Source organism: Sebastes umbrosus, chromosome 23 (genome assembly GCF_015220745.1).
Source record: "Sebastes umbrosus isolate fSebUmb1 chromosome 23, fSebUmb1.pri, whole genome shotgun sequence".
NCBI classification, from domain to species: domain Eukaryota; kingdom Metazoa; phylum Chordata; class Actinopteri; order Perciformes; family Sebastidae; genus Sebastes; species Sebastes umbrosus.
In genome coordinates, this window is record NC_051291.1 from 5,212,529 (window position 1) to 5,284,617 (window position 72,089).

Sequence of the window (72,089 nt, forward strand, 5' to 3'; positions counted from 1 at the left end):
GACGAGGTGCTTTTCACAGGTCAGTGCTATGACATCTGGAGTGTTGTCAGTCCAGTGGAGAAAACTTGATTTCCCCATTCCAGTTAGCAATTTATAGTATTTGTAATAGAAACGGCACATCACTCCAACACAACCCTAACTCTTATTTATTGCCTTCATTTATGCATTGAAATAACGGAGCACTTTCTCCAGACAGTCTCTCCTGGAAGCAACCTCGTCTCCGACAAAATTACAAACCCTGCTTGCTTTCTCACTTCAACTCACCAATCATTGCAGGAAGTGGTTGTTAATGTTGGATTGTCGGTTTCAGAAAGTTGCCGAAATTGGTCGGATGTAGCCTCCCCAGTTCCGACGTTGGAAAGGTGTTGGAGAAGGTGGTTTCCGAAGCTATTTAACCATCCAACAAGCACTTCTGAGGGAGTATAGAGTGCTCCAGGGGTGACGTATTTTTGTCGGCCAACCAGGAAGTTAGCATCGCCCTACCTCGACAAAAAGCCGATGTGATTTTTTCCATTGGGTTTTGGATTATTGCAGAAAATATACTCTGTGGCAAACACACGTTTATGATTTTTACATTTTGTTCAGCCAAATAATCTCCACAAATGAACAACACTTTAATGATTTTTGTAATTTAGTAGCAGCGTACTGTGGTAGTACTGGTAGTACTGGTTGTAGCCCCAGTAGGTGTAATAATAGCAGTTTATTGAACTCTTTATTTTATATAATAAATCTGAAAATTCTCCTGAAATCTGCAAAAAAATTAATAGACAAATACAGTGCGACACCACAGAGGCGTTTAATCTCCTCTGTGCCCAATATAAATGTAGTAATTTCCTGACTATCCATAATTCAAATGCTGGAGGAGTGTAATGGATGTGTGGGTTGAAATAGGAACATTAATATGAACACATCCAAGACGATGGGACCATTTAGAAAATTGTTTAATTAACCTGATTTTATTAATGTTGGCCTCTTAACTGTGCGGCCCATCCACCATGTTCTGAGATCCAAGGATATGTAACGCGAAAAGACATAATGTGATCTTTCAAAAATACTGGTGACCCTGGAGACATAAGAAAAGGTTACTTATAACTAAAACCTTCAATCATGCAGCACATCCTGCAAAAATGATCTTGTCAAATATTCTTACAACTTGCATCAAAAATTAATGCCATTTGATGGCGACTTCCTCTGTTTTACAGCACATTACAGCGTAAGGAAGTGTAGACATTTGGAGCATGTGCAACCCCAGTGGGATTATAGTGCCGGTAGCACAATGTTGCATTTATGGATACTGTTTGTCAGCATTTGTTTCATTTTTCATAACAAAGAAAAATCATTGGGAGTGAAGTATTGACTCTATAAAAAATGCAACGGATAAATAATTGAAAGCAGCAGGTGAAATGTATGGCATGCTTACAGTTTCTTATAGATGTCATGCTCTGCAGAGCTTGTACCACATATTTTACAGAGGTAAAAAAAGGGATAACGCAGACAGAAATCCCATTACCTGCAGGATGGAAACGCAATATATCCAGCGCACCTCTCGTGAGTTCTGTAATAATTGTAAAAAGCTTCTGCTTGACAGTGTACTGGCTGCATCAATAAGGTGGGGAGAAATGTTTCAGGATTACAGTGGGAGAGTTTATTACATCCTGCAGCAGGGTTTTGTCATGCATTCGAGATGGACTTTCTTATGCAGCCCGATCGCACAGCAGTTCGTGAAATAGTCTCAAAATGGAATGTATTGATTTGTGTACATAGACAGAAATTTTTTTTTTTGTGATGGTCAAAATCAATTCGTATTTAACCGGGAACCGGGAAGTATAAAGAGAGTCAAACACAGCGTAGGGGAGGAGGTCGGGTTGATGGACCACAAGTCAGAGTTGATTTATTTGTCACATAACTTCCGCATAACTTAACTCAAACCACAATCTTTTCCTAAACCTAACTCAGTAGTTTTGTTGCCTAAACCTAACTAAGCATTTTTTTGCCAAGTAACTTCCGCACTTAAGTTACACCACTTCCGGTGTTATTTCAACTCAAACCGCGACCTTTTCCTAAACCTGACTAAGTAGTTTTGTTGCCTAAACCTAACCAAGTCGATATTTTCCTAAACCTGACTAAGTAGTTTTGTTGCCTAAACCTAACCAAGTCTATCTTTTCCTAAACCTAACTAAGTAGTTTTGTTGCCTAAACCTAACTAAGTCGATCTTTTCCCAAACCTAATTAAGTTTTGTTGCCTAAGCCTAACTAAGTAGTTTTTGTCAAGTAACTTCCGCATTTAAGTTACGTCACTTCCGGTGTTATTCCTACTTAAACCACGATCTTTTCCTAACTAACTAGGTAGTTTTGTTGCCAAGTCGATCTATCCTAAACTTGAGTAGTTTTATTTTGAAAAGACTGGAGTGGAAATTGACATAGCTGGAGATTCGTAGGAAAACGCACTAAAAATAAGTCGTGCAGAGCGTCACGAGAAAAAAAAAGGTAAATTTGTGTCTATGTTCACAAATCAAATAATAATAAATATTAAATTGCGTGACTATTTCACAAACTGCTGTATCAAGACAGTTTTTTAGGTGAATACTGTATATGCAATCAACAAAGTTGAATTTAAGGAGTACAAAGGTCATAATTAAAAGCGCTTGAACACCATTTTTGCAAGCTTAGACTGATGAAATGCTTGAGACCAGAACAGTAAGAACTCAGGAGAGAGAATGGGAGTTTCATCAACTAATATGCTTTAGTTTAAGGGGCATATCAGTGAGAGTGGAGGAGGCAGACAGAGGAGGGAGTGTGATTCAGCGCTGAGAGAGAGTGATGTGAGCTATTTGGTGAAGGGATGAGTGCTCAGCCCACAATGAGATAGTGAGGAATGTTAATGTTATGACTGTAGATTAGCGCCAGACTAACTTGATGTTGTAGATATGTAGGATGATCTTTACAAAGCCGCAAAATAAAGGAGTTGGGACTGGGTGGTATTGATTGTGAGCTCATATCGCACCTCATTAAAATGTGCAATTTGTGGAGCCGTGTGCTGCAGGCAGCGTTGGAGAATTGACTTGGAGTCACAGGATGCACAGCACATTACCTGTGAAATTGCCAGTGAAATCTCTCTGACTTGAAGGAGCAAACATCCGTGCAGCTTAAGTGGGCAGAAAGCAGCACCAGCACCTGCCACGTTTGGAAGACTCAATGCCAAAAATGACGCCATTTAAAATTGGCTTTTTCCACCGAAAAAGGACGGTGAATCAATTTTTTTTTAAGCTGACGTCTCATTGTTGATTTGAAGATCTCACGTGGCTCTTAAGCTCGGTAAAATGAGCTGTGTGTTTCCCAATAATCAAGGTAATTTGAAAAGCAGGGATATTTCCTCTGAGGGGAAAAAAGAGAAGGTCATGTACCGGGGCTAATGACTGCCATGAATAAAGCGAGATAATTTGCAATCAAACGCTAATGATGGCAGCACAATGAAGGGTAGAGGAACTCAGGAGAATTTTTTGGCACTGGAAGCTTTGCAAGTCATTTAGCCTTATTTCACCACAGGCTTCCTGGTTATAACCATAGCAGTTACCTCCCTTCCACCCATACTTTACTTATAGTCTAAGGTATACAGTAAGATATAGATTTCTTGGCAATGTTTGTCAAGTACCAAGCAGAGACGTCAAAAGTGTCTGGTTGTTAGGGATTTAAACAGTAAAAGGAAAATGCTTAATGCGTATTTGTACGACCGACCCGTGGCTGATCCACTTTGTTATAATCCAAAGCTGTTGCTTCTTGAAATCAAGTGTGGCTTTTTCATGACTGTTACTTAACCTTTTGATGCAGCTTTCATTTCCATTGAAACCGAGCAGACGCTAGATAGCGTGTTGTCCTTGAGAACTGAATACACTGAATAAAAAGTATTCATATTCTTTGTCATAAAGCTCTTGTGGCGGCCCACGCGTCTGGCTTCCTCTGCTGTTTTGTTGTTATCTTCTTGCAGGAGGCTGAGTGGATCATCAGAGCAACTGGTTGCACCTGAGGTGGGAGGTGGCCTAAGGTACAAAAGGGCTGCTGGCCCATAGTTATGAGAAGACCGGTTCTTTTAATGCCGGCTGCACAAAAATCAAGCCAATTTTGGGCCTGATTCCCCCCTTCCGACAATCGTCAGCAAAGCACCGATTTTTTGATGGTTCCAAAGATGTCGTTATGTGTGAGGTCTCTCATCTTTTCAACATCTGTTAAGATTTGATAAATCTTTTAGTGTGGGCCAGCCTTAAGTAACCCTGTTTGTGATGTTCACCCGCCACTAGCGAACCGACTCACTAACGTTCAACAACTTGTTCTTCAGCTCATACACGAAGCAGAGAGGAAATGGCTCGCCTTCGGCTGCATTCATTCAAAATCTAGCAACACTGTACCTTGCACGGAGGCGTTCGGAGTTAGTTGTGTGTTTATTTGTGTTAACTGCTGTGAAAACATCAGAAAATAATTTCTCTGATTCGCTGCTTTGTTCTCACTAACGCCGCTCCCTCTCTTCATTCACTCTATAGCTCGCTCGATCATTCATATTATACCTTTAAAGGTTAACACAAAACAAACAATGGAGTGGGTAGATCAGTAATGAAAGCAGTGCACGGACGTGTCATGTGTGCAAAATCAATGATGCAGGGTGAATGCCAGCTGTAGGAAGGGAGAGACAGAGTGAGCACAGGGCCCAGCTTATAGCCTGGAAGGCCCAGGTGTACTACATCAAGCTGACAACCCTCCTACGGCCGCCAGGTGACCGCTGAGCCTGGCCAGACAGAGTTTGGCAGAACATGTTAGAATTGTTAGCAGGGGTGTTTGTAAAAAATATGAATTCATTGGAGGATGAAAAGGCAATTTTTCAGCTTATTGTTGTCGGCTTTTCTGGACCGCAGCTTCATTGTTTTGTTTCTGTCTCACTAGTCTCATTAGCGGGTTCAGGCTGGTGTTTTCAGTGAAATAGCTCTGATGAACCCACTGACACTACCTGCCAAACAGCAGACAGACACAGCAACTAGCTGGTGAAAAGGGCCAGTGTGTAGCATTACAGGGGATCTATTGGCAGAGATGGAATATAATCTTTAATGATAACAATGTTCTCATTAGTTTATAATCACCTGAAATTAAGAATTGTTGTGTTTTCGTTAGCTTAGAATGAGCCCTTCATGTCCTGCCGTCTGAATTCCATTGCTCCTAAAGTTGTTTTATTACAACCCGTTCTCAACAACAACAACTCCCAACCCGTCAAATACCACCGTTTGGTAAGTGCCTCTCAGCATTGGAAACCAACGCACGGAGGCACCCTTTAGCGACAGTTTGTGACTAACCGGGCTTTCAGCTAACTCCAATGTAAGCAGCATATTATTCGACAGTCAGACCAAGTGACGTAGTATTAATAGCACAAGAGTCCGTTCAGGGCGCGCGGTAGGGGCGGTGAATGGGTCAAACAAACACAACTCTTTCAACCCGGTGACCGCTGTTTGTGTCCCGTGTGAAACTAAAGGTAACGTTGACTTATTTTGTTACATCAGGTTTTGCACTCGGTGGCCCAAATTACCGCAGTCTTGGAAAGGGAGGAGTGAGTGGAGGGGTACTCAGTTGGTTGCAATTTGCAACCACACCACTAGATGCCGCCAAATCAGATATACTGTCCCTTTAAGAGAGAGATATTTCTCTCAGGAGTGGGTGGAGACCAAAACAGAGCTATAAGGAGAGTGAATATTGGACTCATGTTCAAGAATGCATTGAATGCGGTTATATAAATGTATGCCAATAGCCAGGTAATCACACCCATCCTCCTTCAGGGTTGTTGATTTTAGAACCTACAATAAAGCCCAGTGCATGCTGGTAAATGTAGGCACTGTGGCACAGAGTTAATGAACAGCAGGAGACCGTTTACTGAGTCAATTTTACTACTTTTAGTAAACCATATACTGTAGACAAGCATTTATCTTCTATCTGACCATTATTGTTTTATAAACATAGTTATTTGATTCAGTCTTTTATGCTACAGTAGGTGCTCGCTGCTGTGAACACTGCACTTATTCTTATGTATGTAAGAAAGCCGTATTGGCCTTCAGCAGACAATTACAGCTACTCTAAGACGGTAAACCCCCTCTTCCTTCACTGTGATGAGACAATAGGAGACGTGAAGCCTTAATACTGAAGGGACAAATGGATGAAATGCGGCGGCCGCAGATAACGGCAGCTGATGCTGACCCAGATTCCATGGGAAAGAAGGTGAAAGGGGCGTCTTATCTCCAAAGTAATTTCCTCCGTCTCGGAGGCAGGCGGTGACAGCTTTGGCCTTAAAATTGCCTGATCAAATATTTCAGCGCGGATGTTGGGTCACTAGTCTGGGCAGGATGTAAGCTGCTCCCCATATCTTCAACATGTTATTGAGCCTTATTATCTGTCTGCTGTTGCACACTGGGAATGTGTGTGTCTGGATTACCAAAATGGTGACCACCAAAATGACCTCACAAGGGTAGAGTACATGAGATGTACTTAGTTTGAAGGACTTTATCATTGTTTCTGTATGAAGAGAGCACTTTAATTAAGTATACGGAGTAATACGGATTAAGATAAAGGACATTTTAAGGTTAGGATCATGATCCAAGGTTAACATAAAGATTAAATTCTTGTGGTTATAATTGATATCTTTATATTAATGCTATAATGGATCACATGACAAGGGGTTGCTCGCAGTGAACCTACAGAGAATTATCACTCGACTGGACTTCCGCTCAGCTTTACAGTATTTTAGCTTTTTTTTCTTTTTTTGGGGGGTTTTACAAGTTTACTGTTTTGGTTTAGTCTCATTGCTCTAATACAGTAGCCGGCAGCTGTTTTAAGCGAAAAAGCATCCAAACCAACCACAACCTGCATACATACTAATCCAGCCCGGTCGCATGAAAAGGCGCGTGAATGACACGATAATGCGCAAGGCAAAGGCAAATGCGTGCAATGAGAACGGCGTTCTTGCGTTTGACGTGTCATTTGTACGCCATGTAGTCTGTAATGAAGAAAAAGTTGTCCATGTGGGAGTATTACATTGTCTTGGAGAAAGATCCGCTACAAGAACGTTAATGTTCAATGAAAAAATTAAGCAGTAAAACAATGACTTACAAGATTTATTAAAAACAATCACTGTGGTCTGAATGCGAATGAACCTCGGGTGAGCAGATTGCAGCAGCATGTTGGGGTCGCTGCATCATAGTCTCCGCTGTGGGTCCATCCAGCCGCACAGCTGAGGCAGCGAGCAATGAAATACATTTTCAAACAGCTTACCTATTTTTTTATATAATTAAAAAGATGTCTTTGTTTTCTGGCACTAAAGGGAAATAAAAAACAGCAAAAAGAAAATAAACAAAAACATCAGTATTGGTATCGGCCCAGAGTTTTGCATCAGTGCATCCTTACCTGTCTTTCATTCATTGGTTCAGTGGTGGTGATGACAAATGACTCAAAAGTCAAAACTCACATCAACAGGTAGTCCTGTGACTTCAGCTCTCTGTTTCTCAAAGTAGCGTAGGAGTCAATATATACTGATTTTAAAAATGAATGCAGATTTCTTTTCAACTTTAAAGTTTAAGTTAATAGTCACTGCAAGTGTAGTAATCAGTCTGTGTGTGTATAAACAGTATAGTGATCCTGTGTGTGTGTGTGAAAGAATAACAATGAAAGAGCCTGAAAGAAAAAAGAGAGGGAAATGGAAAGACACTGAGAGAGAAAGAGAAACAGAGGGGGAAGAGGAAAAAGAGAGAAAGAGAGATGGACTTGTCAGCTGCGTCGCCCCGGCAACCGCAGCCAGGAAACAGCAGGAGTGTTTATTTTCATGTTTTTTCTTTGTTTTCCTGGCATGTGGCGGCGATGATCCAGGATGTGACATCGGGGCCTTGCTCTCTCTAATGTCTGCGAGTGCAAACAATCTGCCAGGCAGCTTACAAGCAGCGCTCGTTATCTCAAATTTGGAGCCAGGCAGCTGGAGCCGTGATATTTAAAGGAGGCAGGCTTCTGGCACGCGGGTGATTCATCTGCAAGGCGTGTAGGTTACGAAGGGGAAGAAAACACGTGCCGGTCACCATAGCTTTCTGTCTGTTCTGTTTAAGCCTCTGATGGACGCAAATGTTCCACAGAGGGATTTGTGACAGAACCGGTATCTGAACACAGAAATATCTGAGCAATGAGAGAGAGGGAATTACAGCATGTGTGTGTTGATTTAAAGCTCAACTGGACCACCACGGGAGGCTCATGATTTACAATTTTAATATAACATAACTCTTAACAAAACAAAGTTGAATGCATCACATGAGATGAGACAGAAAGACAAATATTTAACCATGAATAATTGCATGATTATCCATAGTTAATCAGGATTAATTGCAAATAAATGGCACATTTTTTTATCTAAAATATACTTTAAAGGAAGATTTGTCAAGTATTTTATTCAAATATGCTGCTTTATACAAATGTATGTATATATTTATTATTGGGAATCAATTAGCAACACAAAACAATGACACATACTGTCCAGAAACCCTCATAGGTACTGCATTTAGCATAAAAATATGCTCAAATCATAACATGGCAAACTGCAGCCCAACAGGCAACAACAGCTGTCAGTGTGTCAGTGTGCTGACTTGACTATGACTTGCCCCAAACTGCATGTGATTATCATAAAGTGGGCATGTCTGTAAAGGGGAGACTCGTGGGTACCCATAGAACACATTATAAAAAATCTCAAGTTGCGTTAATGTGTTAGAAATTAGTGCTGATAAAAAAAATTTGCGTTAACACGTTATTATCACATTATTATCACGTTAACATTGACAGTCCTACTCTTTACAAAACAAAGTTGATTGCATCACATGAGATGAGACAGAAATAAAATGACTAAAACATTCAATAAAATGAAATATGCAAAACAATATACAATGGAAAAAAATTAAAGTGCAAACTAAGATTCAATTAGATTTTAAAGCACGACATTTACACAAAGGTATATGGCTGCCTTTCCTCCTTTCCTTTTTTACAAGTCCAGCAACTGCCTAAAGAAAGTAAAATACAATAAAAGAGATTCCAGTAGCAGCACAACGCTGATTAAGCCGGTCACTCAGAGCCTGGGGATGTGCCACACTGATGGACGAATTAAATTAAGTTTGCTCCAAAAAGTTCGGTAGTCTGTGGCAGAGTAATATCCACTAAGTCCAAAATTAAATGTTTGTGTGTGAAGGTTGGTTTGTGGGATGAGACGTTGGTGGAATTGAGAGGACAGCAGGTCAAGACGGCACAGATTGGTTTTTTTATTTGGCCGTTGCGCAGAGTAATAACTCCTGCCGTTCCAAATCAAAGAGATGCCTGTGCTAAAGGGTTTTTTATTGAACAGCTGCTTCTTTAAATTGATCAGGTATCCCCAGTTAGAATCTCTGGGGCCTGAAAAGTGAAGCCAATGCTGAAGTGCCTTGAACTTGCATTCTTTCTACTAGCCAGCAGGGGGCGACTCCTCTGGTTGCAAAAAGAAGTCTGATTATATAGAAGTCTATGAGAAAATGAGCCTACTTCTCACTTGATTTATTACCTCAGTAAACATTGTAAACATGAGTTTATGGTCTCAATCGCTAGTTTAAAGTCTTCTTCAATACAGCATGATGTTCATTTAGTAAATTATGGTCCTATTTAGAGTCAGATAGATCATAAAGCAGGGGATGCTTTAGGGGCGGGGCTACCTTGTGATTGACAGGTCACTACCACAGCGTTGTCCGGTCTGGGAGTTGTTTCACAACAGTCTTTTTTCAGTTCATGAAAGTTAATTCTAACCTTTTTGGTCGCCTGAAAATATCTTATGCAGCATTCGGTTGTACTTAGCTCCACCCTCTCGTGCCACTTCTGGTTCTAAAAAAACAATATGGCAACGGCCGAAATGGTGAACTCAAGGCTTCAAAACGACAGTGCACAAATGGGTGACGTCACGGTGACTGCGTCCACTTCTTATATACAGTCTATGGAGAGACTATGTAGCTTAGGGATAATTCTATATGGATTCGTCACTATGAGCAACACCTAGCCCATTACACATTGATTCATTGTTAATACAAAAGTATTGATCAGTGCAGCTTTAATTACGGCAATATGGCAGCTAGATAAAGAGGCCGAAATGGCAACACAAGGTACCTAAAAATTAATTTGAGTACCCAGAAATCCTGTCAAGTTCTGTCATAGAAATGAGAAAAGCATTTCTGATTCTTACATAGAGCCCCTTTAAAATGCTTTTAGGATATTGTTTTTGGATACCGACATGCATCTGATCCCTTTTCTATACAGCAGTAAGGTGAGAGGTCTGTCCATTCAACATTTAAAAGACACCATCAGTTTCCAGCGGTGGCAAAGTCAGTCCACATTTCCCCTCTTTTCTTTTTACACTACACACTCGTCCTTCTACCACACCTCAGCTCGCCTCCATCGAGCTGCCAAAATGCGGGATATGAGGAAATGTCAGATGTTATCCCCTGACGGCCTTACGTAACTCCTGAGCGTGTGTCAGGGATAATCCTCTTAGGGAGGAACCCTTAATAGGAAACAAAACAGTGTTTGCCTCCTCTGTCCCCTGCTTTTAATAATCAAAATGGAGTTTGCGTGAAGGCCGCTGCACCAGAGTAATCCATGCAGGAGGACAAGCCCCCTGCTCTCTCTAATCTATGATTATTTGTATGTTCAAAAAATGAGCAGATAGCGATAGATGTTGTGTAAACAGATGTGTTTGGGTATTAAAATGCATCTGCGGGGATGTCCCAACACAAGCCAGTGGCATTTTTTTGTCGCACAAAATGTAAAGAGGTGAAGCAAATCCACTCGTACAGACTGGTGTTTAAAAGCATCATTGATTTTCCTGCTTACCAGTGGAGAACTCATGAAATTACACGGTTGGGAAGGCAGTGGTGTGCTTCATCGTAAATCACGGAGTGATAAGGATGATTGTAAAAAAGTACTTATCTGCACTGAGGGGGAAAACAAACTGGTCGGCCTTGAGGCCAGCTGCTCAAATCTTAGTTTATATTCAGACAAAGAGGTGGTGAAGTTGAAGGATAGTCGACACATTTCCAACTGAATTCCCTCAAAAAATTTAGTTGTATTTCTCTTTCTCTATGTACAACTTGGAAAAAGTAGTGCTGTTATTATTATATTATTATTATGAGAAATATGACAATAAATCAATGTGAAAGTGTGCTGCTGCTGCTGAAGTGCAACCAAGCACTCTGCCCCCCTCTGGTGGTGTGAAAGAGAATCACCGGTTTGGCTCATCAACCCAAATCTTTTATCCAGAGGCAGTAGTATAATAAATAAATAAATACATAAATAAATAAATAAATAAATAAAATCGTATGTTACTAAAGTCCTCATTATTTATTTTGTGAATTTGGGGATTTTTTTTTTTTTTTAGAAACAAGGAATAGTTCATACTCAATAATTGTAAACCTCCATTTATAAGCTGACTAGTTTTATGTCAACAAAAGATAAAACAAATAAAAGCTTATGCATTTTCTCCCGAGATTTTTTTTTTATCTAACAAAGTAGAGGAGGCTTTGAATCAGCATGGACTTTTTGTTGGGGAAGAAAATTTACACAATAATATGAAAAATCTCAGTATGTTAAAAATCCTGGCTACGGTCCTGCTTTTACCTGGATATAATTAAAAAGAAATCTGCCATATGTCAGTGCAAAATGCCTTTACTCTCAGGGGTAAAAAAAAAAAAAAAGAGAAAAGATATTGGTTTGAAACTATCATGATGTGGAAAACACATGAGGAATATTTAAGGTGTTGTTTATTTTACTTATTTTATTTGCTCGTTTATTTTTTCATGGAAGAATACAATAAAAATATATTAAATAAGATATAATAAAATAAAATAAAATATATGAAAAATAAAAAAAACATAAGTCTAAAACAAATCTTGATGTTTGTTTTTTCATTACGTATATTGGAGTGGTCCTCACTGGATTTTATATTATTAATGTCATGTTTTGTCACTGTGCAACATGGTCGACTGTAAAATCGTCATAGTTTTATTGGTAACACGCTGGTATTTTATACTTCTATAATTTCCCAAAAGAATTGCTCGTAATTTTCAAGAAGTTTCCTGGAAAGGACTATTTAATCTGGTACTAATTGTAGGGAAAATACAAATATTCTAAAAGTAAAGTAAATATTTATTATCTATTTATTCTTGGTAACCGTATTCGCCATATTTGTTGAGTTGTATGCTTGCTGGTGGACATATCTTATTTTTTTACTACCAAATTGTATACTTTTTTTCAAGGCTTTGAAACTAAAAACCTGTAAAATAAAGCCTTACCATTTAATTTAGCTAGATTTTTCTTTATTTTGACTTTGTTGGTTTTTTTTTTTTTCTTTTTTGACAAAATGTCCAGACTAGGGAGGTTGAAATTGTTGTCAAGGTTCCTACGTACCAACTCCACTTGACTCCATAAACTTGTTGACAACGCTGAAAAAAAACACACAGTCAAGTCAAATTTCTTTACAATAAATAATGTTTATTACTGCAGTTATGAATCTTAATTCAAATGTAAAGCATTTCCCATTTAAGCCGACACTGCCACAGCTTTTTATAGAATAGATCTCTAAGTAACTTTTTATTGATGGGATTGCTGTGCAAGCAATCCCATCTCTGTTCATCTCAGTCTCTCTTTATTGGTGGGATCGCTGGGCAACAGCTGCAATCTCATCTATCTTCATCTCAGTTTCCCTTTATAATCCTTATTCTTCTTCAACGCTGTTTAACTTCATTCAAAATTCAAAATATTCCGTTCTTTTATTTCATCTTTCATACTTTACGAAATATTCAATGTTTTTCTTGCTAATTAGGCTTCTTTCCTGACTTCTGTGAAGGCTCCTTGGGGGATTCTTAACTGACGAGTCATGGACCTTTGAACAATTCTTACAGATATATGATATATATTGTATGATATATGTTTAGTACCAACTGCTTTAACTTTTTGTGTTTCTCCAGGGGGCTCTGAAGTATGCAGGATTTTCTAAATAAAAGTCCCCAGACGGAAACAAGAGCTTACCGGTGATGGCACTCAAGTAGGCTGATAGATTTTCAAAATAAAAGCCCCAAAAGGTGACAAAGGCTCACAGCTTCCTGGCTTTCTGAGCACTCAAGACATTCAAAATAAAACTAAGGGAGTTGAATGACACCTCAACTCCTCCATACACATAATTTCAACACCTTTCACTTATCACACTATATTTTGCTCTTTTCTATTATTCCAACTCTTCATACTCCTTCATACAAAGTTAAGTCAGCAATTAGCCCCCCAGCCATTTATCAAGCGATGCTGGTCAGCTCCTGGTTATACATGAAGCAAATGCATTCCAGCTTCCAGCTTTTCAAGCAATGCACTTTCTTCCATCTGTCCAATTTTCAGCTGCCAGCAATCCCACCACAATTTTTCTTCATAAATTGCATTAGTTTTTATTGCACTACACTATAGCAGAGCAGATGGCCTGACATTCATTTAAATATCTGTATTTACAATAAAGCAGTATGAGATCTCCTCAGACGAGGAGAAATGTAAACAGGGTTTGTCATTCAGTAAGCTCGGTAAAGTTATTTCTCTCGTCTAAATCGAGAATTTTTTTTTGTAAAAGTTTAGTTCTCGCTCGAAATCTACATTCAGGATCTGAAGACATACGCTGTTGGGAGTCCAAAGTGGTAGAAACTATCTGGAGAAAACAAAAAAAAGGTAGCAAAACCCCACTGCCAAATGTTCAAGAGGACACATCCTGTTATGAATGCAGACACATTGGGCCCCGTGGTCACACTGTGGGCCGGCTGGATGCAGTTCATCAACTGTCCACTAGGAGGAGGTGCTGGTCTGACATGGCAGGAGGAAGGCATGAGGGTCCAGTATCATGCAGGAAACCCAGTCTCCTCTCCTTCCTCCACTGTGCAATGAAAACCAGCTGATAACCTGGAAATAAGAGAAAGTACATGACAAACATAGAGCGTTATACTTAAATGTTTGAATTTCTTTTTTTACACAGTAAAAGTTTTATGATGCAGCAACTCTGAGAGGCACAATGTTTGTCACATAGTACAGAGTAAAACCAAACACAAGTCATGAACAGGACTGATTAATCTCTTTTACAAACTGTTTCTGAATCTGCGTCTGTACCAGTTGGTGCATTCAGGGCCATTCCTTGTGATGGGCCCTTTCTTTCTTCTTCTTCTCGTTTTTCTCCTTCTGCAGTCTGTCCAGCTCGGCCTCGTACATCATCTCCTGGATCAGGTATTTCTCTCTGCGCATTCTGTCCCGCAGGTCCTTGGGGAGGTCGGGGATCAGGTACGCGATCAGGGTCTTGATGGCAAAGACCATATGCTGCAAAAAGACAGAGTATGTTATCGCAAACACCAGAGCCATATCTCCACGATAAAAACAACCCAAATACTAAAGAGATAAGGTGGAAAAAACTGATTAATTTAATAACTCACTAGCTGAGTTTCCATTCAATTGTCAAGCAAACTTTAAGTTTTGAAATGTTGCAAAAAAGAAATGTGAATTAGGTGCTTTTCAATCGACTGGCCTGGAAGAAGAAGTACCTTTGATTTTATAAAGTTGATATGGCCAATGTGGTGGCAAACAGTAGCTAATTTACAGGGGAAATATCTGCAGTGTGGTGATTTTCTGTGGGTTTGTCACTACAAGCAGCACCTTTAACATCCCACATGGTCATTTAAACCATTGTTCATATGCAAATATCATTTAGTGCAGTTTTAATTGTTTTTAAAAGTGGCTTTTTGAAATGTAAATGTGAATTAGTTACTATGTGACTATGTGAGCCAAGTTAAACGAGACTAATCTGAACCATCTGTGTGAGTCCTTGTTAGTGGCAGTGCGTGCACAGCTGCCACTAACAAGGACTTACAAAGGTGGTTCAGATTGGACTGAGGCAGCTGATAAAAGCTGGAAGCAGGTCACAGAAATCATTTAGGGTTTGGTGCAAGTGGGAGTGGAAACAGGCAAAGGAAGCATTTAAATTTTCACAAACAGAATATCAAAAACCTTAGAGTGATGAGCACACGGTGAAATGAGGTCTTCCACATTTCCTTTGTAAAAGTGAAACTTCCTAGTCTCAGGAACTGATTTCATCAAAAAGATTTATTTTAAAATTTTTGATGAGTTCAAAATAAATTAGTTTGTCTTGCTAGTGGTACCAACTGGTAATCACTGACATAATCTAAATAATCGGTGTCTCCACTGACCGACAGCATGAAGTTAAACCAGACTAAGCTTTAAGCCTGGTGTAACTCTAATACTCCTTTAGGAAATGAGTCCAATTAATTCAAGACTAAATCTAAGGGATTTCAAAACAATTTTCTAAGTGAGCCAACTTGAGTTAATCAGGTTTAAAAGGCTAAAACTAATGTTCATTTTGTTTTTCCTATACTAATTCCTTAAAACACTATATATATGATAGTAAATAGAAAATTAAAGCTGCAAGCAGCGATGAACGGGCCCTCGCACTTTCCCGCGCGTCGCGGGTTACTGGCGGGACGCCGATTGACACGGCCAGGACAACACAATGAAACTGGAACTCTGACGAGTGCAATGACACCTCCCACAAGAGAATTTTTCCAACTTTCTAGGGGTTGCTAGCGAGCCATTTTGCAACACCCAAACCCCGAGACCCTTAAAATAATTTTTTTTTTCACCGAGCCTGATAAGTGTGCCAAGTTTAACAACTGTTTGAGCATGTCAAGGCCCTCAAAAAAGGCAATTCATTTGGGAAATGAAAAAGAGACCTTACAGTTTCAATAGGGCCTTCGCTGGCCCGACGTTGTCGGTACTCGGGCCCTAATAAAATCACTTAAACATCACCAAACTTCTTTTTTTGCTGTGAGCAAAAATTAGAGCAAAACTGTTGAAGAAGATGTAGATTGGGCGGTCATGGGTGGAGACATTTAAACGGTTAAAGAGGCATTGACAAAACAATATGAACGATTCCATTTCCAAACCCAGCCTGCTGTTTGTTGCCATTTGTCACAGATTTAAAAAACAACAACAACAACACTGACCTCAAATACAATGATGAACGCTAGCCGGGCTGCCAGGACGTGCCAGAACTGTAGAGTGTACGCGTAGGGATCAGCAGAGTCCGGAGGCTCCCTGTAGTCCCGATATCTGGCGGGTCAAACAAACTTAAACTTTAACAACTTAAACAAACAGATGAATTCAAAGGTCAAAATAGCACTAAAGATCTCTACTCATGTAAATTAACTACGCTTATATGCACACTAATATTCCACGATTATTCCAAATATGACACTATTCCCAAAAAATTAAATTTTCCGATTAAGACACGTAGGATATGCCTATATCATTCTGGTTTTGGGAGCATTCCTTGGAGTATGCACAGCTGCAAGTAAATGGGAATATTAGTGAAATATTAATTTTCATAAGCCATGTAAACAGCTTAGTATGAATATTGTCTTTTTCAGAATAAGAGCCAAAAAACTAGAATATTTTGTGCATGTAAACATAGTAAGTGATTCATCAACCGACAGAAAAATCAGTTCAGCTGTGTATACAAAAGATGGTATTGACTTGAGGTTGTCTTTTGTATAATGGGAAAACTTTTGCTTCTCCTGTGTGTGGTTAATAGGGATTATTAATAAAATGATGGATAAGCACACACAGACACTCTTATGCAATCCTTCCTGGGGTTGCACAAAAACTTGCAGCCAAATCCTGTTAAAATTAATAAGCTTCTGACAAGTGTTTCTTTTTTAGTGTAACAGATAAACCCTTAATCGTGGCTCAGTTACAGAAAAAAACATATGATGACAGTTTACAGTATATTTTTAACATCCTACGCCTACGCCTACCTCACCTGCAATACGTCACAGCTACTCCGAGCAGCTCGGAGCCATTAGTCCTGGACTGCGATTTCCCCTCAAAGTCAGACACCCGGAACAGTGAGAGACTGGCGTTGACATAACCCATCATACACCTGAGGAACATATAAAAAACCATTTTATCCAACACTTGGAATAAAATAAACCACCGTAGGGCTATGCCGAATGTCTTTTTTTCTACTGAGGTTTTCGAATGAGGCTTTGAATGTCCGTCATCCTATTTTATGACGTCATCACCCTAGCAAAAAAAATTAAAATCCTCGAACAAACAATCCTCAATTTGAATAAAGTGATTCGTCGGATTAAATGAGTTAGTTTTTTTGTTAAATCAACTTTCTTTAATGAATATAACTCCACTGCAGTGAAAATGTAGTTTTTGAAAGGCTAAACGCCAACAAATATGTATTGAAGCAGAATATTTAGTTTGTTAAAAACATGTTGTGAATTCTTTTTTCAATAAATGTTGACTTTTGGACTTTACATGGTTAAATGTTTGGATCACACGAGTCGGAGTGCGGTGCGCCGCTGCAGAATGAATATAATGGAAACACAGTTAGTGTACGGTAGACTAATCTTTATCTGCAACGGTAAAGAAATACTGGGTTTAAACAGAATGAAAAAGAAATTAAAAAAAGAAGCTAATTTTAAATGTCAACTTTATGAATGAAGCTTCGAACTTTTCGGTCCAGCCCTTCACCAATGCTCCACAAAGTTATTAAAGTAAAAGAAACAAAGGAACTAACGGGATCAAGAGTCCAGCTTATCACTAACTAATATTAACTACACCAAAACAAACTGCTAAATCACCACTCACCCCTCCCCTGCTCGACCCTGACCAGCACAAGGTCCATACTTGTAGGCGTAAACAAGGCGAGGGATGAAGTCTGAGGTAACAGCGATGACAAAGGCGTTGGTGATGACAGACAAGATGCCGATGCCCTCCAGAATGCCATACCAGATCCCTGCCACAAAAACATAAAATTAGACATTACACTTAAAAAATCTTATGAAATGAGAACCTTTATAATACATATAAACATATATTTAATTCACCTATGTCTTTGGCTTGTGAGGGCAGAGGCCGCCGCCACTGTGTGACAAACTTGTAGGCGTCTAAACGAATCTCGATGACGTTGTTGAGCAGCGCTAAGAGAGGGGCCAGAGGGAAAGCTGCCACAAAGATGGTGGTGAAGCCAAATTGTAGAACTGAAACAAACACAAAAAACCCCAAGCCTTCAGTTCCTGTAGCGGTCTATTATGGCTAACATGTTGCATGTTTACACATACAGCAGATATGGAGCGACATTAGCATTCATTTAGAGTCATATTTAAGTCCAATATTCACTCTCCTTTTAACTCGGTTTTCTCTCCACCACATTTTTTCCATTATTAACATAAAAATAACGATAACGTGTTTACGCAAATTCGTTTTAACGCCACTAATTTCTTTAATGCATTAGCGCAACTTATGATTTGTAGGTTCTACTGGTTCTCAGTTGTAAAGCTAGAGACTGGTATCATAAGAAACTAGGAATCCATCGGTACCAACCATGTCATAGTAGCTTGTCTCGAAGGAGATTAAATAACGCTCCAAATTTAAGCAAAATGTTGGCGAGGAAAAGCTGTCATGGCCATTTTCAAAGGGGTCCCTTGACCTCTGGCCTCAAGATATGTGAATGAAAATGGGTTCTATGGGTACCCACGAGTCTCCCCTTTACAGACATGCCCACTTTATGATAATCACATGCAGTTTGGGGCAAGTCATAGTCAAGTCAGCACACTGATAGCTATTGTTGCCTGTTGGACTTGATTTGAGCATATGTTTTATGCTAAATGCAGTACCTGTGAGGGTTTCTGGACAATAACTGTCATTGTTTTCTGTTGTTAATTGATTTCCAATAATAAATATATACATACATTTGCATAACGCAACATATTTGTCCAGTCCTATGTTGATAAGAGTATTAAATACTTGATATATCTCCCTTTAAGGTACATTTTGAAATGTGTGATTAATTTGCAATTAATCGCAATCAAATATCTTAAGCGATTGACAGACCTAACAAAAAATATTGATGGGTGCAGCTTTAAGTTAGTTAAGTATAACCCACTCAGTCACAGATGTACCAATAAAGATGTGAGCACGTGGAAAAGCTCTCAGCCCAAATTTAATCCCCAGCAAATCAGTGTCACAGTTACATAACATGCACCACAGCTGCTGCTGGGTCACCAAATGAAAACGTTGTATTGTTCAAAAAATTGTATTCGAGACAATTAAGCCGCGGAGTGCATTTTGGATAACCTTACACCTGATATCTAAGGTTGTGGCACTAAGGTTTTTAGTGGTAAACATGCTAAATAAGAAAATGCATGCATGGCACTTCAGTTTCGACATACTCATTTCTAAGTATTCATCAAAGAGTCCGTAGGCATTCATTGGCTGTAGGTTGTAGTCCCTCTCCCACTGTGGGAAGCTGGCCTTGGCTGTCTTTCCGTGCTCTCGCCTCAGTCTCCGCCGTGTCCACCAGTTCTGGATCAGCCTAGCAAAACAACAACAACAGAACAATCAACAACAACAGGAGATTAATTCAGTCCAAAAACAAGCGGATCTAATTTCATCTGCTGTTACTCTGCAGTCTGCTATCTGGCACTATATCTGACTGAGAGGTATTTACTTTTATCTGTGGTTTGGGGAGAAACATTTTTGGTGCACTCACGGGTAGCCGAGCTCCATGAAATTGTTCCAGGTCTGTTTTAGCACCATGATGATCCCCATTTGCAGACAGAGGTCAATGAGGCAGCCACTGGGGTGGCACTACAGCAACAGAGAGAGAGAGAGAGAGAGAGAGATCAAACCCCTTGCTAACAATGGCACTCTGCATTGCTGTAGAAAGTCTCGTCATTCAATTTGCATGCAGTGTGATGCACTAGAAAAGTGACAAAATTAGGTAAACTCAAAAAGTGAGTATGCATACTAAAAATGTACATTATTCTCCCATAGTGCACCAGAGGAAATGGAGGAGCTACTCACAGCTGCAAAACATTAGAATAAATTGCAAATGATGGTAAAACAGCTCCAGAAAGATCTTAGAAAACAAAACAATAAAAGCTGTTTCACAACGAGCACAGACTCCCAAAAAATTGCTAAGAATTTTATAAAAACTGATTTTGTGGATTCTTATGAATGCTTGCACACCTCTGCGGAACATTTGTGTGAGGAAAAAAACAGGATATCCGCCTGCGGAAATACATATACTGTATGTTTGACCAATGATATCACCGTTATTGTGCATAATAATTAGCCATGTGCTTCTGTTTGTTGCACGGAGAGAGTGTATTTTGGGGGCCCTTGGAACAATGTGCGTTTGTTTTCAGGGTAACGGACTGTCGGACAAATGTTTTTTTTTTGGTACAATGGACATATTTTTTTCCCCCCCTGGTCTAAATTTGAGGAAATTTTAGTAACGGCACCTCTTTACATTTGAATTGAATACCCCTGCTGTCATATATAGTTTCTGTATCCAATTAATATGTCCTATAGAATTGTATTGGACACACACGGTATTGTTTTAATGTTTTGCAGCTGTGAGCATCTTCTCTATTTCCTTTGTGCATTGCATTGTGGGAGGATAATGTCCATGAATAACACACCCCAAAATCAAGTTTTTTTTAGTATTTAGTATACTTTTTTGAGTATATATATAATTAATAATAATTTTCTGGTGAGAACTAGTGCTGTCTTCGACTAAAGAAATTCTTAGTCAACTAACACTACAAAGAATCACACAAAAGCACCACTTAAAATCTGGTGTTTACCAGATATGTGCTCATAAGTTTCTTGGAAATGAGTCATTCAGCATGAAAAAAGCATAAAAAGGGACTAATTAACTAAAGAAATCTTAGTCGACTAAGATCAAAATGACCGACTACTCGACTAAGAGGTGGCAGCTCTAGTATGAGCACACTACGTACTCTAGAGCTGCTTAGAATTAACTTGTTAATAACTCATTGTGCTGGTTATCTATTGATTGTCATTTGCCATTGGTGGATTTTTAAAGTGTATCTTGTATTCAATTAAGAGTTTCAAATGAAATTGTTTTACAATTCTGATTAAGGATACTTGCAAAAACTGTTGTTTTTATTACTTTGTTTTGCTGTAATTTCATATATATCAACATTATTATAAAGCCTTATGCTATACACCATAGAAGTACATTACGCAGGCACTTTTGCAAGCAAATTAGACAGCGCAGGTCTACGACACCAACATGAATTTAAAATGTTTTGTTGTAAGCGGGAACACCTTTCATATGTATCCCTGCAGCTTTTTATCAGCTTTGCGAATGTTCATAAAAGCCACTTAATCTCTCCAAGCACCATCTGGATTCTGCGTGGCCACAGAAGGCTGACTGAGGCTGTGTTTGTACTGTACATGTCACATCACAGAGAATTTTTTCCATTTACCATTTCAGGGGGGCGCATTAGCTCAGCACCTAAAAGCGCCAGCTCAGGCCTTTCGTCCCCTTAGACCACTTCAGTGTGTGTTATTTCCCCGCATGTTCCCATAAGTACCGCTGGCAGCAGCGCTTACTGCTGAGGGAGGTTAAATGCCTGGTTGGCTCGGCATACGTTATTAGCTCAATGTCCAATTTAGAAATACTTCGATCCGTAATGCTTTGCTGTTATTCCCCTATGGGAATGCAAAGTAGTTACTCACCTCTTCCAGTTTCCAGCGATTGATGAGGCGTAGATATGCACCGGGCCGGCCTGTGAATCTGTTAACCCAGGAAAAAAAAAAAACTTTAACCCCTTACTATTCCGCTTTCTTTTTTAGAGGGGTAGGGGACAGGGGACATTCAGGGGTAGAAAGTAAACAGTAGATGTCACATAGAAGTGGTGTACATGATCTGAAAGCTGGGAACTTGAAGATTAATTTGAGATGCAGCTCAGCAATATTTGTCATTTTGTTCTAGTCATAAATAAGAAATAAAAAATATTTCATTAATGAATTAATCAATTAAATTGAATGGTTAGACTCTTGGGTTGAGTTTTCTGGCATACGTTTACTGTACAAGCTGAGAATACTTGTGTCCCTTGGGGAGTTCTGCGAAAAGAAATACAATATCTCTGGTGATTTGCCTCAAGGTTCTGTCTATTTGTCTATGTGAACATATGGTGTCTTATTACACAGATGACACACTCATTTACATATCTTTCTGCATTGTTTTCTGCACTTCTGCTGTGACACATGTAGTTGTTGTGAGTTCTTTCTCACCTCCCCAAGAAGAAGGCGATGTAGAAAGTCGAACTGTTGAGGTTGACGAACTGAAAAAGGAACATCTTGAGGGTAAAGCTGTTCTCCCACTCCGACTCTGTCCTTGGCTGTTCTGTGGTGGCACGGAGAGAAAGCAGGAACTGTGAGATAAAACTGATAAAACACTGTATGTTAAGTACTGAGCCAACACCAATGTACAGAACTAATTAAAGGCCCAGACACACCAACCCGACATCAAAGAACTAGTGGCGACGAAGGCCAACAGTTGCGTCGCTTCACGTCATTGTACTGCCAATCGGAGTGATTTCTCTCACCGACGGGTGCCACTGCCGATTCAACATGCTGAATTGGCCGAAAAAACTTGAGCAGACTAGAGCTGATGGTGCGGGACACACCGAAAAACCTAGGCCGTACGCTCACTGACGGCCCCAAACTGTCCGACGGCCAACCGTCAGCTTAGTGTGTCAGGGCCTTTAGTCTTCATCACCCTTTCAGCTTCAAGAACATTAGATCTGCTGGTGCAGTCAACTTACCTAAATTAGTGAGAAGAAGAGCAACTTTTTCATAGAGCTAGAAAAAAATACAATGTAGTGAGGGAGGAAGTTAAATTGACTGTAAATAGCCTAGCAAAAGCATAGAAGAGTAGTTTTTACACGCACAAAAAAAAAAGCATCACCGCCTTTTCCATGTACCACTTCACGTAACACTCACCACGTTGAGGAGCATGATCATGCAGAAGTTGATGCAAACTGCCGTTCCCGTGGTCGCCACCTGAGAGTTGTTCCTGATGAGAGCCCAGCCGAAGGCGGCGAAGGTGCTGACGGTGATCACGCGGTATATGACGATGCCAAACACGGCGGCAATCACCACCAGTATCTGTGACATCATAGTGACATGCAAAAAATATTATTACTAACAATAACAATAACAACACATTGCACTTGCACTGTAACCATTTATTTTCTAGCGCTTTACAATACTCATAAAAATGGGAGATAGTACCTTTTAACTGTACAAATGAGTCTCCAAGGAGTCTAACCTCCTTGGCCCAAGGCCTTTGGCCTTGGCGGATGTAAATTAGTTTGTTTATACAGAGTTTGTCAAAACTGGCTCCTATGCAAACAAAATGGATGTTGGCATAAATGATGGATATCCAATATGCTTTTCCCACCAAAATTAGCACATACATGCAGGTTTTTTTAAACACGGGAAAACCCGCTAAAAGTAGGTAACATACTTCTTTCCCATTGCCAGTAGACAAGTATGCCTTTGGGTTTTTCAGTGAAAAGGTTATTTCTTTTTTTATATATATATCTGCTACTTACTCAGTCTCTCTTTCAAACTTTAAAACCAGAGTTGGTGATTGTTGGAACAGTGGAAAGACTAACAAAAACGGTTTGGATGAGTTTTATATTGTTTCTGTTGAGTTTGAATGTGTTTCTGTGAGGTAAAATTGCTGTTGTCTGACTGGAGTCTGGTGGCTTTAAGGACAGCATGGTGTAGTTATTGTATGTTTTTTACATTAATAAATTATAATAAATGTCCAAATTCCTGTTGATTATATTTATTTTATATTCACTTCAGCGCATGTCACATCGCACCGTAAAAGGGCGAGTCAGCATGTCCACCCGGGTGTCATGTTATCACTGCCAATCGGAGATGGAGCCGATAAATACTCGTGGCTACTGCAGAGTCTTTTGTCACGTTTTCAGCCCCACAAAAACACTCCAGATACCCAAACGTATGAGCACAAGCACTGAAAAGTGAGATGTTCATAATATGTAAAAGGCATTTGCACGAGAATATTTAAATCTACAATCAAGAAATGTGTTGACAAGACTTTCCATTGACATAAATAAGCCTCAGCAAAAGCCTAAATACAAAGATGAGAGTGGCACACCTGCTACTTGACATGTATTCACCCCAGAAACTCACCATGAAGAAGATGCCGGATGCTGAGACGATGAGGCGACTGTATTTGTCGTGGAATGCCTGGTAAGGTTCAGGCTTTCCAGATATGGGGTTCATCCTCTCCTTCTTGGAGTATTTGACCTCAAACTGGGGGCGTATTTCGTCCTGAAAGACAAAGGACAAGACACACGTGAGCAAAATTTAGCAGTGAATGTTAAAGGGCTTTTAAAAACTCTAATTAGGCTATTGGGCAATTTTGGTTTGAAACCCAGAATCAGAGTTTAATAATCGCTGTCTTGTCTTCCGTTCTGCTTTCAGACTGAGACTCTGAGTCACTTACACACCCACGAACACAGCAGTCTTTCAAAGAACGTTTTTACCAGTTTGAGTATGACTGACAGACGAGGGTTGGAGGTTGATCCATAAGACAGGCATGACCATTATGAACCCACTGAACGTTCTGACAAAACCAAATTGCAGTATGACAGCTGTGTAGGGGTCTGACTTTGTGAGAGCTTTCATTACAAAATTGCGCATTTTCAGTGAGTCATGAACTGATTCGAGACGGACTCCCTTGGTGCCGGCTCTCGGTACGGTCCCACCTTTTTTAAATATATGCCTGCAGGCTAGCATAGGCGGAAGAAAGGTATGAGTAGGCAAACCTCTCTCAAGGGCCGAGCTGCTGTGAAGGCAGAAATATGGTTAGGGTTTGATTTCAAACCTCTTTGGGCAAAGCCAAAGAGCAACAAGTTAGCTCACTTAAACTATGAAGAAAGAACTCTAAATGAAAATAATAATTAGGGCTGTTAATCGATTAAAATATTTAATCGTGATTAATTGCGCATTTTTAAATTTCTTCTTCACTTAATCTGAAAGGGAGCAGATTAGCTACATATACAGAAAAGCAATGACTACATGGAGAACTTCACCTCCTCTTCCTCCCAGTCAATGAGGTCCCAGTCGTATGCGAGGACAGCTCTGCGCCTTTTCCAGAATTCCAGGAAGACCGTTGCTGAAACACATGAAGAAAACAGCGTCAAATGTTTGCATGTCAGGTGTCACGCCTAAACAGACAGCAACCAACTTAAACGTGCATCCTCTCTACTGGCCAGCAGGGGGCGACTCCTCTGGTTGCAAAAATAAGTCAGATTGTATAGAAGTCTGAGAAAAATGAGCCTACTTCTCACTTGATTTATCACCTCAGTAAACATTGTAAACATGAGTTTATGGTCTCAATCGCTAGTTTCAAGTCTTCTTCAATACAGCATGATGTTCATTTAGTAAATTATGGTCCCATTTAGAGTCAAATAGACCATAAAGCAGGGGATGCTTTAGGGCGTGGCTACCTTGTGATTGACAGGTCGCTACCACGGCGTTGTCCGGTCTGGGAGTTGTCCGTGTTTTCGGCTGACAATTTTAACCCTTTCATGACTTATTCAACGTTTGGTTGTAAAGCTCGTGTCACTTCTGGTTGAAAAAAAAACCAAGATGGCGACGACCAAAATGCCGAATTCGAGGCTTCAAAACCATCGTCCACAAACCAATGGGTGACGTCACAGTGACTACGTCCACTTATACAGTCTATGTTCCTAAACAGTACTGATCAAAATAATTATCTTAGGTACTTGGCTCATCATAAGGTCTGATATTATACCAAATGAGGTTGGAAGTGAATCAAAACAGTGAAGTTGCGGTCCATAAAACCCAAACAATGAGCTGAAAGACACTAAAATGCTCAATAGAGCTGAGAGGAACTGATATTTCACTGTGGGTTCGCCACAACGAGCGACCCCTTTAATGTTTCACATAGCCATGGGACTCATTGTTAATGCATTAAAATATTAGGGCTGTCAAAATTAACGCAAAAATAACGTGTTAACGCAAATTTGTTTTAACGCCACTAATTTCTTTAACGCGTTAAACAATCAATATTTCGGAGGTTGTAAAGCTAGAGTGAAGATACTGGCATCATATGAAACTAGAAAACCTAATGAATCCATTGGTATAAACCAATGTCATACTAGCTTGTCGGGAAGGAGGCTAAATAACGCTCCAAACTTGCGATTGATTTGCGATTAATCGCGATTAACTATGGACAATCATGTGATTAGTCCTGATTAAATATTTAAATCGATTAACAGCCCTAGTTATTATATAAAAAATTAACAAATTATTTCTTCCCTCTCCCTCTGCAAAAAAAGGACAATTACACTCAGCTGCTAAACTTAGTGGGCGTTTTTTGCACTGTAATATCATTAGCACAATATCTTTTGTGAATCGGACCTTGAAACGAGATAGTGATTGCAAGTGATGCGCAATTCATGACATTTGATTAGTGCAGTTTTAATCTGGCACAATAGCTGCACCCTGGACATAAGGTCATGTGTAACTACAGTGGCACTGCGGAGCGTTGAGACATTGTTTAAAATTTAAAGTTGCGCTAGGCACTTTGCTGTAAGCTGCCAATATTGGTAAAAACTAAAATGCAACATTTTACTTTGAAAGGTCCTCACATAGAGCTTTTTTTGATGTTGCAATGGTCCAACTGGCAAAACCTTGAAACAGTCACTTGTATCACTTCATGACATAAGTCGTTTTACAGCCTCATAACAACCAAAATCCCTCATGTGAAGAAAAAAAAGTGAAGTCATGGTCAAATGTTGTCACTGCACGTGACTGACTAGTAATAACTAGTGAAACCAGCTGGTTTGATGCCAAGATAATTAGACTGTTCAAACTGTCACAGGCAGCGTTCTCGGGGAGAGTAAGTACTGCTGAACAAAGTCCTCTGGATAGCTTACTTATTGCACATTGGTATTCCTGCTTTTCAAGCTTTTATCCTCAGCCTTTCAAACAAATACTTGTAGTTTATTTTCTCTATCGTGTTTTTGAATGTGAAGACGCAGCTGTCTGAGAAGGGCGTCCCACGTGGAGCCGGCAGGGGAGCACCCTCCTGAGGAACCTTAATGAAGGGATTTGGTCTGATCTTCTGCTGCAGTTGAACCCTAAAATATTATTCACTTGGACAGCAGCAGCAACTTCCAGAAAGCAGTTACTGTAAGGTCAGTACATTAGCGCACTTTCTTTTCGAGACTTTTCTTTAAACTGGAATAGTATTTGCAGACTGGGCTCTGGCATGTCTGTGCAGCTGCGAAAACAGTCTTCGACATCGCTCGTTGTTTACAGGTATCCTGGTTCCCTGTACAGAAGTTCAATAAGAGTTTGGCATGTTGTAGTCAGATTATTCGTGTGTGACGATCTTTGTGTGTACAGTATAATGTCTTATGTTTGTTTAAGTATGCATGTATCTTGTTTTATGTTTTAAAAACTTTATTTTAACAGATCTTTTATTAAATTTGTTTTTGCACCTATATAGTTTTTATGTTTCGTCTGATGTTTTATCTTTTTAATGTCCTTGATGAAACTTTTCCTTCTTCTGTTTTCCTCTACAACACTTCACCTCTGGCTAATCGAGAACGATCAGCTTTATAGTTTCTGTCACAACAGGACTCCACTCTGCTTTAGTCCTGTAATAACCTTGCACATGTGGAATTTGTACTTTTATAATGGTCTGTTATTTTTATTCTATGTTCATATTTTCTTAGTAGTAGTCTGGTATATTTATAGTGTATTCTAATATATTCTTTATATTGTGTATACTATAGATATTATCTCTAGTGTTGATATGTATATTTACTGTGTACTTACTGTTCTTGTAACCTGATAATCGGCTGCTGTAACACAAGAATTTCCCAATTTGGGATCAATAGTATGATGCTATTTGACATTAATTCACATAGAGATCCTTTCAACCTTACATCTCAATATGGCTGCATGACTTTATTATGCACGTTTGCACTGTGCTTAGAGGTCTGTAACTTATTAAAGGTTGTAAAAGTTAAAGTTTGTAGACAAGATAAGAGAGAGATAATTAAAGTTAACATTTGGCTTTTTCACTCTGGAAAAAAACAAACATTTAATATCGCACTGATGTGAATAAATTGTCTTTAAGATGATATCTTAATACCCTGAATATTTTTCCATATTTTCACCACACATAATTTCTGTCACTTGCATTCTAATTTAAATGTATTTAAATAATACATAATATAAATTCTTGAAAGAGATTTTTTGCGCTGAGCACTTGATGTAATAAAATGCAAGAAAAATAATCAAATCTCCCAGGGCAGGTTGTTTTTATATACTCAGTATATATACACAATATGAAATAAAATATAAAAGAGATTTGATCCTTTTAGTGTGCAGGAGAAAACTTTAATCTTTGCCAGGATGTAAGTAAATACTTAAGCTAATGCCTCCGTTCTGCCCGGCTGCACAGGGACACATCCTGGGGCAGTGAGGGATCTGACTGATGGCGTTTCTCCAGAACCAAAACCTGACTCAGCCAGAAGTCACCCACTGGGAAAAAACACCACACCTATCTTCAACTGGTACTGTCGCATTTCAGTTTCATACAACTGTTTTACTTTGCTTTGACTTAACATTAGTCCCACTATATCTGCAGTTTGCCATGAAACATTTATACTCGTGAAACCGATAGGGTTTCCACTGCATTGAAGACATTGTCTGAATATGTCCGAGTGTCTGAATTATTAACGCACACTAATGCGACAGGGCCTGCACTGCTTTCGTTAGTAGGTATACTGTAGTTTGAGAGCCACAGCACTTACTGTCTATGAATTAAACAATTTGATTTATGTATTTAAGCTTTTATATGTTTAAAGGTGTCTGATGGCACTGGGATTCAATTTCTCGTGAAGTTTAGAAAGCACAAATACACATACACGTTTAAAATGGAAATGTCATGGCAGTGTTTGTGTCCCGCCTCTGCATTGAGCTACAGAACCACGTTAAATCTTGTTACGCCTTCTGCCCTCTTTTTACCCATCAACAGCTAACAACACCATAATCGTGCTGGGCGTGTTGACCTTTGCCCTCCAGCTGTGTTTAGCTCTGATCGTCCTGCTGAGATGTTGGAGATTGGACAACAGAGTACGAGAGGCTCTCAAACACCCAGAGACTGTTAACAAACTCACTGGTGAGCATTATGTAGTCTGCTGCTATAGTTCTTGTTCTTGTTTTCGGTTGGTATTCGAGTTTTACAAATCAACAAAGTTTCAGTGTCGATCTTTTAAAAAAAAGAAATTCAGATAATTTAACTTTACAAGTGGAGTGCGTTCTTAGAGAAACTACCTCACTTATTAAGCAGGATGCTGCCGGTATTTAATATCAAGTTTACTGCAACTACTTGTAACAAATACATATCATATCACATATTTCATGCCTCCAGGTCTGATTTTTTACCCATATTATTCAGATGAAATAATGTTTAGATGGTATTAGGACTGTGCCGAATGTCATCTATTTACATTAAAAGCTTCTACTGAGGTTTCAAATTAAGCTTTGAATGTCTGTCGTCATATTTTATGACGTTATCACTTTGTTATTGTGGTTATATAAATGTAATTTATGGTGCTATTAGACTGCTGCTACACCACCCTGTTAATACAGGCGCAGCAAGCGGGAAAGCAAACAGTTTTTTGACCGCAATGAAAAGGTTGTTTTTGAAAGGCTAAATGCCAACAAATATGAATTGAAGCAGAATATTTCATTTATTTATTTAATGAATTTTGACTTTTAGATTTCGCAATGCTTATGAGTTATTGGAAATGTTTGATTCGGAAACAATCTTACGGAGCCACCACTGGAAACTCATTCTACAAATAGTATAATGCTAATAATATTAGTGTAGCCTGAACTTTAGCTGCAGAAATACTGGGTGTAAACACATTGAACAGACATGCAAAAAAAAACTAAAAAACTGTTGAGGTTTTCAAATTTAAGATTCGAATGTCTCTCATATTTTATGACGTCATCATGCTAAAACAAATGTCAAAAAAATTTATTATTTGTTTTTGTGGTTATATAAAGGTAATTAATGGTGCTGTTATATTACTGCTAGACCACCCCCTAAACACAGGTGCGCTCCTCCCTTTGTGTGTAGCAAGCGGGAGTGCATAGAGTTTTTTGACCACCATGAAAATATTTTTGAAAGGCTAAACGCCAACAAATATGGATTGAAGCAGAATATTTAATTTCATCATTTGGCAAATTATTACATCTATCCTTTTTTCAATAAATCTGCGTCTGAAACTGAAACAATCCTACGCAGCCCCCACTGGAATCTAATCCTAAAAATAGTATAATACTTATATCAGTGTAGCCTGATCTTTATCTGCAACTGTGCAGAAATACCGAGTTTAAACACAAAAAATAGACATGCAAAAAAAAAAAAAAAAAATGCAAAGCATTCAAATTTTGATGTAGAATAGGAATGTCAACGTTATCAATGAAGCTTCGAATTATTTGGTACAGCCCTCGATGAGATAAAGTGAAAGAAGCAGCATGAATTGTGAATGTTGTCAGTCCCTATGTGAGAACTTTCTCACCTGCCACGGTTTGAAAATTGCCTTTTCAGTCACCTTGTTAAGTTAAAATACATTTTGTAAGAACTGTCTCCTGTATCTTCAACAGAGTGATTTTTTCCCTTTCTTTTCTTTTCCTCAGCCCCCTCATCCTTCCTCCTAGACATTTATAAACAGGCCAGCTATCAGCTATGTGACGAAAGTGCTGCTGCTTCACCACCTGCCAAGTCTGCAGCAGTTGAAGAATATGAACCCTTCACAAACTCTCTGTTGGCTCCTTCCATACCCTGGGACCTTGTTTAACGCTGACGTGCTCCTGATCCTACTACCGTTTACCGAAAGTCTTCACGATGAATATAGTGAATGCATTCTTTTTAAAGGAAAGAAAGCAATGCAATAATATGCAATAAAATAATATGTGCCACTTTTTAAATGTAGTGATTTTGTTTTTAGAGATCTTTGATATTTTGTAATTATTTCAGTAATAAAAAAGAAATGGAATTAAAGCTGCATTATTCAATATTTTTATATGAACAATGGGTCAAATTTGTAATGTCAAAGGTGATGATCTTAGTGACAAAACCACAGAGAATTATCTCCAAATTCAGTGAATCGCTGGTTATCTGGTGAACATAGTGAGAGGCAGATTTCCCTCAGCAGCTGGCGGAGACCAAAATTGAGCTAAAAGGGGAGTGAATATTGGACTTACAGTCACCAGGTGGACAGAAACATGACTCCAAATGAATGATAATGTTCCTAGGTGTTTGCTGGGTGTGTAATTCGGCAACATGTCAGCCATATGAACTTTCTAAGATGATAAAATGTCAATGTTTTGTGCTTGTTGTGGCAAAAAAATGCAATATTAGTACATCTGAAGTGTTTTTCTAGGAGGGGAAACCCCTGGAAAGTTAATACAGAAATGTGAACTGTTGAACTTACCCCAAACAGCCATGAATACGGCAAAGAAAACAGTTGCACCGTTGTCAAAGAGATGGGTGACCTGAGAAGAAGATTGCAGAAGTTGACATGATGCTAAAAAAATTAGAGAGAAAGAGAATTTAGCTTAAGTTCACAGTTATAGTAAAGGTCCAGTGTGCAGGATTTAGGGGGCTCTATTAGCAGAAATGGAATATAATATTCATAACTATGTTTCTATTAGTGTATAATCACCTGAAACTATGAACAGTTGTGTTTTTGTCAACTTAGAATGAGCCCTTCATATCTGAAGTACATCAAGCCCCCAGTAAGAGCACTGGGCTTTGAAGCAAATTTGATATAGTGGCCAAACTGTGGAATTACAACTACCATGTCCGTCACGTGCTGCCATTGGGCCCAAAAATACTTTTTCCCATAGACTTACATTGGGAAAAGAACGTACAGTATGTAACTCAACCGATAATTTTTTTGAGGTAAATCAACTTCCGAGTACAAACACTTAAATAACCGTTATGTAAGTCCAAAAAGTTGTGAAATGTGAATGAGTGGCTGGACAGAGAGCTGGGAGGCGGGGTTAAAGGAAAAGCTGGTACGCTTGCTCTACGGGCCCAATGGATGTGGAAGATCGCCGGAAGATCCGGGTAATTTTTGACTCGCAAGTCGAACTTTTTTGCGCCAATAGAGCGACTTTCATAGGAATGAACGGGTCTTTGCCTCCAACACTGTATCCAGTTGTCTTTATACATCCATGATCTACATAGGGAGTAGGTCCTCATGGAGTCTGCCATGTTGCACCACCATGTTTCTACAGTAGCCCAAAATGGACAAACCAAACACTGGCTATTGAGGGAACCTTTTGTCTTTTGTCATTAACCTTTTTACGTTACCTGAAGGACACAAATACTTGGGATTTTTAATTGATGACCACCTCTCTTTTAAACCTCATATACAGTCTGGTGAAAAAGTTGAAATTGAAGTTTTGTTTTTCTCTTGATGTCAGACGGAAACTGGTTGAAGCGCCGTTCTTTCCTGTTTTTGACTACGGTGATCTGCTTTACATGAATGCATCAGTCAATTGTCTCCATATGTTTGATACTGTATACCACGGCGCTGTAAGGTTTGTTACAAACTGTAGAGCCGTCATTGTACTCCAAAGTAAATTGTCCTGCTCTGTCAATAGGTCGGCTTAGCCATTGGTATGTTTTTATCTATAAGACCATTCTGGGTACACTTCCCTGTTATTTATCTGTCTTCATAACCAGAAAACATGGCAATTATAGGTTACGGTCTCCGAACACTATGCTTATGACTGTTCCCAGAGTTCGGACTGAGTTGGGAAAGAAGGCCTTTATGTTTTCTGCACCATCTGCATGGAATAGCCTGCAAAATTAACTTAAACTCTAGCACCTAGTCACTCTAAATCAATTTAAAGGCATGGTGAAATCTATAGAAACGGACACTATCGATAATTGTACTTGTTTTGATCGCAATAGGATTATATGGCTTCCCTGCACTTTTATGGAATGGCACCTTTGAGCTGATCCATTGTTTTTTAATGTGTGTGTATGAAACTGTTTATACTGTTTGACATTCTTGGCCAGGTCGCTCTTGAAAAAGAGATTTTAATCTCAATGGGTCTAAACCTGGTTAAATAAAGATAAAAAAAAAACATTGTTCTCCGACATTCTTGGAAAGGGAGGGGTGCTCAGTTGGTTGCAATCTGCAACCTTACTGCTAGATGCCACTAAATCTTACACACTGGTCCATTAATTTTTATGCAGTTTAGTGTCAATCCCTGACCTACTACATTTCTGAATCAAACACACCATAGATGGCCTTAACTCGGACTGTGTGCTCAATAAGCTTAATCATTTAGAGTAAAAGTTACATATTGATACACTTAGTGGGCTCATAATACATTTTTCCGTGTGTACAAAACCAAAGCGCAAACATCTAATGGGAACATTTTGTCCCGTGGCTGCGGGGACAGTACCTTGGCGTAGATGCAGCTGTCTGACAGTCTCAGGAACGGGCAGTACTTGTCACAGATGGGGCACATGATGATATCAGTGGCCTGGCAGATTTCTTTACTGGAGAACAACATGAAACCTATTAAACTCTGGTAAAGTTGTATGTCCTGCAGCATTTGGGCTACATAGTAACTGATGCAACTTTCTAAAAAATAAAATGTAAGCAAGAACAGTGTGTGTTTTTGTATCTTTTCATTATTTATCTGACTTGTTAAAGTTATTATGTTGTTCTGAAAAAATAACACATTATTATTCTGCGTCACTGCACAGTGTGTCATAAAGTGATGACAGGGCACATTTGCATTTACATCTTTAATTTAACCAGAGAATCCTGAATAAATGTAATCTCCTTTATTTAATTTAACTGGCATCCAATACTATAAGTTACAAGGAACAATTTCACACTCCATTGCCTTATCTGTAATACAAAATTAGTTTTGCATTCAGAAAAATGACCTGAATTCTTCACCAAATAAATCGTCGATCTGATCTGTACTTATTTAGCATGTGTGCAGCATAAAACAAGGCTTTAAAAATATTTTTTAAATGCTTCAAATATAATACAATTACCAGCTCTGGGGGTCTGAAAAGTGAAGCCAACGTGCCTTAAACTTGCATTATTTCTAATAGCCAGCAGGGGGTGACTCCTCTGGTTGCAAAAAGTCCGATTTTATAGAAGTCTATGAGAAGATGAGCCGACTTCTCACTTGATTTATTATCTCAGTAAACATCACAATAATACAACATGTTGTTCATTTAGTAAATTATGGTCCCATTTAGAGTCAACTAGACCATAAAGCAGGGGATGCTTTAGGGCGTGGCTACCTTGTGAATGACAGGTCGCTACCACGGCGTTGTCCAGTCTGGGTGTTTTCGTCTCAGAACTTGATGTTAATTAATTGTAACATTTTGCGCAAAAAAAATAGTATTCGTCGTACGTAGCTCCACCCTCTCGTGTCACTTGTGGTTGCAAAAAAACAACACGGCGACAGACAAAATGCCGAACTTAAGGCTTCAAAACGGCAGTCCACAAACCAATGGATGACGTCACGATGACCTCTTATAAACAGTCTGTGTTATTTTATCAGAAAAGAGAAGAGCTGTGTTTACCTGACCTGGCAGTGCTCCAGAGTGAAGAGGCCATACAGGAATACAAAGACGCCGACCAGAGCCGCAGGAAACAGCATGCCCGTGTACCAGCCGAGCCAGGCGAAGTACAGGCCAATCTTCTCCCCAAAATACCTCCTGAAACAACAGCAGAGCACAAGAGGAACAAATTCTTCAGTTTCAGTAGAATAACGCATACGAGAAATACAAACTTGGTGTGCAAAGTCCTTTACTGCAACTAAATCATGATTTTAAATGTGTCACTTTGACCCCTTGAAGTGCTCGACTGTAACTACCTGATGAGGTCCAGCGGTTGGTACTTGTACCAAACCCCCCACCAGGCCCAACATTCGTACAGCAGGTGCCGATGGTTCTCCGCTCCGTGTGTTCTGAAGGAGTTTTTGCTGTGGTAGCTCCCCTGTTAACGTCCAGACACGTACACAGACATGGAGAAACATAATCTGTAATTGCTGTAATATCAGTACCTGGAATCCAGGAACACATGCATGACACAGAATGCAGTTATGACTTAAAAACAGGTGACAGAATTATGGAGATCAGCCAAATTACCTCGTGAAGAGGGAAAGCTGCCTCGTATGAACTATTGCTCAAAAGACGATTAAGTCCTGGAATGAAAAACGGAGAGTAATGAAAAGAAGAGAAACAGAAGCCTGATGCTGTCAGTCAAGCAATGTAGCAGATACTAGGGCTATCAAAATTCAAACTACAGTTTGAACTTGATCTGTTTGAATTCAAATTCTCAGTATGTACATCAGACTGGCACATACAGGTACTTTGCAAAACGTCAAGGCCCGCCCCTTTTTGGGGGATAGAAAACTGAAGATCCCGCAGACTTTGATGCAATTTGATGCAAGTTTGTATGCATTCATCTCTTGTTAAACAAACATTTGTTTTATACCCATGTCTAATAATTATTTTGCGATCTTGCCTGAACCTGAGCGTTCACGATACCTTAATAAATTAAGGTTGATCACCGTCATGTCCCTTCAGTCTTCCCCCATCCAACACAGTGGATGATACGACTTTTGTATTTATTGTTGGTGCAACCAACTACACAGCAACTCTTCGGCATAGCGTTATTACTGTTACCGGTTTGTTTAAAGCAGAAGTTTGGAGACATGTTTTAACTTCTTCTGTTTACGCTGTTACTGTCTATGAGGGCCACAGGATTGTTTTCCCCCAAAAAGGGGCGGGGACATGCAAGCCTCCTCTGGATGATGTCTTGCCAGTCTGATGTATAAGTACAACAGCATGCCCTAAACTCCTTCAGAGGGTGTTTGTAAAAAGCACCGTCCATCTGACCTATTTACTGTATGCTCTTTTGCTTTATCAGTTAGCTATGCTATTGTTCTCTTTGCTAATGGAAAGAGGAGAAAACAACGACGACAGCCCACCCTGTTCATTGTCACATTTCAAATATTTCTAGAATTGTGTCATAATGCTCAGGGAAAAAAACTCACCCATCTTATTTTTACCCTCCTCATATTTGACCCGCTGGAGGATGTGATGGACGATTCGACTTCTGGTGGCGTTGTTGAAAAAAGTCTCTTTGTTGTGGATGATGAAACTGCAGTGAAACGAACCAGTTATTACAAATCTGTCTGCTGTGAGTGATATTTCTTCTGTGTGTGTGTAGTGTGGCAGTTTTGTATGAGAAAGGCAACGGAGAGAATTTCAAGTGGCACAAGCACAAAAGAGGAAATGGAAATAGTACCAGGCACCAGTGTTCGATAAGTCATTTCTCAGGGATGACTTTTTAAAAGGACTGTTCTGTAAAAAAACTCACTGATGTATCCTCGATCGACTGAAGGGCGCGGTGAAGCTCTCGTTCTCCTCCAGATCGGGCAGAGTTTCCTTGTCAAACTTCATGGGCTTGCGGGGAAGCCAGCCACGAAACTTGTTGATACGCTTCTCCATCCTGCAAGTGAAGTTTCTTTTTGTTAAAGCTGCCGGAGCACAAGTCCTGCCTCGTCAGCTGATCTCATGCTGCCTCTTTGAATGAACACTCACCTGCTCATGAACTTGTGCCGTCGGTGCATGTAAAAGATTTTCCTCCTGGACGTTGGGAATGATTAAATTAGAAAATAGTACAGGATAATAACATCAATAAATGGTACTTCTAATGACACTTTTGTTATTATTACTACTTCTATTCATGCTTAAAGTATCAATTCTACTATGTTTTTACCATTACTGCTATCGCTGCTAATAATAGATATGATAATACTACTAATAGAAACATTAAAGGTAGCCACTGGAGTTCTTCGACCACTATGGAGTAATGTTTTTATGCATGTGACCTTATTATGTTTGTATTGTGCAAAAGCACACGGGTGACACAATACACATTTCTGCTGCCGGTTTCATGGTAGTCCGTTGATCAATAGTTAGTGGCGGTAACACGCAAAGAAGCGCAGCAATGCACCAACAAAGGCAGTAAAAAAGAAGACTACAAGCTAGCAAACGCCATTTTCACGAGTTTGAAGTAAGATGATGGGCCCTCCCCTTCCGCCACGTAGCAAACGGAAGTATGGAAATACTCAAATTGAGACACAGCATTGGATTTAAACAATTCAGGATTTACAATATTTAAAAAAAAATGGCTTTTGCAAATGTTTTATGAGGAAGGAAATGTATTTGACAAGATATAAGACCTTTGGTGAGTCACAGTAAATGAAAAGAAAACTCCATAGGGTACCTTTTGAGTGTTTTTTTTTCCATTATAAGACACTTTTAGGAGAGTTTGTTGTCTCACCTAAAAGGCATGCGAATGTTCATGAGCTCTGCGTAGCGACAGAGAACGTCCCATGGTGCATGAACTTTCAGAAAAATCACATCGCTGTTTGTTAAAGAGCCCTGGAAAGAAACCACACACACACACACACAGACACACACACACACACACACACATAAAGCAATTTAATTTCATCAAAGAAGATAAGATAATTAAAAGAGGGAGGACTATAAAAATATTGTCTCGGTGCAGGCCACTGCAACTATGGAGGACCGAACCTGCCAAAATAAAAAATACATAAATAATTGACTCGATAGATAAAGAAAATGTTTTCAAATGCAGCAAAAATAAACATAAATGTAGGTATTAATTAATTGATGAAATGTGACATAAATTGATATTTCTGATTTAATTTGCTTCTTTATTTATTTATCTTTGTATTAATTCCCTTATTAATTTACTCTTTTTTTTAATTTCCCCTTTTATTTATTTATGTATTTATTTGTTTTAAGTTTTACATTTATTTTATTTTTGCATTTAGTTTGTATTTATTTTAAAATGTATGTGTTTATGCATTTATGCACGACAGACCTTCATTTGCATAAGGAGGCAGAAATGCATAAAGAAATGTAAAAAGAAATGTATGAATAAAAGAATACAGAAATAAGTTTAGGGAAATAAATAAGGGTTGAAATGCAAAGGGAAAATCGTACAGAAATAAAGAAAGAAAGAAATTCATAAATACATAAAAAATAAAAACACACATTCAAAAATAAACATAAAATATATATAAACAATTAAAAAGAAGAGTGAGAAAGATAAAATATAAAGATCAATAAATAAAGAAGCAAATTATTATTATATCAATTTTTGTCACATTTTATCAATTAATTAATGGCTACATTTATTTTATAATATTATTTTTGCTACATTTAATAACATACTTATTTTTTTATCAAGTCATTTATTTTTTTTATTTTGTCAGGTTCCATCCTACATATGCAACAACATCAACGTCTTCAACGTCAACATCAATATATTTGCTCGGTTCTGCTCTTCCTCACCTGTTTGCGCTGCCTGACAGAGTGGGAGTCAGTCTAAAGGTACATGAATCAGGAGCTAACTGGAGAGAAAACTAAAAATAACAAAATGACTCCATGCAAGAAACACACTCAAGCCGGCTGTTGAAGGAGACAATGACCATTGTTTCCCCTGCATGTTCTAGATAATGATTACCTTGATGCCACTGCATAGGCAGATAGTGCAGAAGTTAATATACATACACACGCACACATCACAACATCCTCATTTTCCACTCTTTCAAAGTGACACTTTGGCTAAATAAGAAGCAGCAGGGGAGAAAATTGCCATCAGCACATTTGTTTCGGCTCTATGAGCGGTGACTCACCAACGAGCGCCACAACAGCACTCGTAAGACTGGGCACAAAGGCTCGGAGCATTTTAAAATTCAGCAATATGGCCATTGAGATTACATGCATTATAGGAGTGAGCGTTAAATTGCTTCTTCACACAAATTGGTATTGATGTTGCTCATGTTGCACATTATGAATGCGGCTGCAGGTTTGCCAAAGTAATCACAGCAAAGCTAATTCTCTGTCACTACAGGAATGTATGGAGGACAGAACCTGCCAAAATCAAAAAAACAAAAAATAAATGTAGCCATTAATTATCTGCCAAAATAAAAAAAATGAATGAATAAATAAATGACTCAATAAATAAATTAATGTCATTAAACGTAGCAAAAATAATATTAAAAATAAATGTAGCCATTAAATAAGTGATAAAATGTGATATAAATTGATATTTCTGTTTTAATGTGCTTCTTTATTTAATTATCATTGTATTAATTCCCTTATTTATTTATTCTTCTGTTTAAATTTCCCTTTTATTAATTATGTATTAATTTTATTATTTTGAAAATATATTTATTAATTTTTGCATATAATTTTAATTTATTTTACATTTATTTTTAATTTATTTATTTTTGCATTTTTTATTTTACTTTTAAATGTGTGTATTTGTTAATGTATTTATTTTTTATTTATTCATTTCTGCATGATTTCCCCTTTCATTTCAACCCTTATTTATTTCCCCAAACTTATTTATTTCTGAATTCATTTCTTTAAATATTTCTTTATACATTTCTTAATGCATTTATTCCTCGTTATGCAAATGAAAAGGGAAAATATTATCAATTAATTAATGGCTACATTTATTTTCAATACTATTTTTGCTACATTTAATGACATATTTATTTATTTATTCAGTCATTTATTTATTTTTTATGTTGGCAGGTTCTGTCCTCCATAGTTTTTACCAATCTTCGTGTTTATTTGCAGTCATCGGTTTACAAACAAGTGGCTATTTTTGCTCGGCAACTTGGCCAGAAAGTGAAAAACACCTTTCCGGAGCAGTGAGAGCAAAAATAATTTTTCTCAACACAGAGACGGAGGCCGGATGTGATTAGAAAGGCCGTTCCTCAGGTGGAGCCGCTGATTATAGTTTCTGCCCTGCTGACGTGCCCTTGAGCAAAGACAGGGCTGCAAATGTGCTAAATGTAAGGCCGGTACTGACGATGATTTAGCTGGACCCATCTCAACATAATGAAATAAGCAGCGAGTGTAAATGTTCTTCACCTCCTTCTCCATCTGTAAGCCCTCTGCACGGATGTTCCGCTCAAATATCTCCCTCTTCTCTGACAGCGAGCTGGACTTCCTGTAAACCAGGATGTAGTCAATGCGACATTTTCCATCGCTGAAGCAAAGGCCGCTGGACTTACTCCTCCCCTGACAGACGACAGAGAGAGAATGAGGAACGAATAGTAACTGGCCATTGAGAGGAAGAGTCTACTGGCTGTGGGTTGTATGTTAACATTTATATATATCACTCTATAAACTATATCTTCAGTTGGGGTGAAAGAAGCAATGACCTCAGGGAGCCCTGAGATTTAGTTTCACCACTGACCTCTGGGAGGCCAGAATCCGACTTTGTGTTTTCATCGAGGATGCTGCTGTTGGTTCCCGGGTTCAGCAGGGTGGAGTCGTCGTCTCTGGACGGGCTGCTGGTGCTCTCTGACCTTTTTCTCTCCAGCAGCACATTAACCGCCTTCACAGCTGGTGGGAAGATTAGCAGAGTATACAGAGCAACATTAGCACCTATTTATAAGCCATACATCCTCTGAATGCTCTAGGTCTTTAGTTTGTGGTTGTAAAGTTTCATGAGGCTGTGATTATCCTAGAGGTCACCACAGGTCATTTTATACAGTGAGGTCAAGTTTCAAAAAATGGTCTCACTACAATGAAATGGCTACCATAGGGACGACTAACAACATCACACATGAATTAAATTGGGCTCATTGGATCCACAAGAGTCTCAGCTTTACAGTGATACCCAATTTATTATCATAAAGTGGGCATGTCTGTAAAGGGGAGACTCGTGGGTACCATAGAACCCATTTTCATTCACATATCTTGAGGTCCGAGGTCAAGGCACCCCTTTGAAAATGGCCATGCCAGTTTTTCCTTACCAACTTTGGAATGTTATTTAACCTCCTTCTCGACAAGCTAGACATGACATGGTTGGTACCGAAGGATTCCTTCGGTTGCAGTTTCATAAGATCCCAGTATCTTAACTCTACCTCTAAGACTGAACCTGCTACAGCCTCTGAAAGACAGTAAAGTCGGTTGGGGATCGCGAGTCTCGCAAAGGGGTGAAGGTATAAGAAGTGTACAGAAACTTGAAGCCCTAGTGGCGCTGGGTCTCACCGAGGGGAGGCACGTCGTCTAGACTGCTGGAGTCCTCGGCTTTAGACGAGGATTCCTCCATGATGTCCGCCGTCCCACAGGAGGGGAAGGCAAGAGGTCTGTCCGCTGCCTGGTAGCCTGAGGCCGAGGGCTGCAGCGGGACTCTGCGTCGTCGGGGGCTCCGCCGCCGGGGCTCAGACCCATGTAGAGATAAACTCACACCTATAGGACACGGAGAACTTTATTATTATCTTCATGTTTTGAAACCTTTCTAACTAAAGTAACCCTCTGGTACTACTTGTCCCTTTTGTGATTTATTTCTTGCTCTCAGAGAAAAGACACAAAACAGTATAGAACATAAAGAGCGAACAGTGAAAAAGAGTTCACGGTAGATTTTTAAAGCAACTAATGTCAGCAACTAGCCAAGTATTGACTGAGTCATTGTCTTGATCAGCCGACCTTTCAACCGCCACTGATATATTATGGTCATTTCACTGTATAAGTGCAGTGTGATTGAGTAAAAATGTACTTTCAAACCCCTTAAACACACAAACGTACTGTCAGCTACTCTAAGTAGATGAGCATGGGTGGTTGTCACCATTCATGCAAGACCTGTACCTTCAACTATACTGTAGTTCCGTATTTCAGGCAACTTATGGCCTTACAAGATCTCTTCTTTAAAGGTCCCATATTGTAAAAAGTGAGATTTTCAGGTCTTTTATATTATAAAGCAGGTTTAAGTGCCTTATAAATCCTGTTAAACGATCAAAACGCTAAATATACGGAGAAATACACACAGCCCGTATTCAGAAATTGTGCGTTTAAAACAGGCCGTTAGGATTTCTGTCCATTTGTGATGTCACAAATATACAATATTTAGACCATTACACGGTTTTAAACGTAAACATTCTAAATGTGTCCCAGTTTATTTCCTGTTGCAGTGTATGTGAATGACATCAGCTGACAGGAAGTAAACATGGACCCAAGCTGTTGCCTAGCAACGCAATTCCGTTGCAATTCCGTTGAAATCCACGAAAACGGAACGTTTCAGACAGAGGGTAAATACAGGTTCAGTCAGGCAGACAGTACGAGGATGTGTTTTTTAACATTACAGCATGTAAACATGTTCTAGTAGAAACCCAAAATACAAGTATGAACCTGAAAATGAGCATGATATGGGACCTTTAAAGCAAAAACCCTGTTCTACAATAGGTTGAAATTTTCTGTTTGACAACAAATGTTTGACCGATAGGACTAAAATACAACACCTTTGACATTGCGCAGTTATAAGACCCACTGAAAATATTGATTAAAGCAGCTTTAACAAAAAATGTTAGTCACTAGTAATATCAGTTACGTAACTGATAAAGTCTTCCACAGAACACAGGAGGTTAGCATCTTGAAGCTAGCTTGGCCATCCATGTTTTTTTAGTTGGGAAAGCTAGCTCCACTAACTCAGAGCACATCCGGAAATTACTTCCACTGAAGGGAGGACAGAACTAGAAAGTGTTGTGCAACAAATAAACTTAGACAGTAGAAGTCTGACTAGCGAAGGGTCAAAGGGTCCATGGTTAGATAACCATTCACACTACCACAAACTTTTTCCCTGTGCTGCCGTGTAAAAGCAAAATCAGAAAAGGTGGAATGAAGAAAAAGAAGATGCAGGAATAAAGAGAGTAAGACGTGAAAGAAAGATGAGTCAAAGCCAAAGTGGGAAGACCCACAAGCTCGGTAACTTTTATCTCCTTAATAAGGATTAACCTTGAAAAGACCTTGAAAAGAAACACTCCACAGGAACACACAAGCTAATTGGGTCTATTTGTCAACCCAGACTGTGTCCTTTGAGGGAGGGAATTATTCAAAGCTTAGCAAAACCGCTTAAATCATCCATCTAAATATGTCGGTATCTCTTACTTTCAGCTCTCTGGAGAGAGCAGGAAGACTTCAGGAGAGGTGGGTGGCTGTCTTAGAGGTCTGCGCGCTGAATTTTGTGACACGAAAGGCGACTCAGCAAAAAAAATTCTGCTGAGCCGTGGTACCGGGGACAGAGATAGAGGTTGGAGGAAGCGACTCGGCTCTTAATCAGCCCGTTGATGCTTTGGAACATTGGAGCCGATGGATGCGGCTAATAAGGATCGTGATAAATTTCATACCGGTGAAAACATCAGTGCTCAGCGTCCTGTATTACTCAGAGTGGTAGTAAACATTTCACTGCTGGGGTTTATTTAGCTAATCCAGAGACGAAGTTGATAACAGTGGATGTTTCAATCTCTCTCAAGTTGGGATACTGCACATATTTGAACAATAACTTGACAAATACACCTACGTTTTTTTCCCTAGAATGAAACAGAGCCTACAAAATAAAAGACTGAGATAAGAAGTGCACTTTTTTACACATATATGTATGTGATGACTATGGGGGATCAACAGCACTGGCTTGTTAACTTCACCACCCCGAATCCAAGATGCTCACCGACACTTTTTCCTCAGCACTACACAGCTCTCCGGTCTCATTATAGAGAGAGAAAGAATGGCTTACTATAAATATTGGCTCTCGAAGGACTGACACACCACATATTAGCCTACATCATGCTGCTGTGCCGAGACAGTGGCCAGTCAAACAATGTATCCATCAAACTTTAACGGGCCTATGGTCTGTCTGCAACCCGAGCCACGACTGAGGTTGCGTCGTGCTGAGGCTTTTGGCAGCACACAGAAGCAGAATTCAGTGACAGGAAATACAACTTTAGGTGTTTCAATTAGCTACTTGATACGGCATTGTCTTTTTCCAACACATTCTCACTCCCAACTCTCATTGGAGACCGATACACGGGGTACCCCTCTTGCGGCACTTTTGGACGGACCGGGGACGGCGTGTCGATATATAGGCTCATTACATGCATAGTGTGCTTTCAAAATAAACTTCTGTTTTCACAGGAAGATTTAGGTTTAGGCAACACAACCATTTAGTTAGGGGTTAGGAAACGTTCGTGGTTGACGTTAACTTCACTGACTAGCGACTCGCGTGACTCACAGGAGTCATGTCACTAACATGACAAAATAAGTCAACATTACTTTTAGTTTCACACAGGACTCGAACAGCGGTCTCCTGGTTGAAAGTCTTGGGTTGACACATCCACCACCCTTCCTGCCCGCCCTTAGCGGACTCTCACGCAATTAATACTACGTCACTGTCAAATAACGCCGCAGGTGGGTTTACATTGGAGTTAGTTGAAAGCCTGGTTTGTCACATACGTTGTTGTTAAAGGGTGCCTTTGTGCGTGTGTTTCCAATGTCGAGGGGCACTGACCAAACAGCGGTATTTGACGAGTTGGGAGTGAGAACAGGTTGCTTTTTCCCCCAGGCCTCCCCTTCTTACAACACTCAACAAAATAAAAAGGATAGCTACTAGATACTCACTACAAACCAGGCAATGTACACAACAATAAGCTATAGATGAACAGTCCTTTGCTATTGGCCAACAGTGGGACTTAGTAGCACAAGGACTGTAGTACATGGGGATCTTGGAACCCATCAGCTATTGGCCTGATGATGATTTAGCCTCTGGGGACAACAGACAATATTTTGGGGGTTATGTAGCCAGCAGATATCCGGATAACGGATATCTGGACCAAGACTTCCTCTTCCAATCATTGCTTACAGTCCGATTAGCACCTTGAGGTGAGGCGAGAATGGAGTTAGAGTCGACAGATGGTGGCCGTTGAGTTCCGAGATTGCATTTCGGCCAATGCATTCTGCCTCCTTTGCTCTCAGCGCGGACCATTTACTTGATTGCAACCAAAGGCAGCTCAAACGTGATTGGTCAATACTACTTGGACTACAAAATCTTGTCCCGTGTCCTACAGATTCTGCATTCATAAGCAGAGATCTGTTTATAGAGATTAGCTGTCCTGAAAACAAAAAGAGAACATGCACAAAAAAATGCATAAATGATGCATAAAGCTGCATCAATTTTCTTCTTTTTCTTTTGTTTTTGGTTATTTAAGGGCAGAGGATAACTCCTAATGAACATATATAGTCAAATACAGATGCACACAAACTTTTGCTAGAGGTAGTCGATATTCAGTTCAGTTGAAGATTCATAGTTCGCGGTTATGTAATTCATTCATTAACTGTGTTGTGAGCCTTCTGAGAAAACACACCACTCTGTTGGTCTCCTAGATCATTTTACGAGAGAAGAGTCTTCTCTCGTAAAATGATCTAGCTGATCCCATTATGTCAGTGTCAGAAGTCAGGTTCTCCTTCCATGTACAGCATATCGTTATTAATCATTTAAATTCATCAACCCAGTAGTTTTGAATCGGGGCCTCCAGTATTTGGAGCAAGTAGCTCATGAAAATGAATGAGTGCAGAACTAAGTAGGCTACACGCCTGTTATTTCAACGTGTCAGATACATATTTAATCAGCATTACTTATGCTGCTCATCTCATTTTCAGGTTGTATAGCTGGTATTTCTGGCTTCTCAGTCAACAAAGTGTGATTACAGATCTCAAGTGCGTCGTTGAGAGTGGAGTTAGGTAAGCCACTAGTCATTATGGGAAGGAAATAAAGGGATGTTGTTCACTTCTAAATGCACAGTTGACCTCCTCCATCCTCCAATAAAGCTCAAACAGCCTCAGCTGAATTGCTGCTTTCACGCTTAGCACATTATTTTATCACCTATCTCATCCCGTTTGGATTTAAAGGGGGACTCCGGCAATTTTACACATCAAGATCAGTTTAGCTGTCTTTGAAGGAGCTACTCAGCCTGTGGAAACCATTGTTTAATGTCTTCTGATTTGCATACAAATCAATGGAAAGACGCAGTTAGGAGCGCTCCGGCAGCCAATTGGTAACAGCCATTGACTGTATATAAAGATTGACAGTGCTTCTCCACTTCCTCCCACTGTACAGAAGTGAAGCTAAAATATCCCGGATACGGGAGCCACCATCTTGTAGCCAGAGTCTGCACAGTGGTGATCGGGGGGCTGGAACCACGGTATCGAGGTCACCTACCCAAACCAATGACATCTCACCCCCCTTTTTATGGCATCAAATAACTAATTAAAATCAAACTTATTAGAATAATGGAAAATTTGAACATACATCAGCGTGATAAGAACTACCTAAAATGACAGAAACCATCTTTCGGAAAAATGTATTTGACTTGTACTTTGACTTTTTAGTTTGGCCCCTGTCCCACCCGCTAACATGGAGTGGGCGGGATTTATGATCTATACTGCAGCCAGCCACCAGGGGGCAATCAAGACGTTTTGGCTTCACTTTTGGGGAGCTAGAAGCGGCGCAATTGCATACAAAGTCAATGGAAAGACGCAGTTAGGAGTGCCCTGGCAGCCGAATGGTTACAGCACATGCCACCGAGTCGCAATGTCCACCGTTGGATTCTGGTCGGGGACCTGTGTTACAAGTGAGTTATGTGATCAGTCATAGGCGGAGTTTAACAAAAACACACATACAGGCACAGTTCGAGTCGTTGTGTCCATTGCCATGCAGCTTACAGCTGATGTCTGTTAGTGCATCGGCTCTTTGGAGTGAATAAACATTAACTGCACAAACGGTCAAATTTGCATGAATGACACAAGGGGAACTTTTGCTACGCTTTCTGGCAGGGATGATCGGACAAAAGACGCCACAGAGTTGCATTATGGGAAGTGTAGGATCCAGTGTTTTTGGCGCTTGACCCAACAGCCATTTTGGACTGAAAATGCCGCCATTTTGGACTGAAAATGCTTATTATATTTATATTTTATTGTTCAACACAGGCCATTTCGGCAGAATATGACAATAGAATAGAAATAATTTTGTTTTACTTTTGTACGCCACTTTGTAGGTGGACGTTTTACTGGCGTCCGGTAGCTGCTTCCAGTCCAAAATGGCAGAAGCATAGCTTGTTGCAATGGAACGAACAATTGACTTTCACTTCTTGGCATTCACTTCTTTGCCCATACTTTGGACCTTTTTTTATCTTTTAAAAATCTGCTTCTCACAAGGATCCAACTTTAAGTGTGATACAAAAATCACCGGAGTGTCCCTTTAAAATAAAATTGATTTGGCTACTAATTTCTCACTCAATTATCCTGCAATAACACAATATAAACAGCAAGACATCATGTCTTAAATCTATAGTAGACATAGGGCCACTGCCACATTAAACTGGGTTTTATGAGCAATTACTTAATTTGCTTATTTAATCAATCACTAATGTCATTTTTGCCCTTTTAGTTTGTGAGACAAAAACACAACGTGGTTCCTTGCGTAAAAAAACAACCCAGCCTGGAGTTGACAGCTCACACTGTGAAGAGAATAAAAGATGTCAGAAGGAAAGGGAAGAAGGATGGGAGGTGGGATGTGTAGCCGAGGGGATCGGGTGTCAGTCACTTGTGAGGAGGAATCGTTGGTTCCATCTGGATGCTCCCATCATGCCCTAGGGTGGATGCGGGGGGGGTGTACAGTACATGTTCTCAGTGGAGATTTCGCACCTGCCAACCTGCTACTGGATGGCACGGTCGCAGCACACACACACACACACACACACACACACACACACACACACACACACACTCCTCACAGAGGCATGACCCATTTCTGTGTTTTTACAACCGATGCAGCATGGAGGAGTGTATGGAAAAATTCAGCTCGGAGAGAAAAATGAGCGTGTGTGAAGGTCAAATGCTTGCATGATTTACAGGGAAAGAGATGAAGCAGCGTAAAGAAGAGTGTGAGCAGCAACACATGAGAGAGAGAGAGAGAGAGAGAGGGAGAGAGAGCACTGCAGCAAAAAAGACATCCACGCTGGTGGACAAGCTGCAAGACAACTTGACAACACTCACCGTGAGAGAGGTAGAGAGGCAGCTTCACCCCTCAGAGGGGAAGAGAGAGGAGAGGAGGGGGGGGAAGAGCCGCATCAGCAGCAGCAGACGCCAAAACAGCCAGATTATGTCCCCCCCATACATGCACACACACACAGCGGTCACCCCTCCTCCCCCCACCACCACCACCAGCCCCGGAACGCAAATGACCTCACTGAGGAAAACAAACAAACACGACGTCCCACGAGGGAAACCAGCATCCCCACTTTTTACTCCATCCTCCTCATCACTGCGTCGGTCGGTCCGACACACATTCTCCCAGATCTGTCATAGTTTACATGACCAACGAACCAAAAGCTCACAAAAAAGCTCTCAAAGATCTTCCTCTGGAGGAAAAAAACACAAGCATGAGCAGGATGTTTACAGTGAGACACAGAGAGATGGAGAGAGGAGAGAGAGAGGAGGTGCGTGCCGTTCATCGGCATGCTTAATCAGTCTTCCCTGGCAGCCTATCAGAGGTTAAGCTGCTCTGTCAGCGGCCAATCAGAAGAAAGGGCTGCCTGTGTCAGTGTTGCCGTAGCCCAAAACAATGACAGTTGGCACAGGTGACAGTGTCAGTGTGTACCTTTTGATGGAGACTCAAGGGCACACACACACACACACACATTGTCCATAGTTAATCGTGATTAATCTCACATTTTTCATCTGTTCAAAATGTACCGTAGAGGGAGATTTATCAAGCATTTAATACTCTTATCAACATGGGAGTGGGCAAATATGCTGCTTTATGTAAATGTACGTATATATTTATTATTGGAAATCAATCAACAACACAAAATAATGACAAATATTGTCCAGAAACCCTCACAGGTACTGCATTTAGCATAAAAAATATGCTAAAATCTGTCAAGGGACTCCTTTGAAAATGACCATTTGCAGTGTTCATTTTGTATTCGTTGACGTCCTTTTATTTCATGACTAAACTGTAACGTAAATGAAAAAAATATAGACAACAGAAATTGCAACAAATTCTCTGTTCATCATGCCCTGATGAGTAAAGACGAGACAAAATAGTTTGGGTGGACAAGGGATGCTAATTTTGCCTGATAGCCGACTCTTGTTAACCGATTAACAGGCAAGATTAAAATGTGCTAATATCTGTGACCCATTAAAAAATAACCAATAAAACAAATGTTTTTTTAAATAGTGGACAGCTTGTCTGCTGTTTTTTTATTGGGGAGAAAACTGATATATTGTGACGCCTCCTCCTGTGTCCCTGCTGGTTGTCTCCTCCCCTATCAGGTGCAGCTCGTTACTCAGCCGGCTCACCTGGGCTTGATCAGCTTCAAGCCTACAAAGCCGGCCGGTTCAGTCGTCCTCGGTAACTCTCTCACAGCTCTCTCAGCTGCCACATGCTCTCCTGGTTTGATTGCTTTGTTTGTTTGGTCTTTTCTTTTAGCATGCAAAATCTTCACACACTATTTTTGTGTGTTATCCCTCCTTTTGTCTGAACCATGAGCCAGTTCATGACAACATATATTGTCAAGTTTCTTCTTCTTTGCTTAGTGCAACCCCCAGACTGTTTAAACACCCATGTATACATTGTCTCTGCCAAGGGCTTCCCTGACAACATAACTCATTTCTACCAGTCAGAGCTGATCTGAAAAGTATTTCCTTGATTTAAATGTCAAACTGCTGCTCTGGTAAACGGAGGGTTGGCAGTTTAAAGGACTAATACGTAATATATTTACTGTAATAAATCATAAATTAACCATGATATGCCATCAGAGATTAAGGAAATTGAATTACTGGCTTCTCAGACAACAATGCCACATATGAAACAAACTGGCACACAAACACAGCCCTCTGCAGCCATGGAAGCATGCTAACAAACTGGATCAACAGAGATAACGTAACATCAGATTCTACCCGACCTGAAAAGCCTCAGCACATCTCTCTGTGGTCTGTGTGCAGCTGGTTATCAAGGTAGCAGGTGAAGCTGGTGAAGTGTTTCTGACTACTGATGGTCAGAGGCTAATGCGGTTGTGTCTAGAAGGTAACCCTCAAATTGCAAAAAACTTTCTCTAACTGCTATCAGTTACACCAGAGGAGTGTACAGGCAAAATGTTTTGAATTTGGACTGCTGTTACCCATTTAAAACGCTGGCTGTCAGTGCTACATATTGATCCTTTAAAGCATGTAATGTGCTGCACTCTACGTACTCGTGCTGCTGTCGCAGAGCGTCTCCTGGCTGGCGCTGCAGGTGGGCAGCGGGGTGATTGACAGCGACGCTGGGCAGGACACCGGCTCCATGTGCTCGCTGACGGGCGGGACGGCGGTGACCTCGGAGTGAACGCAGTCCGGACTGGGGAGATTCGGGCCGCTCGCTGGGAAAGGACTCTTCCAATGGGAGAAGCCGATGGCCACTTGACCCCCGAGGTCAAACCCTGCCAAAGGGACAATAATCAGAAGAAAGAGAGATTAGGGGAAATATATTTTAAACTTTTACTTGGATTTGTTTCAATCTGTTTTGTCTTTATCCTGCACAGCAATACACTTACTCCAACCTCCAATTATAAAAACCAACATGCATTTTTCAAGTGATTTTTGTTTTGCAGCATCTACTATAGAGACTCTGACCTTTTAACAGGCTCTTTGTAATGCTGGTAGATCCATAACAGTCCAAGGTAACACAGTAATCTCCTCAGCAATGTTGCCCTCTTGTGGTGGGAGCTGGCATCATCATTAAAGGGGACATATGAAAAACTCACTTCTTCAGTGCTTGTGCACATCCATTTGTGTATCTGGAGGGTCTACCAACTCAACAAACTGTGAAATAAGACAACCCAGTCAGTTTTTTTGTGGGCTGCCTAGATCATAAAACATGTGATTCAATAAAACAATCAGATTTGACTCCCCTTCCTATGTCACATGCAGGTTCATTAGAATATATAGACAGGTGTTAAAATAGAGCGTTTTAGACAGAGAGAGAATACAGGTATATTCAGACACTATGAGAAAAATAATGGACCCTATCTCACACCCGGCGCAAAGCGGCGCAAAAGCAGAAGAAGAGCAAAGACCAGCTCTCATTCTCTGCTTCATGAGGAGCCGCAGACTGCTGAAACAGCTCGGCACGCGTCCTGCCTTCGATTTTGTCCTCAGAAGGCTTCCTCTCTCCGTTTCACGAGGCCTCCGAGACTGGTGACCTAGCTCGGTACGGTTCCGGGCTGGCAGGTGTCTGAGCTCAGTGTCTCTGGCAGGTTGATGGGGCCAAACAAGACTGTAAATTTTGTTTATCTTCTTCCAAACACATCAGGGTAAAAGTGGCACTACTAAATTTACCTTGAACTATTATCTTTCAGTCATTCTCAAAATTTTGTTTGTTTATAATGCTCACATTTGTGCATTTCGGTACATTTCCAATGGATGAATGGTTCTATGGGTACCCACGAGTCTCCCCTTTAAAGACATGCCCACTTTATGGTAATCACATAATCACATAGTCCCAATACATAGGATGTCAAATGCTGTATGTAAAAAATACCAGGATGTCCTACTACATCCGGTTGCATCCTGCAGTATGCATGCCAGAATGCTTTTCTGGCTATTGTGACCCACAATCCTCTGCGCTGCAGATATATGAGCAAGAGGATCAAAGCACAATGTTAGGACCAAGTAGTATGTCACAATTGTATACATACTGCATGCAACAGTACGTACGTACTTGGTAAGGGTAGCTGCAGTATGTAGTAAAAAAGAAAAAGTGTGCGATTTGGATCCTTCGCTATAATGATCCCTGTTTGGATATTCACTCTCTGAACCTATAGAACAGTATGCTGTGATTTTCTTCTTCTGCTGATTTTCCCTGCACACTGCTGTTATGTAACACACCGGTCAGGTAGGACTAGGGAACACTCTCACCCCCACCCCTCACCTCCTGGTTTCCTGTGAAACACAAAGCCCAGCAGATTTTCGAAGGAACATCAGCAATGAACAAACACATCCCGATCAATAGCAGAGTAGTGGAAGGCCTGGCAGTCTCTGAGCCTCCCAGCTGGCTCCTCCTCACAAAGCACATTCAGCTGCACGATAGATTCTGAGGTCTAATCTAAGCTATACATCCCATTTCCGCTAATTTACTGTACAGCCTCAAATTCTCTGCAAGGAATAAAAGGGGGTTTTCACACGATGGAGTCGACTGGCTGGGTGTCCCCGAAAAAATAATGTTGGTGCTGAAGTCAGCACTTGCGACAACTAGAACACAAAGAAGGTGTTTATTGTCCCTGGGGGGAATGTGTCTAGTACAGTACAACTCCTTTTGGCAAGAAAAATCTGAAAGAGGATATTCTTTGGTGTGTGAAAGTTGGCAAAACAAAAAACAGGAGTACAGTAAATGTTTATCTGAATATCTCTGCATGGAAATGATACCCACACGAAGAGATTTTTTGGCTGGACCGCAGAGGGCCAGCACTACAAACGCAAGAGTCTGCCAAAAAGGCTTTCTCCCATAAACTTACATTGGGAAAGAGATGTCTGTAAATCAGCGGCAATTTCTTTTTTAGGTAAATCAACTTCCCAGTATGAACACTTGAATAGACATTGTCGCTAATAGCTGAATCCATTTCCCTTCCTCTGTTCAATCAAATGAGCCCCAGACCGAGGCTGGACCGAGGGCTGGGAAGCGGAGTTAAAGGAAACATTACTGCAGCTGCTCTATGGGCTCAATGGATGCAGAAGATCACCAGAAGATCTGTGTAATTTAATACTCGGAAGTTGAACTTTTTTTTACTTCCTGCGCCATTGAGCAACTTTCAAAGGAGTGAACGCTGTATCCAGTTCTCTTTATACATCCATGACTTCAACTGAGTAAGAGGAGCACAGACTCTCACATGAAATCATGAAAAGATTTGGTAGAAAATGTTGCGTTATTGTAGGAGTCCATTAAACACAGTAAGAAGCTGATTTGAGAAAAGACGTTTTCAGGGCCTCTATATTAGAGCTGTCAATCGATTAAAATATTAATCACACATTTTTTATCTGTCCAAAATGTACCCCAAAGGGAGATTTGTCAAGTATTTAATACTCTTATCAACATGGGATTGGGCAAATATGCTACTTTATGCAAATGTATGTATATATTTATTATTGGAAATCAATGAACAACACAAAACAATGACAGATATTGTCCAGAAACCCTCACAGGTACTGCATTTAGCATAAAAATATGCTCAAATCATAACATGGCAAACTGCAGCCCAACAGGCAACAAAAGCTGTCAGTGTGCTGACTTGACTATGACTTGCCCCAAACTGCATGTGATTATCATAAAGTGGGCATGTCTGTAAAGGGGAGACTCGTTGGTACCCATAGAACCCATTTTCATTCACATATCTTGAGGTCAGAGGACAAAATTCTGCACAACTTTGGAGCGTTATTTAAACTTTCAGAAATGGCCAACAGACTGTTGACTGAGTGATTTTGGAACTCTAAAATGTATGGGTTGTGCTGAAACTTGGTCCAGGTACATATAGTGTAAGACGATTCAAAAAAGCCATTAAGAGGTGCATTGAGCCAACAGTCCCCAGCATCCCATAAAAGACACCTGAGCATGTGAGAGGGGCGGAGGTGGTAATCTACACCTGGCATGTATCCGAACGACCTCCAAAAACTCACGGTGCACGCAGCCTTTTCGGACACAGTGTGTTCTAAGCAATATCTATGTCGCAGTCATCAGAAAAAAGTGCCCGCGTGGCTCTCAGAGGAGAGCGAGGCCCAGATATGTAGCACTTCCTGACACCCTCGAAGGTAAGACAACAAATGCAGGTGCAGGTATCTGGGCCACGCGCTGCACTATTCAATAACAAGTTTCGGCTGAGTGTACACAATAATCACAGAGAGACTTGCGGTGGAAGTCCTTTAGGTGGATGCAGGGCTGCGGTGGTTGGAAAAGATTTCTAGAGTGTTTCCACTGAGTGTGTTTTAACACTGAATGTGCTTCTGTCGGTTGATGCAGAAGATGTAGTTGCATAAAATAGCCAGAGGATAAAACTATTCTACAGCTTCTTCTTGTTTTTTTTCTTTGTATATCTATTCATTGTGTTTAAACATGGTATTTTTCTGCTCAGTTGCAGATAAAGATCAGTATTAAGATCAATATTATTAGTATTATACTACTTGTAGAATTAGATTCTGATGGTAGGATTGTTTCCGACTAATGTGATCCAAACATTTCCAATATCCCCAGAGCGGTATAAAGTCCAAAAGTCAACATTTATTGAAAAAAGACAAATGTAATAATTTCTAAAATTCACAACATGTTATTATCTAACGAAATATTCTGCTTAAATCCATATTTGTTGGCGTTTAGCCTTTCAAAAACAACATTTTCACTGCTTTTGCTGCTTGCTTTGCAAAAAGATCACTTTTTGATCAATTAGGGATTTTGTTCAAGGATTTCTTTTTTCTTTTTTTAGGGTGATGACATCATAAAATATGACAACAGACATTCAAAGCTTCATTCAAAATCCTCAATAGAAGCTTCACATGTTAAAAAAAAAATGACATCCGGTACAGCCCTAGTTATAGATACTCATTACGTTTACATGGACACCACAAGGCCACAAGGATGGAGTCGATCCCTGATAATTTATTTGGAAATATCAAAAAAAAGGACATCCATACATGTACAGTATGCAGACTTGTCCACGCAGCCACTACACTACAACTGGTAGCGTAGCGATCTACTGCACATGTATGGAACGCGTCCTCCAAGCGCAAACAGAACTACTACTCGTCTGTGGTGTCCATGTAAGACATTTTACTCTGCCTTTTTACCCCCAAAAAAGGTTCTGGTCGGGTGGGGGGGGAGGGGTTGGAACTTTGAGCTTTTCACTACAATGACAATAAAAATAAGTTTTTTTTAAAAAAACGAAACCAAGACGCTTTAGCTGATGATTAAACTGACAAATGTCAGTAAACTTCTGTTTTACATGAAACCATAAATTCCCATCATTTTGAAATTCACAGCATAAACCTGATAACCAAAAAGCTGAGTCAGCACAACCCAAAGAAACAAACTCCTCCAGTACAGTTACTGACCGAGACATGAATTTAATCGTTTTCAGGGATGCAACAGAAAAACTGAGCGTGTTCATAGCTCCTGGAAATGTCAAAACATCAAACACATTACAGACAAAAAAATGGCCTACAGTATCTGGAGCTCTCAGTTCTATGAATGTGTGTAACAGTGATCGGTCAGTGCTGCAGAAGTTACAGCAGTGTGGTACATTTGATTGCTTCTCATGTCACCCTTCACTGAATCCCTGCCTCGGGCTGAAGATTAGCTCTGTCTTTCAGCTGCACAACCGCAGTGAATTCCTACAACAATGAAGCAGGGTGGAATTAATGGAAGATTGTAATCGATTGGAACTTTTAAGAATCTACAGTGGTGCTGACTGGTATTTTCCCCTCAAACAAAAGGCCAGGGCTTTTAAATCACAAGCGGCACACTAACTTTTTGATGTCAGCGTGCCGGGCAAGACTATAGATCTTGTTCCTGTGTAAAACCAAAGGGGGCGAGTCTCAACGGTCCAAAGCTCTCCTTCAGCACTTCATTAGGTTTTTTTCTATTTATTTAGCACAGAGAGAAGAGAGGAACACCTGCATGCAGCAGCAGCACAGCCTCAGCTGAACTCCAAAGTCGTCACTGTCACAGCATCCAGATTACAGCATCTCCCGCTAACAAGGCTGTAATATTCATTGAAAAAAATGTCAGAAGGCAAGGTCTGATTATTGCAAAAAAGCGAGAGGTTGCAGTTTTGTAACAGACAGGGAAATTATTTCTGACAGCTTCGTCAACAGCGCACTATTTCCTGTCGGCAGCCCTTGACATATAAACAAAGTTACATGTCAGGGGAAATCTTTAATTTTCTAACTGCTTAGCAAATTCAACGTTTAAGTTCCCCCGGCAGGCTGTCAGAATGGATACAGCACCATACTGTACTGCAGTAAGTTCTCTTAAATGTTATTGTAATACATTACTCACCCACTCACACCAGGCATTACTGATTTTAATTTTTGGGCTGGTCTGCAGAGGGCAATGATTTCATGAGTTGTTATTAAAAAATATTTACAATGTCCTTGCAGTAGCAGTTGATTCTTGAAAATGGCGTTTGCTGTTGGATCAATACAGTGGTACTGAGCTGTTCCCTCATCATTATCTGATATTTCTCCGTCACACATCTGAACAAAGCTGTGTGACGGACCCACTCAGAGGCAACATTTCTGTGATAAGACAACAGAAATTCAAAAGTAACTTAAATCAGACGTCTTGAATCTGATTAAGTAGAAGTATATATACTTGTAGTGCACTTACCAATGGTGATCTGACTGACACAGCTGTAGAAGGTTCCTGAAGAGGCATTGTAGCTGCTACTGCTGGGCTCACGGTCTGTATGACAGGTGACAGAGATCACACATAAGGTACAGTTCGGTAGCCTCTTTTATCCAAAGCAACTTACAGTGCAACAAAGGCATTGATTTTTAATTTTTTTTTAGCAAAGATGACCACTCAACCCAATATCACACCAAGCATGTTATAGACCCACCTGTCCACCAGAGGATAGCATGTCAGAGTCACGTTTTGCATCGCCGAGGCCTAAATATTACACGCGTGTATTCATGTGCAGTATCAGCAGGGGGCGACAAAACCACTAACGAACGTAAACTAAGCATACGCAAACTAAGCGTACTTAAACTAAGCATGCATAAACTAAGCGTACATAAACTAAGCATGCATAAACTAAGCATACACAAACTAAGCATTTATAAACTAAGCATACGTGCACTTAACGTACGTAAACTAAGCGTACGTAAACTAAGCATACGTAACCTAGGCATGCATAAACTAAGCGTACATAAACTAAGCATGCATAAACTAAGCGTACATAAACTAAGCATGCATAAACTAAGCATGCAAAAACTGAGCATTTATAAACTTAGCATACGTACACTTAACGTACATAAACTAAGCGTACGTAAACTAAGCATACGTAACCTAGACATGCATAAACTAAGCGTACATAAACTAAGCATGCATAAACTAAGCGTACATAAACTAAGCATGCATAAACTAAGCGTACATAAACTAAGCATACGTAACCTAAGCATACGTAAACTAAGCATGCATAAACTAAGCATTCGTAAACTGAGCATATGTAAACTAAGCATACATAAACTAAGCATGCATAAACTAAGCATACGTAAACTAAGCGTACATAAACTAAGCGTATGTAAACTAAGCATACGTTAACTAAGTGTACGTAAACTAAGCGTATGTAAACTAACCTACATAAACCTACACAAGCTAAGTACACTACGTACGGAAACAATGTAACATAAGTACAGAAAACACGTGACAAACGTCACTAAAAAACACATCTTACAAAACAAAAAAATGTCCTGTGTTTGTTGGACCCATCCACCTCCCCTGCTGCCTGCCATAAGCAGTCTTTCTCACTCTTTATTCTACGTCACTAGCTCTGAGAGTAGCATATTTACGCCGTTGCAATTACATTGCAGTCAGTACAGACTACATGGTGTACAAATGACATTCCTAAAGCATTACACCACTATAGTTTTAGTTACCTCTACAGCCATTGCTTTTGTAATGCATGAGTAAGGGGAATAAAAGTATTTCTGGATCCCAGAGTATCCTACAGTTCCAAATGTGCCCACTAAGCCTATAGTGCTGTTCTTGGGGACTTGAGAAAAGCCATGACCCTGCAGCGTTACAGAAATGAAACCCCTAATCCTGCAATGTTAGTGCCCCTGCTCCACACATCGAGCTACACACAAGGGGAAAAACCCTTGACCTTGACAGTGGTAAGGGAATAAAAACCATGAGCCTGGCAGCTTTAGCGCTTTAGTCTACCAATTTATGATGGGAATGAAATCATCCACTGTGAATAAAATTCATAACACGAGCAGTGTAATAAGAATAAGCCCATAACCCTGGAAGACTTGCAGAAAGAAAACCCTTCAGCAGAGGAAAATACTTTTTATGGCACTGCAGTCACTACTTCATGGTACAGCATAACGTTTTTGCATTGAACTCAGACCTGAATAAAAATGCTCATTTAGCAATTTAGAGAAGTTTTTGTAGAAAACTCTCATTTCCTTATTCTCTAATCTAACACCTACAGCCGAGTCAAAGAAGAGCAACTGCAGCACAGAGTAGACATTCATCACTGACTGGAAGTCTTTTCAGCGTGAGCTTGCACATTTGCTTCCATGTTTAGAGATAAACCTGAAGGTATCATTTATTACCAAAGTTATGGGAAGTCATCGCAAGGACTTGGAACAAACCGTATCAGCCTCTGAGCAACTTCCAGTGATATCCACAATATATAATCTGATAGCGCTTTAAAAATGTTTAGCAACATCATTTCATTCACTATGAGGTTTATTCTCAATCTTAACCTTGAAAACCTTCAACTTAAAGCGTCAGTAGGCAGAATATTTTTGGCATCATTGAGCAAAAATTCCATAATAACCTTTCAGCATATTGTCATTCAAGTGTTCTGAGAGAAAACTAGACTTCTGCACCTCCTCATGGCTCTGTTTTCAGGCTTTAAAACATCTAGCCGTGACAGGAGATTTTGACCAATCAAAGGTTATTTCAGAGAGAGAGTGTTCCTATTGGCTGTTCATTCAATGGAGGCAGCTGTCAAAGGCGTCCCTTGACCTCTGACCTCAAGATATGTGAATGTAAATGGGTTCTATGGGTACCCACGAGTCTCCCCTTTACAGACATGCCCACTTTATGATAATCACATGCAGTTTGGGGCAAGTCATAGTCAAGTCAGCACACTGACACACTGACAGCTGTTGTTGCCTTTTGGGCTGCAGTTTGCCATGTTATGATTAGAGCATACTTTTTATGCTAAATGCAGTACCTGTGAGGGTTTCTGGACAATATCTGTCATTGTTTTGTGTTGTTAATTGACTTCCAATAATAAATATATACATATGTTTGCATAAAGCAGCATATTTGCCCACTCACATGTTGATAAGTGTGTTAAATACTTGTTAAATCTCCCTTTAAGGTACATTTTGAACAGATAATCGTGATTAATCATGGACAATCATGCCATTAATCGCTATTAAATGTTTTAATCGATTGACAGCCCTAAAACTAACATGACTGTCAAAGGGGCTCTAACTCCTGGTAACGGAAAATTAAAGGAACTGTTTGTAACTTTTTACACGTATAAATTCATGGAGAGACCTTCGCCTGGTCAGCTAACATTACTGCCAAGCAGGTGAATTATAGAGTGATATTGTGGTTTTAGCTGACGTGTGTCACCTCACTGTTTTGAGCGATGCCCGTTCATGTCTATGTAGAGCGAACACAAGCGCGAGCCCGACGCTGACCTTCGCTGACTTAACGGCCACAGGTGTCGCTGTTAACAAGCATTTCTGAAAGTTACAAACAGTCCCTTTAAATACAGATAATTACGATTGTGATTACAAAAAAAATACTGTAAATCTAAGACCATTTACATGTAAATCACAAATGAAACATGTCATTTTTTAATTTTTCTTTCTGTCATTTGAAATACAGACAAAAAATGTAAAATTTCTTGAAAAAAATGTAAACATTTTTTTTTTTTTTTTTTTTTACAGTGTACTGTTTCTCTGCTGCATCTATAGGATGCTTTTACCTGCAGATCCGGAGGAGAGGCGCGTCGCGACGGCACTGCGAGGACTCCCTGCACAAACCCGCACCACCTCCTCCTGCTGACATTGCACACAGATGACCTGGTTCTGGTTCTCCTGGTTCTGGTTCTCTCCGACCTTGCTGCAGCCCATGTGCTCTCCACCCGCCTGGATCTTCATCCCCGCTGCGCTGATCTGACGGACCAGTCGCATGTCTGCTGCTGCTGCCTCATGCTCCAGCATCCTCCTCCTCCTCCTCACCTCACAGTGTTACACTGGTTATTACGCATGGCTAAAGGCGTGTGAAAGGCAACAACAACAACTTCTTCTCCTGCAACCTAAAGCATCCTTAAACTCCACCCACTAGCTGCTCCTCCTCCTCCTCCTCCTGCATCAGCTCACCTCTGCTCTATCATGTCAGCCTCTCTTGATGTTGCAGTCTTTACGCACGACTGCAGGCGTGGCTGCTTCACGTGGTCGATGAGGTCGCAGTGTCAAGTTCCTGTGGGAATATAAGTGGTGCCAAGATATAGAAGTCATACAGTAAGGTCTCTATTAAATACAGTGGTGGCTGGTGGAATTTTTTCTAGGTAGGGCTTTGCCACATCCAATACATTTCAGCAAACATCCCAGTATGATTTAATGCAAAAAAAAAAGTGAAGGTATCAAAAACACATTACTACTTTTCAGTTAAATAATCAACAATTATTTTATTCCAACAGAAAGAGTAAAGAATGCTTAGAAAAACACAACAGTATAACATAGATTAAACTACCCAGCAGTATATAAAGTCATTAAAATGAGCTCCACTTTAACCAGCTGCAACATTAAAGTGATGAACACATTAATGCATCAATAAGTATAATCCAATAATATACATTATTCTGCATAATGTGTACTTTTATGTCTGGTACTGAGGTAGGCGAGATTGGAGCAAATATGATTAAAAAAAAGTTATTTCTATAAAACGGTCGCTATATCCTGACAGTAGTACATGAAACAGGTAACCTGAAAAAAATCATGTGCGTCTGTGTCCTCCGGTGCTCCTAACGGCATCTGCAAGATTTCACAGACAGGAGGAAAACAAGCAGTAAGAGCTGATCTGAGGTCTGCTGTCCAGCTGCCGTCTATGAGAGCCGGCTGTCAATCACTCACGAACTCCGACCAAGCGGTCAAACTAGGCAGCGCTGATCAAATGTGAATCAATATTATGTTACGTTAATGCCTATTTCTCTCCTCAAATGTTTTCAGAATCATCTTGTAGTGCACGGTTTAGCTGTAAAATGAGAAAGTTTTTGACGCCGCCGCCATTGTGAAATCTGTTGAAGGAACGCCATGTACGGGTCACATGACCGGAGCACAGCCAATAGGAACGTTCTCTCAATGAAATGACCTTTGATTGGTCAAAGTGTCCCGTTACGGGCTAGATTTTCTAAAGCCTGACGAGTAGTAGCTTGCTTGGGGCGATAAAATAATCGCCCCTCTCGTATCAGATTTGAGGACGCTGATTGGCTGAATTTAATGTCAGTCGTTCAGAGCTTGAATCAGCTATTGGCTAAGCTGCTACACTAAGCTGCTCAGTCGCCCCAGAGCTGAGCTACAGACTGACAGAGGAGAGTCAGAGAGACAGAGGAGAGTCAGGGGACGGGCAGGAAAACCATATATTATGCACAGATGATTTTCTGTCATATTTTACACATATTACTGGGTGCATTCCATATTTTAATCACAAAAATATTGACAATTTGTATAATTTATTATTATTATTATTATTATTAGTAGTAGTAGTAATGTTTTTTGTGTGTGGCTGTCTGGCTCAGGGGGGTCGGCGCCCTAGCGCCCCCTATTGACCGTCCGCCACTGATTAAATACCACTGAGACTGTAAATCCCAAAAGGATTATAACTGTAAAACTAATTTAGTGAAAATGCCACAAAGTAATTTAAGACCACAGACTCAGATAAGTTACATATAGGCATAGCCAGGGGTTCACTCCCATGATTGTAATAAAGTGGTATTTTTGTGTAAAATGAAACAAATGAGCCCAAAAAAATACAAGAAAAATAATTTACAAAATGTATTATTTTAATATGAACTAAAGTCATTACATTCAAATTAAATAATAATATCCAGCCTTGGCAGTACACCACTGCGTACTCCAAGAGCCTTTGTGGAAGAAAACACTTTATTTGAGGAAGGCCCTTTGGCTCAAGGGAAATAGCCCAGATCTGTCAAGTAATAACTCAGCTACTGCAGAGATCCTTTATGCTGTTCCACATTTATAAGCCGGGTGTAGACCAGAGTCAGCTGAGCAAAAGTCCAATCTACTGTCTGGTAATCAAACAGTGTGTCATCTTCAGTGTGTTTAGCTTTGAATCATCTCAAACTTTACACCTGACTCTGTGTGTTTGAATATGGTGTTTGTGAGGACCCTACGTATGTGACAGTATTTGTGGGGACAGGGTTTGTGAGAACACTGCATGTTTGAGAACCATGTGTTTGAGGACAGTGTGTTTGTGATGTGAAGACAGTGTGAGGACAATGTATGTTAGAGGAAGTGTGTGTGAAAAAACATACATAGGTAATTAGTCAGTGTGTATCTATGAGGAAACTGTGCGAGTATGATGCATGTGTTTAAGCAAAGTGTAAGAGGATGATGCGTTTGAGTTCAAACAATAAAATTCTTAGTTCTTTATTTATGTTTTATTTATTTGTAATATTTGTTTCAGGACATAATTATTTAATATCATTGCATTCAGGGTGTATTTATTCATTTATTTATTGATTTTGAACGCAGAACTGAGACTGAGCATAAAGAAAAGTTAAACAGCTCTCACTATCATACCATTGTGAGTTCTGCTTTTACATTCATGATTAATTATAACACTTACAGTAATAACGGTTTGCTACTTTCACTTCGTCAATGAACTCATGAACCTTACCGCAAAACAACTAATAAACATGTATGTTAGACATGAACACTTTAACTCAGATTTTGTCTCATAACTTTATTGAAAAACTCATGACAGTAGTCACGTCATCTACATTTTGATTCAATGTTTCATGACACATCTCAAACGGACAAATGATGCATTATATATATATATATATATATATATATATATCTTTTTTTCAGAATGGTTACAAGAATGAGAATTGTTCAAAATACAAAATGTTTTAATAAATGCATTTCTGACCAGCTCAAGAAAGACAGCAGAATGAAAAGGCGATACGCGTTTCTCTCACTATATTTAACAAGTATTTCAATTAAAGAGCATGTTCCCCTAAAATATGAAAACATTTCCTTTCCGACATGTAGTTATGAAACATAAATGTGGATTATCCTTTATTTACATGATGATGAGTCTATGTCCTGGCCAATTAGCAGCCATTTTGACTGATTGTTAAAGTCAGAGCTGGTGCATTTAGCTTCAGTTTTAAACTCAAGATTGGCATCTACTATCTCTCTTTAACAACTTGATAATGCTTCAATACAACAACTATCAAACAAAGAAATTATGCACTAAATGTGTTATGGTGTAGCGAACATTTGACACATGACTGATCAGGTGTTTCCGCTGTAGGCATTTTCTCGGATATTCCCATGACGTGCAAATGCTTGTCTTCGTCTCTGGACAACATGAAACATGACCAATACTAGTTGACGTTAAAGAACAATTGAAACTAATTCATGAAAACTTCTTTCCATTTTTCTCTCATAGATGGTTAGCCAACTTGTTTTGTTTCCAGTTCGCAACCTCTTCTTCTACTCTGTCAACTAGCGGATTACAACCAATGCGGAGCCTATAGCGGCAACTTCTGAACAAACTACTCTGTAGCCGAGTTCATTCGCTCCAAACTAATTGATGGAAACGCGCCTAATTCACATTTCTTTTTTGCGACATTTCAAGTTCACTTAAAAATCTCTTGACAATTGAATGGAAACACAGCTATTGAGACCCTTCCTCCTACAATGAACACAGAGACACTGACGAGTCCTGGGACAACATCAAAGACTCCACCCCAAACCCAAATCCAAACCCGGGAAAAAGAGGTTGAGTGAATGTGATGTTGAAGGTGTGGAGGTGGATCAGTTCTTCAGAGCGGACTCTGTAGAAGGACAGAGTGCCAGCAGGACAGTCCACATACACTGCTACTCTACCAGAAGCAGAGGAGGAGGAGGAGGAAAGACGGACTGTTTCTCTGTTATTGTGCCAAGCGGAGTAACCGACATCAGAGCAGTTTAGACTCCACGACTGATCATTCCTTCCAAACCTGCACTCAGCACTTTTTCCTTTCCTTGTGATTCCTCTGTAAGTCACTGCTACATCAACATCTCCTCTCCACTCGACCTCCCAGTAACAGCGATCGGTCAGATAATTTCCACACAGCAGCTGACAGCAGCGGTCAAATCTGTCTTCATGATCGGGATATGAATGTTTTTTCTCTCCCACCAGTGTCACCTTCCTGTTGTTTTCAGACAGTTTGAGCTTTTTGTGTGTTGTGTTTGTGTCCAGTGTGAGTTCACAGGCATCTGACAGAGATAACAAGACACAAACGCAGCCATTTATGATCTAACTTTTTACTTATTGATTATTATATTGGTAATGTCATGAATCAAACTAAATGAACACTTACACTTCCTCAGACCAGGTTTTATCCACCGCTGTCCACCATGGTCCACCCTAGAGGAAGAAACACAGTCAGACTTGCATATTTTCTTGGCTTATTTAAACAGGAACTTTTGATAACCTTCCTCTGTGAGTGTTTCTCAGCTTGCATTCACATTGGTCTTAACTTTTCCCTCATTTCCTTTACTTGTGTCCGCAAAGTGAAGTATAAGATAATGCGATGTGCTGTTCAGGCCTGAAACAGGCTACAATTGTACAGTGCATGGCCAGCTTAAGATGGTTGTGCCTTTCATCACTAAACCCTTCTCACTCTTGCAATTGAGACATTGATCGTGTTGGTGAACTCAGTTGATTTTTCGTTCACCAGATGAAGACAATTGATATGAATCAATCATCAGACTTATAAGCAGGTCTTTCTGGTCATACCTGAGAGTGTTCAGTCTCCTGTGTGGATCCTCCAATGCAGCAGACAGACGCTTCACTCCCGGGTCTCCTGGATGATTGTAGCTCAGGTCCAGCTCTCTCAAATGGGAAAGGTTGGAGCTCAGAGCTGAGGCCAGAGGAGCACAGCCATCCTCTGTGACCAGACAGCCTGACAGACTGGAATTAAGAAAATATTCATACGGCAACATTTTGGGTGAAACATGTAGACAGGAATCTTCACTGAGCCAGAATGAAAAGTTTTCAAATGCTAACAAACTGCTGATTTACCTGACCATTTCCAGTGTACATTCTGGCCTCCCAAGTCCAACAGCGAGCTGCTGCACTCCTGAATCCCGCAGGTCATTGTTACTCAGGTCCAACTCTCTCAGACTACACTGCGAGCTGAGAACTGAGGACAGAGCTTCACAGCTTCGCATTGAGAGTTTACATAAACCCAACCTATGAAGAGATGCAAATATTTTAAACAATTAGTTTTGATATTTTATGTGATATATACCGGTTTGTGTGAGTTTCAAGGCAAAGATTATAAATCCACAAAACAGTAGAATTCCCAGGAAATTGACTCTGACATACCAGTGTTATACTTTTAGTGTTCAACTTTACCGAGGTTAAACCTCACCTGAGAGTTCCAAGTGTACAGTGTGGACTCTCCAGTCCAGCAGTGAGCAGCTTCACTCCTGAATCCCGCAGGTTGTTGTTACTCAGGTCCAGCTCTCTCAGAGTAGAGGACTGGGAGCTGAGAACTGAGGACAGAACTTCACAGCTTCTCTCTGAGAGGTTACAGCCACTCAGCCTAAAGAGAAATTAGTGACGTACAAAAGTTAAAAATATTTTTTTTTTACAGTTTCTCCTCTATAAATGATCAAATATTATATATATATATAATATTAATATATTTACTGATTCCTCCACATACAGGGCTTTGTTGGAGGCTTTGACCACTGGAAGCAGCCTCTGAAGGGCCTCCTCTGAAGCAGAGTATTTCTTCAGGTCAAATACATCCAGATCTTTTTCTGATGACAGTAAGATGAAGACCAGAGCTGACCACTGAGCGTCAGAGAGTTTTTCTGTGGAGAAATGTCCTGATCTCAGGTTCTGTTGGATCTCCTCCACTAGAGAATGATCATTCAGCTCATTCAAACAGTGGAACAGATTGATGTTTTTCTCTGTAGACGATGTCTCGCTGATCTTCTTCTTGATGTATTTAACTGTTTTGTGATTGGTTTCTGAGCTACTTCCTGTCTGTGTCAGGAGACCTCGTAGGAGGGTCTGATTGGGCTGCAGTGAAAGACCGAGGAGGAAGCGGAGGAACAAGTCCAGGTGTCCATTTGGACTCTGTAAGGCCTTGTCCACAGCACTCTGGTAGAGTTCTGTCAGTTTAGGTTTGTCTTTGAAGACTTTAGAAAGCAGGGAGGTTGTTTTTTCTCCTGACAGCAGATTGACACCAGAGTTGATGAATGTCAGATGGACATGAAGAGCAGCCAGAAACTCCTGAACACTCAGATGGACGAAGCAGAACACGTTGTCCTGGTACAGCCCTCTCTCCTCTTTAAAGATCTCTGTGAACACTCCTGAGTACACTGAGGCTGCTTTGATATCGATGCCACACTCTGTCAGGTCTGAGTCATAGAAGATCAGGTTGCCTTTCTGCAGCTGCTCAAAAGCCAGTCTTCCCAGAGACTCAATCATCTTCCTGCTCTCCGAACTCCAGCCTGGATCTTTCTCAGCTCCTCTTTCATACTTCTTCTTCAGTTTTGACTGAACCACCAGGAAGTGGATGTACATCTCAGTCAGAGTCTTGGGCAGCTCTCCTCCCTCTCTGGTCTTCAACACATCCTCCAGAACCGTAGCAGTGATCCAGCAGAAGACTGGGATGTGGCACATGATGTGGAGGCTTCGGGATGTCTTGATGTGGGAGATGATTCTGTTGGCCTGCTCCTCATCCCTGAATCTCTTCCTGAAGTACTCCTCCTTCTGTGGGTCAGTGAACCCTCTGACATCTGTCACCATGTCAACACACTCAGGAGGGATCTGACTGGCTGCTGCAGGTCGTGTGGTTATCCAGAGGCGAGCAGAGGGAAGCAGTTTTCCCCTGATGAGGTTTGTCAGCAGCACATCCACTGAGGTGGACTCTGTAACATCAGTCAGGATCTGATTGTTTTGGAAATCCAGAGGAAGTCGACACTCATCCAGACCGTCAAAGATGAACACAACCTGGAACTCTTCAAACCTGCAGATTCCTGCTTCTTTAGTTTCATTAAAGAAGTGATGAACAAGTTCCACCAAGCTGAATTTCTTCTCTTTCAGCACATTCAGTTCTCTAAAAGTGAAAGGAAATGTGAACTGTATGTCCTGGTTGGCTTTGTCTTCAGCCCAGTCCAGAGTGAACTTCTGTGTTAAGACTGTTTTCCCGATGCCAGCCACTCCCTTTGTCATCACTTTTCTGATTGGTTCATCTCTTCTAGGTGAGGGTTTAAAGATGTCTTCTCGTCTGACTGTCGTTTCTGGTCTGTCTGGTTTCCTGGATAATGTTTCAATCTGTTTGACCTCATGTTCATCATTGACTTCTGCAGTCCCTCCCTCTGTGATGTAGAGCTCTGTGTAGATCTGATTCAGAAGGGTTGGGTTTCCTGCTTTAGCAATCCCCTCAAACACACACTCATACTTCTTCTTTAGATCAGACTTTAGTTTGCGCTGACATAAGAGAGCAGCAACACCAGTTCCTGAATGAACAAAAGCCAAATGAAAATGTTTGACTCTGGTAGACCTGATATATGGAAACATTAAAGTTCAGATAAAGTTACATGTAGAGTTTCTGCAGCCAAATCTGTTAAAAATTATATTATTATTACTGGTCTGGATGATAAAATATCATATGATGCACTTTTTATTGATTTATCCAAAGCGTTTCACTCAGTGGATCATGGTCTTCTCCTGCAAAAACTCGAACGTATAGGTTCTAGTGACCCTTTGTTGCATTGGTTTTCAAACGATTTAACTGGGAGAACTCAGTGTGTGTCCATAGACAATTATTACTCCGCATCTCTAACAATAAAGATGGGTGATCCTATAGGATCTATCTTGGGACCAATTTTATTTTCTATTTATGAACTGTAAATGATCTTGGTGTAGGACTAGATCCAGCAAAGGTGCACTTCTATGCAGATGACACTATTACTTATACTGTTAAATAAAGGATAAACAAATAAAAAATCTTCTTCCTAACATGTTATAAGTGTCCATAGCCTCTTACTGCTCTGCAGATGGCCAGCCAGCTCCTCATGCTTCAATTTCCTCAGGAAGTGCAGTGTGATCTTCAGAAATCCCTCTCTGCTGCTCCTCCACTTCTCTTCTTCCTCGCCTTCCCCCGCCTCCTGATCCTCACACTGACTCTCAAAGCATTCTGGGTAATCTGGACTCAGAACTTTCTGGAACTTCTTCAGTTCGTTCTTCACAAAACTGATAATGTTCTCCTCAAGCAGCTGGAACAGAGTGATATTCAAATTTAAATTAGCAGAACACAATCACATTCACCTGAAAGGCAAGGCAATCATGATGAAACACAAGAGCTTTAATTCTTGATATATTCTTAAGGCGATGGTAGGCTGATTTTGCAATCATCTTAATGTGGCTATTGAAATTTACATTAGCGACTGAAGCTGAGCTCTAACTTTTAACAATTAAATGTCTTTTAACTTCTTTGGTTCCAAAACAATTATTTCTATTTTATCTCAGTTTAATTGCAGAACATTTAGCACACCTGATCATTGATTTGTGCAATGCACCTACTCAGTGCTTGTATGGTAACATAGTCACCTAAGGATATTGTTATATAAATCAGTGTATCGCCTGCATATTGGTAAGGTATTTTGTTGTTTTCTATAATCTGAGCTAGTCGGAGATGTTGAACAGACGAGGCCCGATAATGGAGCCTTGGGGGACTCCACATGTCATTTTTGTCAACCACATGACAAACCTGCAGGTCTAAATGGTGTGGCATGGAAACTGCTAGGATCACAAAGGCAGAGTGCAGTAGTAGTTGTGCTTGCACATTTACACACCATGAATACAGAGTTCAGGTCTGTTTGATGCTGCTGGGCAGATTGACTACTGGATACAGGAGAGTCTTGTTTCTGCTTTTTGATCCTCCTAAAAACACAGGACATAAATAAACACAACGTTTATTGTGTCATTCTTATGAAAACGCTTTTTTACTTCATAAAATATTTGTTTAAGTCGTTATTGTCATTGAAACACAGCTGGATTCAGAGTAGTTTGTGTTGTCGTAAGTTCAGAAACCTTCTTTCTGGATAATGTACTGCTGAAAGTGATGTAGAGAAATGTCTGTTATAGAAATCCATACTCTCAGTTTTCAATTCTTACTTTTGATCATCTGACTGCTGTCCATGTTTGAAGTCAAAAGGTCGACCCTTAGAGCTGTCACTCTTCAAGGACACACAGCTGGGACCAGAAGGATCCGGTCTCTGCTGAGGGATCCTGTTAAAACACAACACTGATTAACACACATGTCAAGTAAAATCTTTTTAGATCCTTAAATGTTTCCCAATGTTAATAATGTTGATGCAAAACTTTCTTTTTGTCCGAGATTTTTTTTTTTTCCAGCTTTCAACTCTTACTTTTGATAATCAGACTTCTCTTCACGTTTGAAGTCCAGAGGTCGACCCTTAGAGATGTCACTCTTCAAGGACACACAGCTGGGACCAGAAGGATCTGGTCTCTGCTGAGGGATCCTGTTAAAACACAACACTGATTAACACACGTCAAGTAAAATCTTTTTGGATTCTTAAATGTTTCCCAATGTTAATTATATTGATGCAAAACTTTCTTTTTGACAAAGATTTTTTTTTTTCTCCAGGTTTCAATTCTTACTTTTGATCATCTGACTGCTGTCCATGTTTGAAGTCAAGAGGTCGACCCTTAGAACTGTCACTCTTCATGGACACACAGCTGGGACCAGAAGGATCCGGTCTCTGCTGAGGGATCCTGTTAAAACACAACACTGATTAACACACATGTCAAGTAAAATCTTTTTGGATCTTTAAATGTTTCTCAATGTTAATTATGTTGATGTAAAACTTTCTTTCTGTCCAAGTTTTTTTTTTTCCAGCTTTCAACTCTTACTTTTGATAATCAGACTTCTGTTCACGTTTGAAATCCAAAGGTCGACCCTTAGAAATGTCACTCTTCATGGACACACAGCTGGATACAGGAGAGTCTTGTTTCTGCTGCTTCATCCTCCTACAAACACAGAACAAATCATTTTTTAAAGGGCTTACATGCTCATTATAAATACTTAAACAGTAATCAACCACATGAGGTTAAGTGACTCATATTTATCTCATATTTAACTATGAAAACGCTGCTTTTTAACATCATAAAATCACAGCTGGATTCAGAGTAGTTTTCAGAAACATTCTTTCTGGATAAAATACTGCTGAAACGTTTCTGTCATAGAAATTCATACTTTCAATTCTTACTTTTGATCATCAGACTTCTGTCCGTGTTTGAAGTCAAGAGGTCGACCCTTAGAGCTGTCACTCTTCATGGACACGCAGCTGATTCCAGAGTGATCTGGTCTCTGCTGAGGGATACTGTTAAAACAAAACTCTGATTAACGTACATGTCAAGTAGAATCTTTGTGGATGCTTAAATGTTTTCCAATATGTTGATGCAAAACTGTATTATTGTCAAAGAAATGTTTTTTTTTTTTCCAGCTTTCAATTCTTACCTATGATCATCAGACTTCTGTCCATGTTTGAAGTCAAAAGGTCGACCCTTAGAGCTGTCACTCCTCATGGACACACAGCTGGATACAGGAGAGTCCGGTCTGTATTGCCACTCTGGGCTTCAATACAACACATGCAGATTTGAGTGTGAATAATGATGGTGGAGTGAATTGAGAGCTGAGCTCAGGCCGTGTTCAGACCTGGTATTAACATGCGTCCCGGGTGATCGGATCACAAGTGGACAGCTTTAAGTACAAGGTGTGAACGTACTCAAGAACCATTGAGGACGCATTGAGATCGGATCTTCCAGACCACATATGGCCACATTAAGGACCGCCTACTCAACTGACGTCCTGCTTGGATCGGCGTGTCTCACTGCGCTCAATACCTACGATAACCTTTTATTTTGATGTTAATAAAATGAACCCAAATTCACGAATATGTAGGATATTACTACTGACATTCATGGAATATTACGTCACAACATCTGCTGAAATAGCCATGTGTTTACTACGTGTTTATTTGCATACAGAGGGGAGAAGTTAGATCAGATCACAATTGGCCACTCAGGGCGCATGTGGAGACGCATGTTAATGCCAGGTCTGAACAGGGCCAAAGACATTTTTTTTTCAGCTTTCAATTCTTACCCTGGATCAGCAGACTGCTGTCCATGTTTGAAGTCAAAAGGTCGACCCTTAGAGCTGTCACTCTTCATGGACACACAGCTGGATACAGGAGAGCGTGGTCTGTGTTTCAACACAACACACACAGAGATTTGAGTGTGAATGATGATGGTTGAGTGATTTGAGCGCTGAGCTCCGACATAAAGAAGAATCATGGACAGTTAGAGATTCTCATCTCACCTCTGAGCTTTGGTCTGGCCATCATGTCCTCCACGCAGAGAGGTTTTAGAGGAAGGGACTCCATCCTCTCTGTCCTCACACCGATTCATAGCAGAGCCCACACCTTCACACAAACACAACAACATGCTGTAATTTATTACAACAAGCTTTACATCACAGGACACATTACTTCTCATTACTGTCACTCAAACAAGAAAACCGGTTTGGATGCAGGAATTCCACTCTAGTCGATTAAAATATTTAATCACGATTAATTGCATGATTGTCCATAGATTAATCACAAATGAATTGCAGATTTTTACCTATCAACTTGGGAGTGGACAAATATGCTGCTTTATGCAAATGTATGTATATATTATATATGTATTCATGGTAACTTTGGCCACCGTGCAACATGATTTTGTCCTTTTATTATTATCAAAACTAAGAACAACATCTGATAGTCGTCACATTTCTTAATGATTAACATAATTTACACATCACCTGTACTTGGAATAATTATTTAGAATATATACACAAACTGTAATATTGGTATTTCTATACTTCTTTTATAACTTTTGTGAAATACATTCTGTCTCTCCGTGTCTGTTTTATGATATAGCTGTTATATTTTACTTTATGTTGTTTCATCTTGGTGGTAAATGTGTTAGTCGCAGTCAATGATAAGGATGTTCTGTGAT

At 40.1% G+C, this 72,089-nt stretch overlaps 2 protein-coding genes across 2 annotated transcripts in view; both read right to left on the reverse strand.

Annotated features, from left to right (window-relative positions):
* Positions 1-12,540: 12,540 nt before the first annotated feature.
* On the reverse strand, positions 12,541-60,102 carry LOC119482816 (anoctamin-4-like). The gene is made up of 29 exons (XM_037760694.1): positions 59,731-60,102; positions 56,382-56,456; positions 50,227-50,451; positions 41,195-41,395; positions 40,395-40,543; positions 40,067-40,216; positions 37,431-37,531; positions 36,686-36,730; positions 36,462-36,593; positions 36,136-36,242; positions 35,225-35,280; positions 34,951-35,072; positions 34,658-34,792; positions 33,511-33,607; positions 31,521-31,581; positions 25,065-25,147; positions 24,160-24,300; positions 22,936-23,100; positions 22,758-22,794; positions 22,225-22,336; positions 21,667-21,724; positions 19,667-19,764; positions 19,347-19,489; positions 18,003-18,155; positions 17,764-17,911; positions 16,925-17,044; positions 16,110-16,215; positions 14,209-14,412; positions 12,541-14,004 (listed from the first exon to the last, which is right to left on the reverse strand). Exons 1-28 carry the CDS (start codon positions 59,966-59,968, stop codon positions 14,221-14,223), a joined length of 3,450 nt encoding a protein of 1,149 aa, XP_037616622.1. The 5' UTR covers positions 59,969-60,102; the 3' UTR covers positions 12,541-14,004; positions 14,209-14,220.
* A 2,366-nt stretch (positions 60,103-62,468) lies between these two features.
* LOC119482815 (NLR family CARD domain-containing protein 3-like) overlaps positions 62,469-72,089 on the reverse strand; it is an 11,240-nt gene continuing 1,619 nt past the window's right edge. Inside the window, exons 2-15 of the mRNA XM_037760693.1 lie at positions 71,410-71,512; positions 71,194-71,292; positions 70,549-70,665; positions 70,298-70,411; positions 69,437-69,550; positions 69,183-69,296; positions 68,861-68,948; positions 68,053-68,281; positions 65,716-67,522; positions 65,419-65,592; positions 65,067-65,237; positions 64,782-64,955; positions 64,363-64,409; positions 62,469-64,258 (exon numbers count right to left, since the gene is read on the reverse strand). Of these exons, the coding sequence (XP_037616621.1) occupies positions 63,693-64,258; positions 64,363-64,409; positions 64,782-64,955; positions 65,067-65,237; positions 65,419-65,592; positions 65,716-67,522; positions 68,053-68,281; positions 68,861-68,948; positions 69,183-69,296; positions 69,437-69,550; positions 70,298-70,411; positions 70,549-70,665; positions 71,194-71,292; positions 71,410-71,498 (3,903 nt within the window). The 5' untranslated portion in view covers positions 71,499-71,512 and the 3' untranslated portion in view covers positions 62,469-63,692. The remainder of the gene's footprint in view (positions 64,259-64,362; positions 64,410-64,781; positions 64,956-65,066; positions 65,238-65,418; positions 65,593-65,715; positions 67,523-68,052; positions 68,282-68,860; positions 68,949-69,182; positions 69,297-69,436; positions 69,551-70,297; positions 70,412-70,548; positions 70,666-71,193; positions 71,293-71,409; positions 71,513-72,089) is intronic.

Excerpts from the sequence above, each read along its gene's own strand:
- LOC119482816 (XM_037760694.1), bottom strand. The coding sequence starts at position 59,968 with ATGCTGGAGCATGAGGCAGCAGCAGCAGACATGCGACTGGTCCGTCAG. Across the intron at positions 37,532-40,066 it reads GCTTACAGATGGAGAAGGAG|GGCTCTTTAACAAACAGCGA; the intron begins GTGAAGAACATT and ends GTTTCTTTCCAG. Across the intron at positions 35,281-36,135 it reads GGAGGGTAAAAATAAGATGG|GACTTAATCGTCTTTTGAGC; the intron begins GTGAGTTTTTTT and ends TTTTCATTCCAG.